Here is a 72,089-nt window from a genome sequence, read left to right as displayed (position 1 = left end):
GCGATGGGCTAGAGAGAATACTGTTTCCAAAGTGGAGATATTCTACAAAGTAGAGCAACATTGGAGATGCCCTAAGTTAAAACATTAAATTATTATAATTATCATAATCACCATCTCTTTCATTGAACCTCAACACCTTTAGGGGTCGTTTAGTTCACGAAATGTAGGATTATCATTAGAAATAAAATTATCGAAATGTTACATTACTTAACACGTTATTGGGAATATTGCATTATCTTGTTTGGTTTGTTTGACAAGAATATAAGATTACAGTATTTGGATGAAGGAATATAAGATAAGAAAAATATATGTTTTACCAAATTGTCCTTGAGATAGATTTTCTTTTTTAACAAATGAATGTTCATAGAAAACATATTTTTTATAATTTATATACTTTTAATAAAATTTGTACACAAATAACTTAATATATATTTTTATTATATCTAATTTTTTATTTCTTTGAAAATAGTAAAACATATTTACACCAATATAATTATGTTTTTAATTATAGATTATAAAATATTAGGAGATGTACATACTTACACCGGTGTAAGTATGTGTTTATTTTTATGTTGGGAGATATACATACTTGCACCGGTGTAAATATAAGTTTATTTCTAAGTTGTGAAATGTACATACTTACACCGATATAAGTATGTGTTAATTGATACACTTTTTTTATTTATGCTACATGTATGGGTTGAAAAACAAAATATCATATCAAATTATATGATCAAATTAATAGAAAATATTAGAAAATATAATATGATTTTTTACGAAAATTAATCTTAAATGATACATGTAATAAAATATATACAAAAGATATAATTTAAATCGAACACATACATAAAAATAATCAAAATAAAATAAATTTTTTTATATATTTTTATTTTATATGCATCATATTATTTTATAATAAGTATTGAAAATTATAAATCATTAAAAATCAATAGAATAGATTTATACTCGTGTAGTTATATACAAAAGGAATGATTGTTTTGAAATAATTATATTATTTAGGGGTTTTATTGTCCAAATGGAGGAAATTATCTAATACCTAAGAAAAGGGAGGGAATGGAATTCCTGGAATTCAAGGTAAAAAAAACATTGTTGGTAATATTTCATTACCTTTTGGTGGGAATGCTTTTGAATCAAACATAGTATATGATTCTGGAAAAAAATTATTCCCCTTAATAATGATCTTTCCTTGATCCAAACATCCTTAATGTTAGATATGGAAAATGCTAATATTTGATGATATATGGGGTAATTTCAGTACATTTATTTCATAAGTAATCTTATACTATCTTGATAATATAAAATTTGTGACAGTTTCATTTTTTTTCAATGACTTTAATATATTTTCGTTAAACCAAAATGTTAAAATAATAATTACTAGTGAATCACATTCTCATATATTATCTCAAATATTTTTTAATTATATTTATATATTTAAATGAAATTTATATGTTGTTATTATTATTTTGGATAAGTATCTGTTGTTATTGTTATTAGTGAGGGAAACTTAACATTTGACTATTATATTATACTTTATCAATGGCATTACATTAATTTTTAATTAATTAATTATTTATTATAGATGGGTTTTCCCATTATTAATTATTTATTTGTTGTTAAAATTAATAGTTTATATTATTATTGGGTACTTACTTCATTGATTAAATGAATCGTTATTGTTTCTAAAAGTTACGGGTTCGAACAACAACGATTGTAACATGGTGATTGAGTGTTCATTATCAAATGATTATGAGTATTTAAAACAAATTCTACTTTATAATATTTTAGTTTAATAAAAAATACTATTATTGATTAGTGTAGTTTTAATTTTTTTACGTCATTATTTATGATTAAGAATAATTAAATAATATTTTAAATAAACTGACATGTAATAAACAAAATAATAAAATATTATATGTCAATCAAATAAAAAATAGAATTACCAGTCGAAACCAAATATGGGATAAAAATGGCTTCCAAAGTTGTTGGAAAATTATTGCAAAACCTAGAAATAGTAGAAGGAGCCCACCACAGAAAATAAAAATATAAAATCTCTTTTAAACAATTCCACTAATTATTTTCTGTTTGACATTTTAGTCCTCTTCCCACAAAACAACCTTCGCTATTTCCGCATTTCCTAAACCAACGAGATTTTGTTTTCTTTATTAAACTGCGTTCTTTAATTCTCATTCACAGATTATTTTCTCTCCTTTTTCTCTTTGAACTTGAAAGACTTCGCCTTGCTTCAGGTATTAGAGCTCAGGTTTTCTCGTACTTTCCTTCCACTTTCATTGCTTTCTTTTCACATAAATTAAAAAGACCAACTTTCTGGTGTTTGTCTTCATCTGTGTGTGTATATATATATGTATGAATATGTAGACTCTTTTATCTCAATAGATTTCGCCTGCGAATTGTGTATATAAAGAAGGATCCCCACCTGGGTCTCCATTCTCAGCTGGTGATTCTTCAATTTCCTTCTCTCTTTTTTTTCTTTTTTCAGGTGCCATTTTTTATCTCCATATTTCATATGTTTACTTCGTGGGATCTTCTGGGTTTTTGTTTTATTTATTGTTATTAACCTGGCATTTGGTTGAAAGCAGAAACATGGGCTATATGTAAAAGGTTTGTGAAGGTAAATTTGAGTGGTGAAACCATGGAGAAATGCGTAGAGTGTTCTTCAAAGCAAGGGAAAGGGAAGAGATTATGGAAGAAGATGAAGTTTCAGCTGGTGGAATACCACTCATTGCCGGCATATTTGAGGGACAATGAGTATATTATTGGCCATTATAGATCAGAATGGCCAATGAAGCAGCTTTTACTCAGTGCCTTCTCGATCCACAACGAGACTTTGAACGTTTGGACGTAAGTTTTAAAACCCATTTTATGTTTGTACCATGATAATGTTAAGAGTAAGACCATTAACTTGTACAGGCATTTGATTGGGTTCTTCATCTTCCTTTCCCTTACCATATACACTGCAATGAAGATTCCGAAGGTTGTTGATATTCATGATATATTGAGAAGGGCTGATTTGCAAAAATTGCATTCCCAACTCATAACATGCCTGCCTTCGTTACCGAATATCTCTAATTTACACAATCTCAGTGACGAGCTGAAGACTACTCTCCCGTCACTCTCCAATGTCGGTCAACTTCTTTATAATTGTTTGCCTGACCGTTTCTCCACTACGAATCAATCCAGTGTATGTGTTTTGCTAACATTGTTTTATTGTTTTTCAATACTTGATCATGAATTTGAGGTTTTGGTCATTCTGTCTCATTAACTTTATGTTAAGATAATTGCAGAGAAGTATGAAGGAGGATGTGGGAAGCATAATAGCGCCGTTGATGGTGAGACCGATAACTCGATGGCCGTTTTTTGCCTTTTTGTGTGGTGCGATGTTTTGTCTATTAGCTAGCAGCGCGTGTCACCTCTTGTCGTGCCACTCCGAGCGCATATCATATATCGTTCGCAGGCTAGACTATGCCGGCATTGCTGCGCTTATTTCGACTTCCTTCTACCCACCCGTGTATTACTCCTTCATATGTGAACCATTCTTTTTAAACCTATACTTGGGATTCATAACCATCCTCGGAGTTGCGACGATCATGTTTTCCTTCTCACCAGGGTTCCATCGACCTGAATTCCGAACCCTTCGTGCATCCCTCTTCTTCGGGATGGGGATGTCGGGTGTAGCACCGATATTTCACAAGCTTACCTTGTTCTGGCACCAACCCGAAGCACTTCATACCACCTGGTACGAGGTTGTGATGGGGATATTGTATAGTGCTGGAGCTTTGGTGTATGCAACAAGGATACCGGAGCGGTGGATGCCGGGGAAATTCGACATTGCGGGGCAAAGTCATCAGCTATTCCACGTCTTGGTTGTCGCTGGGGCATACACTCATTATTGTGCGGGTCTGATATACCTCAAATGGAGGGATGTACACGGATGTTAAACAACTTAGATTGTTGGATGAGTAGTGATGATTCCTCTGAAAGTATTCTTTTTTTCTTCTTAGTGGCAGAAGTAGAGGGAAGGGACGGATACAGTGGTACTGTGTTCAATTCAACCCAACCCAACGTATATGATTCTTCGAAAAACAATCTGAAAGTGGAGCATTAATATTATTCTATGAAAATGGAAGTAACACGGTAAGTTGCTTGCAGAGCTTTCTTCATTGATGACAAGCCACAGAAACAAAAAGATATTGCTATTGCTTTCTTTGAGAGCCGAACTCAAGACATCCCGCTCACTAAACAGGCGCACTAACCAACTAAGCATGAGAGCAGATTTGCGACAGCAATTGGTGCTCAAATCTCAAGTACCTTGTATATTACCCATCACTTGGCCAGTTTTCTGGTAGCACTTACAATGCACTGTCAACTTCAGTTTTGATATTGTATAATATTAAATACCCACACAATATTAATAAAATAATATTTTCTCTGTCATAATTATTTTAACTTTTTAAACAAAAATGATAAATATTAACATTTCTTTACCCCTTAAAAAATTAAACTCTTTTAAGAAAAACTTATCATTTCAACTCTTTCATATGAAATGATTTATAGAAAATTTAACATTATAATACATGATAAATTTACCAAGAATATTAGATAGATGGAGTATGTCATAACCGTTTTTAGGTTGGAAACAATTGTTTATTGTTTAAAATGGATGATTTTAAATTAAATTGGATAAAATTGAAAGGAGTCGCCATCAACCTTTGGGTTAGGTAGGTCGAATATATAAAAAGTCTTTTAAAAACAATTTTAAGAAAATTCATTTTTTAAGACAAATACTTGTCTGCGTTTACCAAAGATTTGATTAAAACGAGTTCGGGAGTCGGTTACGCGTGGGGAATGATTAGCACCCCCACAGCGCCCAAAATTAGTACTGTGTCGCTTACTCATTGTCGTAATGGTGGAAATCCTGAATTAAATATCAAGTTAAAATATGATCCATTTATTAAATATTAATTAATTGCTTCAAATTAATAACTTAAAGGAGGAAATTTAAAGGACTGAAATAAGAACAAATAAATATTACAAACCTAAATACAAATAGCAAAAATATGTATTTAAATTTATAAAGACCAAAATAGAAAAAAAAAACAAAAACTTTAAGTATTAAAATAGAAAAAATAGAAAATTAAAAGACTAAAATAGCACAAACAAAAATTTAAAAAGCTAGACTAGTAAAAATAGAAATTTTGAAGACCAAATATCACAAAATGAAATTTAAAAGACTAAAATGGAAAAAACAGAAAATTTTAAGTTTTAAAACAGTAATTACAAAAACTAAAAGGACTAAAATGATATTAATAAGCATTTAAAGTACTAAAATAACAAAAAAAACAGAAAGTTAAATTATTAAAATAACAAAAACATACATTTAAAGGACTAAAAAAATAGAAACTTAAAGAGTTAAATAGTACAAAATAGAAACTAAAATGACTAAAACAATAATTACAAATAAACTATAACCCATATTATAAATATTAAACATTTCAGGTACTGGAAATAGAAAATAACCCAAAAATAATATTTAGGACTAAACTGAAATAAACAAAAACATGAAGCCCGAAACATAAATAAACCAACTGTAAAATAGTGACTAAAATGATAAATTTACAAATCATGTAACCAAATTCAAATATTAACATACTATATAATAATATGACTAAATTATAACATACACAAAAATAAGAGATCAAAATAAAATATATTAAAATTGCATTGATGACTAAATTAAAACAAAATACAAGATAAAGAGGACCTATTTCATAGATATCCCATGTGCGAGGTTTGCTCACTGAGTCCTTCATGAAACGACATCGTTTCATTTGATATATATATGCCCCAAACAGGCTTATATCCCACATGTTTCCTCATTTGTTTCTCTGTATGAAAGAGAGAAAAAAAGAGAAGGGAGAGAGTTCTAAAGAACTCTTAAGAACCGGCGATCCTCTGTCGTGCCGGCCACCGATGATCGACGGTGACCGTCGTCTGCCGGTGCCGGAGGAAAGAGAAAATAATGCTACCGAAGCATTTTTTAGCCACGAGTATGAATCTGGGCTTTATTTGGCCTGAAGAGGTTTCAAACGTCGGAGATCTACGAAGAAACATTTCGTTTCTTCGACTCCGACGACGTTTGATGTTTTCGGCGGTCCATCAAGGTGACTTCTCTCTTTTTCTTCTTTAGCTTTCCCAAACCCGAGCCTTTTTTCAATTTTTTTGTAGACACTCAAACTGAATCTCTATTTTTCTCCCCCTCTTTTTTTATGTGAATTCCCCCGTCTATTTATGGTCGACGAATAGTGGTCTTTCCACTAATTTTCGAATATTGGGTAGGATAACACACTGGTTTTTTCGGGATTTTAGTGTTTAAAAAATGTTAATGGATTTGGTTTGTTTTGTCTTGTGAGTGATATTTGGCGTAGGTGATGACATCAATGACCATTGGTGACTCTACGGTGGCTCGACGGTGATTTGGTTATCGTTCGGTGGCTCCGGTGCCAGTGGGAATCTGGATGGTCACTTGCGGCTTGTTTTAGTTTAAGGTTTCAAAACCCTAAAGTTATTGAGTTATTGAATTGGACCGGTTCAAGTCCTTTCCAGATCGGGTCGGATCTGGACCTGAACTGGGTCTGGATCGGGTCTCCTCCGGGTCGGGTCATGTACCTCAGGTCTAGCTTCAATCGGGTTAAGCTCCATTTGGGTTCCAGTGGATTTGGGTTGAATTGTAACTGGGACTGAGCCTTGTTGTATTTTGGCATGCATGATAATAATATTAATAATAATAATAATAATAATAATAATAATAATAATAATAATAATAATTAATAATATTTGTTCGACCCGGACAAAAGCGGGTGTCTATAGAGTACAAGACATATTATCTTAAAATTCTATTAATAAATTTTGTTTATTCAATTGATATTATTATTTTGGTATTAAAATGTAAGCCTCTACTTAAGTCTAGTTAGGGATTTCTACACTATCTTGACTCATGTCTTCTTGCAGTAGCATTTGTAGTTAAGGATGGACTTACATAGGACAGGTAGGAGCAGTTACCCTTTTCAAAAATATTTTAGATTTATTTTATGTATTTTTTATTAAAAATTTATTTATTTTATTTAAAATTTATCTCTTAAAATTTTATAAATTCAAATTTATCTCTTAAAATTTTATAAATTCAAATTTATCTTTAAATATAAAATCGGTGTCCGTAATCTGCATGTAGCTCGGATGATGGCCATTGAATTGTTTGCAGCCCAAGGGTGGCTGTTTGCATGAGGCGATGTAATCCGCTACTTTGTTAGCTTCGTGAGGTGTGGAGACAAGTTGGATGTCTCACTCCTAAATAAAGATAATTTTTATACACAATTAATATTATTTTCGATATTACATATAAAAATATAAAAATAAATATATTTAAATGTATAATATTCTTTAATTTAAGGATGAAAATAAATTTAAATAAAAGAAAACGCAAAATCTATTAATACAAATAGTAATATTTTTTAAGAAAATTACTAACTATTTTAAATAGGATACGCGAGAAAAGAAAACCCAATATTTTAATTCAAAAAATAAATCGGATACCAGTGATTAATTAAAAAAATCCAATATTTTACCATCCTTATATTTATTATTACGTATGAAAATTGACTTCGAACTAAAAATTATGTTTGAAAGCTAATTATATAATATAAAGGTAGCCAAAAATCAAATTACATATTGAACATTGGACACAAAGGTTATATTAAATTATCTCTTGTTTAAGTTCATATAAATTATAATATAAAAATTATCTAAATTTATTTATTTTAATAACATATATCTTATTTAAGATATAAAATTTAACATTTTAGGTTATAGAATACAGAATTTCTAATTTAAGTTTAGGGTTTAATTTTTATTAATATTTTAAAAAGTAAAATTAAAGTTAAAATATATGTATATAAAATAAATTTTACGTTAACATATAATATACATATAAATAATAAATTTACTAATATAACCGTCTAAATTTTCGTTTAATAAATACAATGATATGTTGGTTGGGTTCGGCCCGGCTACTATATTCATTTTTTTAGAGGTATGATACATAAAACAGATCATACACGAAAGTATATTAATATGAGTCTCGTTAAAAATTTTCCTAACCTAAATAAAAGAAAATAATACTCATATTAATACCGAACAACAAATAACATCAGTTCGAGGAACTTAAACAGAGCTAAGGTCTTCTTGTAGGAGCGGAAGATTCAATGAGGGAGGATCACGCAGAAACATATTACCTATAGTTTCCACTCGAACACTCTTTGCTAACATACCAACCACCTTATTATTCTCCCTATTGGTATGCTTAATAAGAACATCCCAATTCCGGCGACGGAGATCATCAAAATGCCATTTAAGGAACTGCAACCCCGTAAAATCATCTCTCAAAACCCGTATTGCCTCTAAACTATCAATCTCAAGAACAACATGCCGGAAACCCGCATCCCAAGCATAATATAGCGCGAGGTAAGCCCCCCACAGTTCAACATCAAAAAGCAAACAAATGTCAATAAATTTAGTGAACCCAAATTTCCACTCACTTCGTTCGTCCCAGGCGATCCCGCCACACCTGGCCAGATCATTCTCGTTACACCAAGCTCCATCGGAGTTGAGTTTAATCCAGTCACGCTGACGAGGAATCCAGTGTAAATTATTCTGGTACGAGTGAATGCCTGCAGCCGATTCATAACGGTTTTTTGTTCTTGCACTCAAAATGAGAGCTACCAGACGGCAACTACCGTCCAACACACCTTCATTGCAACAATTAAAGACAAGGCGTTCCGATCCAACCAAATATTACGAATCACATAGCTAAAAAGATCCCAATGTTCATAGTTGTAACCAATGTATTCCGAACCTGATAAGTTGCAATACACCCAATCTTGAATTTCCATACTTAGAAACTGGTCCAAACGTGCTGGACGAACTAAATTTGACCAAATCAGAGTGGCTACGGGACAGCATTTGAAAACGTGATCCACTTCTTCGACAGTAGTGTCGTAAACCGAGCAGCTGCTGTCTAAGGTGAACTGGCGTTTACATCTCTCGACATTAGTCATGAGCTTGAGATGACATAACAACCACATAAATTCTTTAACACGAGGTAGGCCACAAAATTTATGAATCTACAGGCTTAAGCTCAGACGAACCTTCACTTGAGCGAACCAAGTATGCCGTTTTGACACTAAACAATTTATCTCTATTGCACCTCCACCCAATCAAATCAGTTGAGATGCGAGAAACTGAGCATTTTATACCAACAATCCTAAGAAGGATATCCTGTGGAAGAAGATGGCGAAACAGTGACCAATGCCATTCCCTAGTACTACTAGCCATGGATGCGACAGAATTGTAGCCAATAGTGTTCACCATCTCTGGATTTACATAATCAATAAGCGGTCCAATATCTTCAATCCATATATCACGCCAAAAATCAATCCTCATCCCAGAGCCAACAGACCAAATTAGATTAGCCCGAACGTCATTTCAAATAACACTAAACCCCTTCCAAAACCAATGCCATTCCTAGTACATACTAGCCAGAATGCGACAGAAGTAGCCAGTGTTCATCCATCTCTCCAATATTTACATAATCAATAACGGTCCAATACAATCCAAATCACGCCAAAAATCAATCCTCATCCCAGAGCCAACAGACCAAATTAGATTAGCCCGAACGTCATTTCAAATAACACTAAACCCCTTCCAAAACCGAGAGCAATCGACATTCCGAATCGACAGAGGCACTCCTTCATCACATTTATATTTCGCCTAGATAAAACGAACCCAAAGCACGCCCCTACGCACTATGAAGTGAAAAGCTAATTTCATATGGAAGGCATATTTAAAAGTGTTAATATCTCAAAACCCAAGGTCGCCTAACTGGATCGGCTTACATACATTCTCCCATTTAACTAAATAAACACCATCCTGATCAGCTGTGATTCCCTAGATTAACCGATGAATAAACCCCTCAATGGCGGGACAAGTAGTTTTAGGTAAGATTGTCGTTTGTAAAGTGTAATTAGGAATCATCGCAAGGACACTCTTAGCTAAAAAAATTATTCTGACGAATGATAAACATTTCGCCTTCCACCCACTAAGTTTCCTTTCAATCGCTTGGACAATATAATTATAAGACGCCGAAATAACCCGTTTGTGCAGAATAGGAACGCCAAGATATTTACCTAAGTCAGATACTTCCTCAAAGCCAAATCCAGTACTAATTGACAATCTCAATGCCCCAGGAACATTCTTGGAAAAGAAAATAGTTTTAGCAACACTCACCTTATGTCCGGATGCATGACAAAATTCTCCCATCACCGGTCGAATCGTATGTAATTGATCAATGGAAGCTTCCGTAAACAGAATCATATCGTCTGCAAAAAATAAATGTAAGATATTCGGGCTTCTAGAAGAAGTTTTAAACGGCTTCCATTACCCCTCATCGGTAGCAACATTAATAGATTATGTCGTCCCATAAGTAACACGAATAAGTAAAGAAATAATAACGGGTCGCCCTGATGGATGCCCCGGATTGGAGTGAAAGTTTCAGCCATATCACCATTCCAAAGGATGCAAGACGAGACCGTAGAAACACATTGCATAATCAAAGTTACGCAGAGAAAGAGAAATACCAATGTCATCAAGTGTATCATAGATAAAATCCCACTCTAACCGGTCATTGGTATTTTCAATATCAATCTTTAGCGTTATCCACCCTTTCCTCCATGTTTTACGCCTCATGAAATGAATGATTTATTGGGTAATAAGGATATTATCTGTGATCGATCGACCCAGCACAAAGCTCGTTTGATTCTCACACCCACCTCATAAGAAAAGGTTTCAAACAATTCACCAAGACTTTAGAAATCACTTTGTATATAACAGAACAGAGGCTAATAGGTCGAAACTGACTCATCGCGATAGGTAACGACACCTTAGGCAAAAAAACCAATAGAGTTTGATTGATTGATGCCGGAATAGTAACACTCTCGAACACCTGCCTTACAAAATCATAAACAGAGGAGCCTACGGTCTGCCAGTTATGCTGGAAAAACCCGGCATTGAGACCATCAACTCCGGGGGATTTAGACGCGCCCATGCTATGCTAAACAACGCCTTATGAACCTCCTCTAAAGTAATTGCCATCTCCAAGTGATCACGATCGTACTGGCCAAAGGTAGAAAATGAACCTGGACTTGGTACGATGTTCTAGAATCAATCGTTCTCGTGAAGTTCCTTACAGAAATTTGTGGCAAGTCGAATCAGATCCTCCTTATCCGTACACCACCTTCCATCCTCCAGTTGAATGGCAGAAATACGGTTAGCTCGTCTTCTTACTACAACAAAAGTATGGAAAAAGGGAGTATTTTGGTCACTGAGTAGCGTCTACTGAGAACAAACTTCCTGACGCTAAAAAGACTCCTCCTTATCCATAACCAAATTGAGCTCAGAATTAAGATTATCCAAAAGTTGTCTCAAGCTAACTGAAGGATTTTTTGTCAGAGCCCTGTCAATACCACTCAATTGAGCCCGGAGCCTACGTTTCTTCATCCCAATATGACCGGAGATATTCTTGTTCCACATATCCACCTCATCTCAGAATTCACTAATGTTATCAATAACCAATACAGTGGGTGACCAAGTCGTTTCCAAAAAATCTTCAAACTGTGGGTACAACTGCCACACATCAATGAACCGAAAAGGCCGATTGTGATGACGAATCCGCTCATCACTAAGCGAGATCAACAGAGGACAGTGGTCGGATCCCACTCTATCCAAATGAAGTACATGAGAATCAATAAACGAAACAGACTAAACAGAATTCACAACACACTGATCAAACCGCCGATAAAGATTACCTCTGGCCCAAGTGAAAGGAAGGTCATGAAAACCCAGATCCGATAAACCTTGCGAAAATAAGAAGTCATAAAATAAGCAGCTACCGGATCTACGGTGTATCGCCCTCCAACTCTCTCATTGGCAGCAGAAAGAATGACATTAAAATCTCATTTAATTAAAAAATGGTTGTCCCTTTTTCCCATATGTATAGGGTAAGGGGAGGTAAGATAGTAGGCTACCCCCAACACCAGGTTGAGAGCAACTTCCGTAAGAGACCTCCGAATTATGAAATGCCCTCCGTGGGACTCGATCCCACGAGGTTAAAAACCTTGTGCTCTACCAACTGAACTGGATGATCATTTCTTAAAATCTCATTTAATTAATTTTTGTTTAACAATTTTAAATATAAGTTTAAAAATATATTTATGAATTTAAAAATGAATTGTGAAAATCATATATTTAAAATATTTTTTTTTTAAAATTATTACTTAAAATATTAAATTTAAAAAAAAATAAAATTTTAGTTAAAATTAAGGGAGTAAATGAGATATTTTTTATTAATTTAAGGGTTAAAGGTTACCTTTGCTCTTGTAGTAGACTCAATTTATCATTTTAGTTCTTATCGTATATTCGTATCAATCTAACCTTTAAAGTTGTTTAATTGAATTATTATATACCTTACCTATGATTTAAAACCCTAAATTATAAGCTCTGAGTTAGAATTTAATATTTATGGTTTAGAGATTATAGAGATATGATTTAAGATTTAGGGTTTATAATTTAGGGTTTTAAATTATGACTAAAATATAAAATGATGTAATTGGACACATTCGAAGATTAAATTTGATATAAAAATACGATAGCGATAAAAATGATAATTGAATCTATTACTAAGGTCAAAAGTTATCCTTTTACCTTAATTTAATATATCACATTACTCTTTAATAATAGTTTAGTGTTAGTTATTTTTAATAAAATATAAAATTTAATGTATATTTTATTATTTTTAAAAATTAAATGATAATTTTTTTTATTATAATTTGATAATTATTTATAAATTTATAACTGTACACATCGATTTGTGACATTCGCGATGGACTCATCCAAAATCTAGACTATCTTTAAAAAAGAATCTAAAAGCACCCATTAATAAAATATTTTCTGTTTTCGTCATTATATTTCAATAATTAAAAAAATAAATAAGATGCAATTTAAACGGGAAAAACGGAGAATTGGCGCTCTAAATTAAAAAGTCCAAAATATAATACAGCAGCTTAGACTTTAGTTCACAGCTGTCGGCAATCAATCACACGTGTTCTCCAACCGTAGTTCACGCCCTTCTTAACTCGTTAATCTCCGTTCCCCCCAAACCCGCGTACTTTTTGCATATTGGCGCACCGAAACGGACGCCACTTCAGTGTCTACATTCAACATAGATCAGCCAACTTTCTTGTCCTCAATCAAATCTAGATATCCCTACTTTTGGCTTCTTTCTTTCTTTTTCCATGTCTTCTTCTCTGTTAAAAAAAAATCTATGAGAAACTAAATCTCCATAGTTACCAAACTTAAAAACCTAGAAAAACAAAAAAATTTAAACGAAAATGGTGTCTCCTGGGTTATCTCATTCTCAGTACTCTCCCATGGCGAAGCCTCGAAACCGGTCGTTCCCGTGTTTCTCTGATGGTTTTCTTTACTGTGGTTGTGTATTTTTAGCTTTTTTGTTAGTTTGCTCATTTTGGTCGTTTTTCACTCCAACTCTTAACTTCGGCTCCTCTATTACCGACCCATGGTTTAACTGCAAGGAAAGTGGGTTCGGAGTTAACTTGAAGTCCGACTCCAAAGACCCGACCTTTTACGACGATCCAGAGATGAGTTACTCCATAGAAAAGCCGGTGAAAGATTGGGACGGAAAACGAAGAGAATGGTTAAAGCGTCACTCTTCGTTCGCGGCCGGAGCAAGTGAAAGAATCGTTCTGGTAACCGGGTCCCAACCAAAGCCATGTAAGAACCCCATTGGTGATCATTTACTCTTGCGCTTTTTCAAGAACAAGGTAGATTACTGCAGAATCCATGGCTACGATATCTTTTACAACAACTTGTTATTACACCCCAAAATGGGTTCTTATTGGGCCAAGTTACCGGTTGTTAAAGCAGCCATGTTGGCTCACCCTGAAGCCGAGTGGATCTGGTGGGTTGACTCGGACGCGTTGTTTACAGACATGGAGTTTAAGTTACCTTTAGAAAGGTATAAAAACCACAACTTGGTGGTTCACGGTTGGCCAAAGTTGATTTACAACAGCAAAAGTTGGACCAGTTTAAACGCTGGAGTTTTCTTGATCAGGAACTGCCAGTGGTCCATGGATTTGATCAGTACTTGGTCGAACATGGGTCCGATGGGAAAGGAGTACAAAAAGTGGGGTCAGATTCAACGATCAACCTTCAAAGATAAGCTTTTCCCCGAATCAGATGATCAATCGGCTCTGATTTACTTGCTTTACAAAGAAAAGGACAAGTATTACGACCATATATATTTGGAAGGTGAGTTTTATTTCGAAGGGTATTGGGCTGAGATTATGGGAGGGTATGAAAACACGACGGAGAGGTATCTGGAGATCGAGAGAGGGGTGCCGGAGCTGAGGAGGAGACATGCAGAGATAGTGAGCGAGCAATACGGTGCGTTTAGGGAAGGGTTCTTGAAGGAAGCTGGGAATGGGAGGGGGAGTTGGAGGAGACCATTCATCACGCATTTCACGGGATGTCAGCCTTGTAGCGGGGACCATAATCAGATGTATGCTGGGGAATCATGTTGGAAGGGGATGGTTAAAGCTTTGAACTTTGCTGATAATCAGGTTTTAAGAAAGTATGGGTTCATACACCCGGATCTACAGGATTCCTCCACCGTCACTGAAGTTCCCTTTGATTACCCTGCTGATGAGGGTCCATGGTAAAGCAACAAAGGTATGATTTTTCGTTGAATTGGACCAACTTCAGATACTTAATTGGTTCCTTGTTTATAGTTTTGCATGCCAAAGGCGTTTGCTTTATATTTCTCTTTATCGCATTACATGCTAATTGCAGAAACTTTTATGATGGTGTTGGTACTTTGGTAGGTGGGGATTTTAATGGGGATTAATGGATGGTTTTGTGTATTACTTTTGACTAAGTTTTGGGGGGTTTTCCAAGCTTGAAAGAGACTGAAAAATTCTCTTCTTCCCTCTGGCAAATCAATTCTTTAGTTGAACTCATTCCTTGTCGATTAGTTCTAAGGTTTGGTTAGGTAGAAGAAACCTATAAGGATTAAGGTATTCTTTTGAGTTTGGTAGAATTTTTTGTTTAGAACCAATTGAACTCATGGAAACTGTCATTTTCAAGTATTTACAGTCTTTCTAACTACTGTCATTACCTTTTTTTATTATTATTTCTCTTCATATATGGTAGGTGATATTGCCTTCAATGACTAATTTGGTAAAATTATAATTACTAGTAATTTTAATAGGATTTGCAACAAAATCATGGACTTATACGTTATAACTCTGATTTATTGTTTTTCTAAAATGGGAATTCTTGAAATTTTCATTTTGATTAATGATTTCAGCATCAGTGGGAAGTTGATATTTCTTTTCTTCTTTTTCCTTTTTGAATAGTGAATCAAGACAGCGATGTATGCTCCATTCATGGCCATAACTCTGCTCATCCTTTCGGGTTATTCACATTGGGCTGAAATTGCAAACAGATTCGAGCCTGATAGTTCTTGAAACCGGGATTAGTTATAGTTTAACTCAGCGCATTCAACATGAGTCAGTCCATTTGGCAATAGCATCCTACATCACAGAAACTTTTATTTTGAATGTAATTGTTTATATGTTGAAATTTACAGAAAGTGGCATGAAAGTTGATATTGTTTCTGGTTTTAGGGTGATATATAAAGACGTTCTTTATTGCATATTATGATATAATTTGGACCCCTTTTTATTATGCTTTTGTTGCTTTAAAACCTCCATTGATTTTGCCTTGGTTGTTACATGCATCAACGGCCTGTGTCGTGTTAGTGCCGACTGAAAGCATAGTAAGAGAACCAAATAATTGATTCTACAGCTAATAATGATACTAAAATCTTCCCCCCCTTCTTTTTCTCTTTTAATATTTCATTTTCTTTTATAATTTATTATGGTCTTCGACTCATCATCCGGTCACACGAGAACGCCTAGAAAGCTAAACCAAACTTGATCAAATAATTATCATTTTGGATTTCAAATAGCCCCAATTGACAAAATTATACACCCACTTTCGTCCGGAAAATATATATATATTATATATTATACTTATTATTATTATTATTATTATTATTATATTATTATTATTATTAATATTATTATTACAATGTTTGCAGGCCCTCAAGCCCAATACAACACCAGTGACCCAACATTGCAATCCAAACTGTCGACCCAAACAGATGGAACCCAACCCGAACCGACCCAAAATCCAGATCTGACCCGGTAGCATTAGGGTTTCTAACCCTAAATCCAACAGCCGCCAACAACATCTAAGCAGCCACAGCCAAACGTTTCAACCGGTTCCCCGAGCCATCCTCGAACCATCGATGAGCCATCGAGTTTCCATCTTCACCAAAGTCGGCTGAATAGTAATCGAACGATACCAAATCAATAAAAAAAAATCAGCAAATCATCACCAAAAAACCAAATCTCAACCCATTTCCCCGAGAAATTCGACGTATAATTATGTAAAAAAAACATAAAAGAAATAAGCAGTTGAGTCCTATTAGGAGTCTATAATCGAACGGAAAGAGGTTTTAGCACTATAAATACACATGTAATCAATGAGGAAAAACACAAGAAATATAGAAGAAAATACAAGAAGAAATACGAGGGGATCGAACAAAGAAAAATTCGAACGAAGAAAAAATCAGCCATATTCAAACCAAATATCGAAGGAAAAATAGAAACTCACCTCAGTTCGAAAGGACAGAAGCCAAAGGGTCGTTGGAGCCTCCACGCACCATCGGAGAAACGAGTCATCGAAGGGGAATTTTTAATCAATCGAAGGTAAGTAATTTGAATCAGGTTTTTTTAAAATTTAAATTTTTTATTTTTTGCCATTAAGACAACCAACAAATTAATTGGTATCGAAAGGGCAGTACAAGGGTGTTAATCATTCCTTGACTGTAACCGACTCCCAAACCCGACACATTTCTGGTAAAACCAGATCAGGTAAGATGGTGTCCGATCTACCTAAATATCGTTTTAAAATGATCGGTGGTGGCTCTAACACATTTCATTCAAGTTAAAGCCCAATTCCGGGCATACATGAAAGACGACCGCAGCAGCTTGGTGACTCCGCTAGGGACATGTAAGTGAGTTAGGCCGAAATTAATTTTCGGTTGTCTTTTTGAGTAAAAATTGCAAGTTTAAATTTTAATTTATTTATTCGATTTCAATTATTTATTTTTGATTATTTTTCAAATAAATAGTTGTATTGACGTTTTTTCAATGATTTCAGATCTTTAACTTTTTCCATCTAAGGTTCTATACCCGAGCTCCGAACCTTTTTAAGTGGGGGTGAAAACGACGCCTTTGTGGGAATTTATTCTCCGAATAGGCCTAGCAAGTAATCTTCGGGATTCATATACCTTATGTCTTTGTGTGAATTTATTCACCGTGCGGGCATAAAGGAATATATCCTCTCGAGTTTAACTTAGTCCACATAAACTTGTAATAAACTTAGGACTAAGGGTCTGGCAAGCCCAAGGGGGCACCAGCAAGGAGAACTCAAGTACCTTCTTTAGAACCTAAACTAAGAGACTACAAGGATTTAGAGCCCTCCCCAAAACTTCATTTCAAACCCTAGACTGCTTTGAGATTATTTCCTGCTTTATTCTCTGTTCAAAGCATGTGAACTAGAAATTTATGCGGTTAGGACTGGTTCAAAATTAACATGTGGGATAGAGACCATGTCTGGGTAGGAATAATAAGCATGCGAGGTAGATATCATGTGGGGTTGGACTTCTTATTTTCATTATTATTTTGATTTACCTCACTAACTCTTTTCATTTTTGTTCTCTTTCATTTTTATCATTTACATCAATCAAAAGAGATGTTGATCTACCAAAAATGTGTTCATTAAACATACATAATTTGCATTAATGGATAAAGGGGTTATAATACAATAGATGAAAAGCTCAGAAGTCCGACTATGGTCAGAAAAGACTAATAATGGACCGGGTTTACACCGAGCATACCAAAAGTCAACTTTTTGAGATGGCAAAGGTTGCAGGGGAAGACGAGAAAAAGGTTACTGACATGGAGAGTCCCTTCAAAAAACAACAAGAGCAAGATAGAAAAATGATAGCCAAAATTGGAGGCCATTATTGACAAATTAAAGAAGCAAGCAAGTGAGCTTCAGATAGTTCTTTTCGGTGGAGAGTTCCAATGACGTATTCGTGGAGAACATGTTCAACAGAAGATGAAAGACAGAGATGCAGTCGTTCGAGACTTCTTGGAGTATATACAAAAAACAGTCTGTGACTTGCACGGTTTAGCCAGAGAAGCCAGATCGATTCGATAGGGTACAGACGAAGGCAGAAGACGAGTCAACCTGTCAGAAGTTGTCCAGGGTCTAGAAGACTTAATGGTTTTTTTTTCTCTTAAAGAAATAACACTTTTGTCCTCAATAAGGATTATTTATAATAACAGACACATTTTTGGATCAGTACCTCGAAACTTCATGCATCATGCATTATTGCATTATTTTTCTTTTTTTTTCATTACATTCACATTAACTAACAAGAGATGTCTCATAAAAAAAAGGAACTAAAACTGGACACACCAAGCTCGTTCAAAGAAAAGGCAACTGGAAGAGAAGCTTTGAAAGCAAATTGACGTTTCCTGAAGTGTGTTTGTAAGAAGATCCAAAATAATGAATGAGATACTAGTGCGTGTTGGTAAAATCAAGAAAATTCAAGAGCAACTCGTAAAAACCCAACATGAGATGATCGATCAAGCAAAAATATTTTAGAATGAATCAAGAGAACAAATGACCAAGTTAATAGACATGGTAAATATTATGATCCATGGAGAGAAGCCACTGGTAGATCCCATTTTGGATGGGACTATGAATGATGGTGTTGAAACTGAAATAATAGTGGCGAGAGGACTTGTTAGGGAGCCAGATATTTCAGGCCAACTCTAAAATTCAAATGTGGTTACAGAAGGTTTCACTGGGCCAACAATGAATGATGAGTTAAGGAGGGATAAAGTTTCCCATATGAGAGATAAGAAGAGAGGCATAGAAGAAAACCAAACATTGACCAAGAAAGCTAAGAAGGATCAATCTCCTGTGATTAGAGGTTCTAACCCTTTACAATCATTCAATCAAGACACTCAATTTCTATTTATAAAGCCATTACCAAGTAGTCTCTCATCATGGGGACTAAATGAGAAGAAAAAAAGAGTGCAAGGTTTTCAATTCCCTCATTTCCACTTTTCGCTTGAAAAATTACGTTAAAAAAATGCTCACAGCCGGATTGGTTACACCGGGATATGTATTCCATAGTGGCCCCCTAATAAGACGTGGACTTATAAGGAGATTCCTTTGATAAACCAGGATAGAACCTCAGTTTGTTCAGTTAAGGTTCCTAACAACCTTGAGGATCCTTTAGAACAAGCAATTCATGGGTGCAAGGTAGAAGAGAAATGGATCAAGGTCTAAAACTTGGAAGTCGTTTCTTCAACAGAGAATTCATGTGAAGAACGCAAAGCGCAAAATGGTGAAAAAGAAAATCCAAACAGAAGGGCTTCCATGAATGTAATTTGAGAATGATCAGTGTGTTTGAGAATGGATGGGGCAGATGCAGCCAGGAAGAACGTCAAACTGCTTCGATAGAGGATTCATTCGAAAAACATAAGGCACAAGAGGATAAGGAAGAAAATCCAAGCAAAAGGGCTTCCATGAATGTAGTCAGTGATTGGCCCGTGGGTTTAAGAATCAGTGGGACAGACGCAACTTTGAAGATACCTCAAACACCTATATTAGATTTCTTGAAGGCAAGAGGGATTTTTGGCAACTTAGAAGGCTTGACGAATATTACGCCATTCACAGCTATAATATGCGTTCGAGATCCAACCAAAACTATCACCATCAAGGAATATCGCTTTGGATCTAAATTTTGGCCAATTTCCACCCAGGAAAAGAAAAACTGATAAATCACAAGGAAGTGGGATTTTCCCAAGAAGTTGCTCATGAGGAAGCAGAAATTTACGTGTCTGAGGGTATATCAAAAGGAGCCCCGGCAAGTGAAACGATTGAGAAATGAGGAGCAAGTCCAACTAGTGGGGCATCCTAATGAGGCATTATTTCATTTTGCGGCATCCTATTTGAATTAGTTTTTTGAACTTTATCATATTGGGAACTTGTTTTTGAACTTTCTTTTTATATGGATATTTGAATGAATTTATGCTGAGCATTGAACCAAATTTACAATTTGAAATTCTTTGAATATCAACTGAATTAAAAAATTCTGCAAATGAATCAAAGTTACAGATCTTTGACAAAGTGACATGATTAAATTTGATAAAACCTTTCTCTTGCAAAAATCGATATTTACATTCTCCTCTCATAAAGGAAAGAACAAGAGGCTTGGTATTATGTATGGATAGGAGCGGACAACATGGGGCATCCCTTGCATATGACATTATTATACTTTTGTTGAGGATGTTCAATGATGATAATGATCTTTACAGATATAATAGTCGAGTATGTGAATCTAGTTCAGATCAGTCGCTTGGAAATTAAACTTTAAAGATGAGATTCATTGACTTTTAACAACACATAGACTATAATAGGTTCTTCTTGACAAACTTAAGAAATTAGACCCGTATACCCAGATTATAATATTATATATATACAATAAAGCTTGAGTTGTCCCTCTAGAGCAATTGGTTAAATGCCCTGGCTTTTTGGATAAGATTCAGCTAGCCTGATAAAGGTGAATATAATACAATAAAGCTTGAGTTGTCCCTCTAAAGCAATTGGTTAAATGCCCCAGCTTTATGGATAAGATTCAGCTAGCCTGATAAAAGTGATTATAATATTGAGCTGTCCCTCTAGAGCAATTAGTTAAACACTCCGACTTTATAGATCCAGCTAGCCAGACAATGGAAAATTAAATCAAATTCATCTAAATAAGGAGTTTCGGTAAAGATGGACTAAGGGAGTCAAGGAACACTTGTTATAGTCAATTTCCTAAGAAGCTGCTCAAGAGGAAGAAAAAATTTGTGTGTCTGAGGGTACATCAAAAGGAGCCCCGGCAAGTGAAACGATTGAGAAATGGGGAGCAAGTCCAACTAGTGGGGCATCCTAATGAGGCATTATTTCATTTTGCGGCATCCTGTTTGAATTAGTTTTTTGAACTTTCTCACATTTGGAACTTGTTTTTGAACTTTCTTTTTATATGGATATTTAAATGAATTTATGCCGAGCATTGAACCAAATGTACAACTTGAAATTCTTTGAATATCAACTGAATTAAAAAATTCTGTAAATGAATCAAAGTTATAGATCTTTGACAAAGTGACATGATTAAATTTGATAAAACCCTTCTCTTGCAAAAATTGATATAACCATCTCCTCTCATAAGGGAAAGAACAAGCGGCTTGATATTAGGTATGGATAGGAGCGGACAACATGGGGCATCCCTTGCATATGACATTATTATACTTTTGTTGAGGACGTTCAATGATGATAATGATCTTTACAGATATAATAGTCGGGTAGGTGAATCTAGTTCTGTCGCTTGGAAATTGAACTCTAAAGATAAGATTCATTGACTTTCAACAACACCTAGACTATAATAGGTTCTTCTTGAAAAACTTAAGAAATTAGACCCGTATACCCAGATTATAATATTATATATATACAATAAAGCTTGAGCTGTCCCTCTAGAGCAATTGGTTAAACGCCCTGGCTTTATGGATAAGATCTGTCCCTCTAGAGTAATTGGTTAAACACCCCGACTTTATAGATTCAGCTAGCCAGACAATGGAAAATTAAATCAAATTCATCTAAATAAGGAGTTTCGGTAAATATGGACTAAGGGAGTCAAGGAACACTTGTTATAGTCAATTTCACATGAGTACTCACGAATTCATTTTTAGACCGATATTTATGCACTGCCTTTGTTAGAGGAGCCTACGAAACTTGAACAAATAAAAGATTTTAGATAACTGAAATAAAAGGTCTAGTAATTGATCATGCTAGTTGCGTCAATTTTCCGCATCCGATTAAAATGCCAAGCTGAGAAAGAGGGGCATGTTACGATGTTCAAAAAAAGAAATGACATTTGGTGGCTGAAACCTTAGAAATTAGGAAGCCAACCTGAAGCCAACTCATCAATTTGGATATTTTTTAAAGAGCTATAACTCTGAAAGCATTAAAGATCTATTGTTCTTTTGATCTCTGTGAACTCATGTTTATGATTCGATTCGATTGCAAGCCTGAATTAAGGGTCAATGTTTTACAAAATTCTTATATTCTCATATTTTTTCCCTTCTAAAATAAGAAAAATGAGAAAATCATTTTCAAACAGGACAGTCTCAAATGTAAAAGGCTATAACCCGAGATGACAACGTGACATGGTCGATTCTGAGGATAATGTCGACAGACAAAAATGAGGCTCCATCTAGGAGATAAAACAGAACTAATTCATGTTGCATGCATCTTAGACATACTTAAGAGCATCACATTCATCATTTTTAGCATACATAATTTTTACAGCTTTAGAGTCAAGTTTAAACTTCAAAACGAAAGATACTCGATTCAAAAACATATTCAAAGATCGATGGTGGTTGCTTAACTCAGTAGTGAGAAGCTACACCTCAACCAACTTGACATATTGAAAGATCGATAGATCTCATAATCAACTTCAGACAGGTTCGAGAGCCAATTCAGAACGGATCCAATTCAGCTTAACTCAACGACGAGTAGCCAGTTTCTAGTTAAAATTTTCAAGCCAGATTTCAACTCCAAGACGGATGATACCCGACTGACAGACTACTTTACTTGCATTTGTCACAAAGAGGAGTAACTTGAAGAATATACCACATGACTTTCAGTGAAGGAAAGTTATCCAAATATCATCTCACCTGGTTCAGACCCGCGAAGGGGAACCACGTGAAGAATATGCCACATGACTTTCCCGTTAAGAAAAGTCATCCAAAGATCATCTCACCTGGTTCAGACCCGCGAAGGGGAACCACTTGAAGAATATACCACATGACTTTTCTGTGAAGGGGAGTCATCCAAAGATCGTCTCACCTGGTTCAAACCCGCAAAGGGGAACCACTTGAAGAATATACCACATGACTTTCCCGCGAAGGGGAGTCATCCAAATATCGTCTCACCTGGTTCAGGCCTGCGAAGAAGAACCACCTAAAGAATATACCATTTGGATTTCCCATGAAGGGGAGTCATTTAAAGAATTATGATCGGCTTAAACCTGTGAAGGGAAGCCATTTTTCACTTAAAGGAACTATTTGCAGCATAGCTCAAGGCGAGAAGGGCTATCTGTCAACCAAGACCTTCGAGTTCGATTACATTCAGCTCAAAGGCATTATCAAATTTACAGCATAACTCAAGGCAAGAAGGGTTATCTTTCAGCAAAGACCTTCGACTTCGATTACATTCAGCTCAAAGGCATATCAAATTTACAACATAGTTCAAGGCGATAAGGGCTATTTGTCAACCAAGACCTTCAAGTTCGATTATATTCAGCTCAAAGGCATATCAAATTTACAACATAACTCAAGGCGAGAAGGGTTATCTGTCAGCAAAGACCTTCGAGTTCGATTATATTCAGCTCAAAAGCATATCAAATTTACAACATAGCTCAAGGCGAGAAGAGTTATCTATCAACAAAAACCTTCGAGTTCGATTACATTCAGATTAAGGACATGTCAAATTTACAGTATAACTCAAGGCGATAAGGGTTATCTATCAACAAATACTTCAAGTTTGATTTCATTCAGCTCAAGGGAATGTCAAATTTACAACTTAGCTCAATGCGAGAAGGGCTATCTGTTAGCAAACAACCTTCGAATTCGATTTCATTTAGCTCAAGGGCATATCAAATTTACAGCATAGCTCAACGCGAGAAGGGTTATCTGTAAACAAAAATTATCGAGTTCGGTTCTATTCAGCTTGATGATACATCAACCATATGATAGCATCGAGAAATCACTTTCTGGTTGAAGCCGAGGTCTTTAAGTCAAGAAGAAGATCTGGGGCAATCTCTTAGCTTAGTACAACATAACTCAAGGCGATAAGGGTTATCTATCAATGAAAACTTTCGAGTTCGATCCATTCAACTCAATGACGTTTCAACAACTTTCCAGTTAAAGTTTAAACCGAGGTCTTTAAGTCAACAGGAAGACCTGGGTTAGCTGTGTTTTAGCGACAAGAAACCATCTTCCAGTCGAATTTTCAAATCAAGGTATTTAAACCGAGAAGAAGACTGAAGTTGACTACAATTTGGCAACGAGAAGCCACATTCTGATTCAAATTCTGAACTACAACTTCAATTTTATATCATTTCAAGACTAACTCAACTTCGGGACGGAGGAGTTATCCGTAACTCAACTTGACAGGGAGTTATTCCTAATTACAAATCAAAGTCAATTTTCAACTCCACAAGAGAGGATATTAGGCTCAGGGACCCCTTCATGCCAAACGAAAATTTGTGTCCTTTTATCTTTGTCTTATTTTTTGTTACACGAAAAAGGACAAAGAGGGGCAGCTGTAGACACTCACTTTCGTCCGGGAAAAACATATATATATATATATATATTATACTTATACTTATTATTATATTATTATTATTAATATTATTATTACAATGTTTGCAGGCCCTCAAGCCCAATACAACACCAGTGACCCAACATTACAACCCAAGCTGTTGACTCAAACAGATGGAACCCGACCCGAATGAGACCCGAATCGGCCCAGAATCCATATCTGACCCGATAGCATTAGGGTTTCTAAACCTTAAATCCAACAACCGCCAACAACATCTAAGCAGCCACTGCCAAACGTTTCAGCCTATTCCCCGAGTCATCCTTGAACTACCGATGAGCCACTGAGTTTTCATCGTCACCAAAGTCGGCTGAACAGTAACCGAACAATACCAAATCAATAAAAAAATCTGCAAATCATCACCAAAAACCAAATCTCAACCCACTTCCCCGAGAAATCCGTCATATAATTATGTAAAAAGAAAAAGAAAAAGAAATAAGCAATTGAGTCCTATTATGAGTCTATAATCGAACGGAAAGAGGTTTTAGCACTATAAATACATATGTAATCAATGAGGAAAAACACAAGAAATATAGAAGAAAATACGAGAAGAAATACGAGGGGATCGAACAAAGAAAAATTCGAAACGAAGCAAAAATTAGCCAGATTCAAACCAAATACCGAAGGAAAAATAGAAACACACCTCAGTTTGAAAGGTCGGAAGCCAAAGGGTCATCGGAGCCTCCATGCACCATCGGAGAAACGAGACATCAAAGGGAAATTTTTAATCAATCGAAGGTAAGTAATTCGAATCAAGTTTTTTTTTTAATTTTTAATTTTTCTCCATTAAGACAACCGACAAATTAATTGGTACCGAAAGACAGTACAAGGGTGTTAATCTTTCCTTGACTGTAACCGACTTCCGAACCTGACACATTTCTGGTGAAATGCAGATCAGGTAAAATAGTGTCTGATCTACCTAAATATCGTTTTAAAATTGTCAGTGACGACTCTAACACATTTAATTCAAGTCAAATCCTAATTTCGGGCTCACCCGAAAGACGACCGTGACAAATACCAAATACAAATTAAATACGAGACTTCATGAAGACTTATTCCTCTTAATTGCTCTCTTGATAAGCTTATTGATGGAATCCAGTTTGTTGGTAAACAGAGTTGTGAATGTGCCAATGGTTGATCACCCATTTAGCTTCGACTTTTGCAGATCGTTTCCTCATTTCCTGCTTGTGTAGATGGAACACAAAGAGATTGAAAAGAGAGATTTTGGTGCAATTATCTGTTACATAACCATCAAGGCTAACCGCGTCTGTAAATGAATGGCAACCATCACGGCGATGGAGGATGATTGTAAGGGGTGTTTGGATCAAGAAAAAGATCATTATTAAGGGGAATAATCTTTTTCAGAATCATATACCCATGTTTGGTTTATAAAGCATTCTTTTGTAATTATTAAGTATTTAACAATTCTTGTTGATATAGATAGAAATACCCTTAAAATAAATGAAATATTTCAAAATTACCCTTTCATTTATGATACCCATATTTTAGGTTGCAATCATATTTAGGTTGGAACTTGTTTTAGATACCTATATTTTAAGTCGTAACTTGTTTTTAGGTTGCAACTTGTTTTGGATATCCATATTTTAAGTTCGAACTTGTTTTTAGGTTGCAATCACATTTTAGGTTGGAACTTGTTTTAGATACCCATAGTTTAAGTTACTCATATTTTAAGGTGGAACTTGGTTTTAGGTTGCAACCATCTTTTAGTTTAGAACTTGTTTTAGGTACCCATATTTTAAGTTGGAATGTGTTTTTAGGATGCAACTATATTTTAAGTTGGAACTTGTGTTTAGGTTGTAATCATATTTTAGGCTGAAACTTGTTTTAGATACCCATATTTTATGTTGAGAACTATTTTTAGGTTGCAACCATATTTTAGGTTGGAACTTTTTTTAGATACCCATATTTTAAGTTGGAACTTTTTTTAGATACCCATATTTTAAGTTAGAACTTGTTTTTAGGTTGTAAATATCGAACTTGTTTTAAGTTGTAATCATATTTTAGGTTGAAAAATCAAACTTTCGAGAGTAAATCTGATAGATTATTGTTGGAAAAAAATGTGTTATCACTTGGTAAAATATATATTAAATTATTAGTGAACAAATTTTATTAAAAATTATTTGTGATTATATATTAAATTATTTGTGTATATATAATAAATTATTTGCGTATAAAATTTATTAAAAATATATAAATTAGAAATAATAAAAAATATATTTTCTATTAATTTTCATTTGTTAAAAAAGAAAACTATCCCAAGGGTAATTTGGTAAAACATATATTTTTCTTATCTTATATTCTTTTATTCAAACATTGTAATATTATATTTATGTTAAACAAACCAAACTAGATAATACAATATTCTCAGTAATGTGTCATGTAATGTAACGTTTCGGTAATCTTATTCCTAATGGTAATCTTACGGTCCGTGAAAATGCCCCTAACGGGGCATTTGGATCAAGGGAAAGATCATTATCAAGAGGTATAATCTTTTTCAAAATCACATACTCACGTTTAATTCAAAAACATTGTCACCTGGAAGTAATGAAACATTACTAGCAGTACTTTTTTTCACCTTGAATTATGGGAATCCCATTCCACTCATTTTCATAGGTATTAGACAATTCTCCCCCCAATAATAATACCCATGAGTTCGTATATAATTATACAAATACAAATCTATTTTATTTATTTTTTAATGATTTATGAATTTTTTAATACTTATTATAAAATAATATGATGCATATAAAATGAAAATATATCAATTTTTTATTTTATTTTGATTATTTTTATGTATATGTTTGATTTTAATTTTAATTTTTATATATATTTTATTACATGTATTATTTAAGGTTAATTTTTATAAAAGGTTTTCATATTATATTTTTTAATATTTTCTATTAATTTTATCATATAATTTGATATGATATTTTATTTTTATTAATTTTGTCATATAATTTAATTTGATATGATTTATTTTTTAATATATCAAATTTTCTATTAATGTTAACCATCTAATTGCATCTATTGATGTTGTAAATCGCAACCGATTTCGTTTAATTACTAGATTTTATTTCTCAAGGTGACATGATTGATTTTTTAGATTATAAAAACATTTTGCAACAAAGTTATGAGGTGAATTAAAATCCTTCCCCATGTGACATAAAAATGCTCGATCTTTTCCATAATTAACTTTCCTCAAATTTTTAAATCCTTTTATAATGAATGTATCTGAACCACATTTTTCAACTGGCTTTTTTTTTTCAAAAAGAAAACAATAAAAACAATAGGTAGGGTGTGTAAAAAAATCCGATTCAACCGATCCAAAAATTCGAATATTTGATCTATTTTTTTAATTTTTGGATAAATCGGATTGAATATCCGAGAAAAAAAAATCGGATAATCGGATCGAATACGAATTGATGAAATTTCAACTTCAAATTACTTGAAAATCCAAAACAATGGGCCTTTAGATGATTTTATTCAAGCCCAATAGTTTAAGCCCCAACCCACATCCCAGCACCCCTCAACCCCAACAGGCCAACACCCCCTCCAACTCCTCTGCAGTCTGCTCCATCCAGTCTATTTCTTTTTTTTTTATTTTATTTCAGCTTTTAAATTATTATTTTTAAGCCTATAAAATATATATTAAGTATTTAGTTTAAAATTATTCAAATATATTTTGATAAATATATATTGGAGGTATAAAATATATTGTATAAAGTTAAAAAATATTAGATTTAAATTTAATTTTTTTACCAAATTAAAGTTTATATTCGGATCGGATATCTAGTTATCCGAATATCCGGTTTTTTCGGATTCAGATACGGATCACAATTTTAGTAATCCAAAATTTCGGATAGGATAATATCCGTATCCGAAAATGCACACTTTCAACAATAGGCATTATCTTTTGTGAGGGAATATTCTAACCAATAAAATTTATCAAACCAATTTTTTTTGGAATCTACGCGGTTTTTTAGACCAGAGAATGAATATGAAATTTGTTTAGGCTCATATGGTTCAGGATCAACATATGCCCTCCTAATTAGATATCTTTCCTCTCAATCATAATTTTCAATTTGTTTACTCAAACCAAAATCACGCACTAAAGAATTAATATCAATACCTTCATCAATCTTTTCGGAGTCTTGAGGAGGATGCTCATTAGTTGTAGTACTACAGGTAACAACAGATTCAACTTCATCAATCGACTCGATTGATACGGTAGATTGTGTGCGATATTCAAACATCTTATCTTTTTTACTTTGTAAAAAATATGACGTAATTTGTTTTCTTTTTTACATATTCTGACCTATAATACCAACATTATAATCAATGAATAAAAGTAAAATTAACAACAACAATACAATAATTAATTCTCAAACAAAAAACCCAAATACCTATTTTGCCGTAATCTTGAAACTTTGAAGATGAAATTTTGAAGAGAGCTCTTGAATGGCGTCTTGTCGTAATCTTGAAAGAGAATAAATAATTAATGCACAGTAATTATTAATGATATTAATAACTTATTATCGTCATAATAAAAATTTTACTTTTTATTCAACAATACATCTAAACTTAATTATATCTAACAACTAATAAATAAAATATTTTTTCAGTTGGAGGGAGCAAAGTAAAATTTATTTGTTAAAATATAATTTTTTTAATATTAATTAACCCTAAAAAATCAGTTAGTAGAAACCCAGGCTCCCCTTGGTCCTTGTTATGTTCCGCCCCCTGTATGTACATCTCCTAACTTAAAAGTAAACACATAATTACATCTTTCAATATTTTATAACTTAAAATTAAACACATAATTATATTGGTGTAAATATAATTTATTAAATATAATAAAAAATATATTAAGTTATTTGTGTACAAATTTTATTAAAAATATAAATTAAAAATAATAAAAAATATGTTTTCTATGAACTTTCATTTGTTAAAAAAGAAAATTTATCTCAAGAATAATTTAGTAAAACACATTTTTTTTATCTTATATTCTTTCATCAAAACACTGTAATCTTATATTCATATCAAATAAACCGGCAAAACCCACGAGATAATGCTCTAATTTTTTTTCTCGAAATAATGCTCTCGCCAGATTAATTACTGAGATAGGGTGATCTCTACAGTGTCGGTGCAGGTCGACATGCGCTCCGGGCAACCAAGGAGGTCGCCATGCCATCCCCGTGAGCTGTGGTGAGCTGCTGCAGTTTGCATGCGTGTAGGTCGCCATGCACGCCCAATGGAGGTCGTCATGTATTCCAAGCGACCTATAAGGCCACCATGTCATCCCGGCGACCAAACTGGCGAGATTCCTGGCGCTTGCTCCCCTCATGCTCGCCTGCTCCCCGCTGCTCCCATGCAGCTTTAATCGCTGCATCATTTTCGCTGCTTCATGCAGCATCATTTGCTGCTTCATGCATTAATTATTGCTGCAATCCACCAGAATCCAACGACCCGTGATGTCTTCAATTATTGGTGCATGAATTGAAGCAATCGACCCTTAAATATGTAGGGCATGATATGGGGTTAAGGAAGCATAAGAAAGAAAGGGAGAAGAGTGTCGAGAGAAAGGAAAGGAAGAAGAAGAAAGGGAGTCCGGCAAACATCGAGGTAATTTTTTATTTTATTTAAATTAGTTTATTATTTTAAATTATTAGTTTGTTAGTTTAGAATTTAGGGTAAAACAAAAATTTAGTTAATTAGTTTGTTAGTTTAAATTATATTATTGTTAATTTAAGTTATATCATACATAAATAAAAAAATTATTTAATTAGTTTGTTTGATAGTCATATATTAAAAAAAAAAGTTATTATATATAAAAAAATAGTTAATTAGTTTGTAGTTAGTTAAAAAATTAAGTTATATTTAATTGTTGAATTTATATTATATAAAAAATTTAGTTAATTAGTTTATCAGTAGTTTAAGTTATATTATAATTAAAAATAGTTTATTAGTTTAAGTTATATAAAAGAATAGTTTATTAGTTGATTAAGGCTGCGTTTAAGTTATATTTTAAAAAGTTTAGTTTGTTAGTATATTAGTGTATTATATTATAAGTTATTATATAAAATATTCTTGTTAGTTAGTTTTTAGTTTATATTAGATTATATTAAATGATTTTATAAATATTGTTGTTTAATTTTTTTTACAGATTCATTCCAATGGCTGACCAAATTCCACTGTTGAGACTTGACAATGAACATATTTCAACTCATTTGGGAATAATGATGAATAAAATATTTGTTTAATGAATTATAATTAATAAATATTTGAATATTATTTTATGATTATGATAAATTTTTTGTATTATTTAATTGCAGGAGGACGAGCAACAAGTCATTCGTCATCGGCTACATAATGTGCCCAAGCCACACCGATTGATAGAAGAAAACTTGCAAGAGACTGGATTTTGGTATGTAACATTTGTGCTAGAATACAAGTTGGTCCCAGGTTTGATCAGTGCGTTGATTAAACGTTGGAGACCAGAAACGCACATGTTTAATTTGCCATGTGGCGAATGTACGATAACTCTGGAGGATGTGGCAATGCAACTCGGGGTCCAAACAAATGGGATGCCGGTGGTAATGACACATGAGTACAATAATGTGGCACAACTTTGCAATGCGTTTCTTGGGAAAACGCTCGTACCACCAGAGTGTAAAGGGTAGAGTGTGAGGTTGTCATGGTTGAAAAATCAATTTCAGCTCCAACCAAATAGTACGGAGCAAGAAATTATATATGCAACACGAGCATATATATTGCAGTTGATTGGGGAAATTTTGATACCGGATAAATCTGGTAATTATGTTCACACTCAGTATCTTCTTTTTTTTAAGAAATTTTGTGAATAGTAGGCAATATGGCTGGGGATCGGCGATATTGGCATTCTTGTATCTTGAGATGTGCAAGGTGTCATTAGTCGTGAATGATAATAATACAACAGAAATCGATGGATGGATGTTGCTGTTACAATCATAGGCATGGCATAGACTTCCGTTTTTGACACCGATTAGTCGAGCTGCGATTGACTTTCCACTTGCTGGAAGGTAATATGAATTTTCTATTTTAATATAAAATATTAATTATAAATTATTTATTTTGATTAAAATTATTGAACATGTTAGGATTTTCAGAAGCTCGAATCGACAACCGAAACGGTTTGCAAAGAGGGGTTGGAACGGTTTTGTGTTTAGGGAGTAAGGAGATTGAAAGATAGAGAATTGCACATCGATTTGTAGTGGTTCGACTTTCTCAACCAAAGTCTACGTCCACTACCTTAGCTCCTCACCAAGGATTTTCCAATAATTAGTTCTTTCTTTTGAGGATAAAGAGTAACCTTACAAACTCCCTAGTTTTTCTGGGCTAAACTAGAACCTTTCCCCTTTACAAAAGGATAAGAAATGTAAACAAGAAAACCACTCTAAGGTAGGTGTTTACAAGAATTAAGCTCACAAGAACAAAATATTTACAAGAGAAAGATGAAATAAGAATGAAAAACTCTTCTCTTTCGTTTGATTGCTTGGATGGTTGTTCTCTTGCATCTTCAAGTGTCCTTAGGTTGTATTTATAGCTTGGAATGTGTTTGAAGTCGTATATAGCCATTGGGGATGTTTTGGAGCCGTTTGGAGATGAGAAACAATTAATAAAACAGCTTGGAGCTGGGGGGGAATCGATACCCCCTCATAGGGAATCGGTTCCCTAAGTGCAATATGTTTTTGACCGTTAGATAAGGGGAATCGGTACCCCCTGGGGGGGGAATCTATTCCCCCTAGGGGGAATCTGTACCCCCTGGACAATCTGATTTTTTTGAAACCCTTTAAAAAGAAAATATTTTTGGCTCAATTAAGGCTCGAAATACTTTGTAAAATTGTTTTGAAATAGTTTAAGTATAAAACACAATTTTACATTTTAGTAAGGATTAAAATGAACTTTGAAAGACTTGGAGTAATATTTTGATATTCGAATAATTACATAGAATATACTTAGAAAATCTTTTGTAAAATCTTAAAATTCATTTAACAAAATTTGTTATATCGAAACATCAAAATGTTTTCAACAATCTCCCCCTTTTTGATATAACAAAACATTTGAGTAATTTTAAGATTTTGAAATCAAGTTTGAAAAATTACTCCCCCTTACTTTAACACTTCTCTCCTTTAAAACACTTTAACACTTCTCCCCCTTTTTGTTAAATAAAAAAGACTATAATCTTTTAAAGTTCAAAATAACTTTGGAGAGTAAGTAGTAAATTTGACATTTTAAAAATCAATTGAAAAAAATCAAAGCTCCCCCTCAATAAATGCATTCCAAATAAAATTTAGCTTTAAGAACAAGACACTTAAATAAAATTGAATTTCAACAAAGAATAACAAACATGTTAGTAGCACATGAAATTCAATATATCCAAGACTAAAATACTTTATGCAATACCAATTGTTGAAATTTAATATCAATACCAATTGTTAAAATTAAGTGCATATGCATAAAGTTTTCCAAAAATGTTATGCATTTGAAAATTTTGATATCAATTGTTAGAGAGATATCATTTTTATTTAAACCACATGCATAAACATTTAAATTTAGGTCAAAAATTTTAAAATTTATAAAATCAAAACATTTGAAAAGTTGATATCAATTGTTAGAGAGATATCATTTGCATTAAAAACCAATTTGACCAAAATTTTATTATGATAACTAAAAATTCTTAAAAATTAATATATCTTTAAAATGTTCATCATAATCATATTTTCAACATACATGAGATTAAAACAATGATGCATAATCATTTAAAACCAAAACTCATGCATGCTTAAAATCAAATGAGCAACCAAACAACCAAAATTAAAAGTATTAAGCTTAGAGGTTATCCATTCCTTTTTCATATGTGGCTAGAGCATCTTGAATATCATCATTTTCATCACCATTGCTCCCACACACCTACAAGAGACATTTAAGTAGATTTTGGTATCCAAATTGATTTGGATCCTTGGACGTTAGTTTCAATGCCCCTTGTTCCTTTCGGAACCCATATTTGTCTAATTTTAAAACATTTTCCTTTCTTCAAAGGACAAGTATGTTCCTTATGACCATGATAATGACAATGTGAGCATATTGTCATTATTGAACTAAATAAATTATTTAAAATGATTTCTTTTTCTTTTGTTAAGCATTCAAGCTTAACTTTTAAATCAAGATTTTCTTTTTCAAAACTTTCAATTTTTATTTTTGAAAGCTCTAAATCCATTTTCAAAATTTCATTTTAGCTTTCAAAATCTATTTTTGTTTTCAAAAGAAAATCATTTTCGGTTTTAAATTTTGAAATCATTTTCTTATATTTGGAGTTCATGGTCTCAAACTCCGAATATAACCTATTAAAAGTATCTTGTAACTCATAAAACGTATATGAATTAAATTCATTTGAGTTAGAAGATACCTTGGACTCTTCACGAGCCATTAGAGACACCACCTTTATTGGTTCTTCTTTCTTGTTTCCATGGATTTCCTCAAGCTTACTCTAAATCTCCTTGGCACTTGAACATGAAGAAACCCCTTCATAGATTTCATCACCAAATGCACAAAACAACATGTGCATGACCTTGGCATTAAGTTGAGCTTTCTTCCGTTCTTTGTCACTCATCTTCTTCTCCTTCTTCTTTGGAGAAGAGTAGCCATTCTCGATTATCTCCCATGCATCAAGATCATTGGATTGGATGAATACCTTCATTAATTTCTTCCAATGATGATAGTTGACTCCATTGAAGTATGGAGGCTTGTCCGTTGGTAGGGAGTCTTCCATGTGGAATGAGCCGGAGATAGAAGCCATCTTCTCGGTTGTGTCGGGAATTGGTAGAGCTTCTTCTAGGATCGTCTCAAGGTGGTTAAACCTTCTTAATGAGTTAGGCTCTGATGCCAATTGTTAGGATTTTTGGAAGCTCGAATTGACAACCGGAACGGTTTGCAAAGAGGGGTTGGAATGGTTTTGTGTTTAGGGAGTAAGAAGATTGAAAGATAGAGAATTGCACAATGATTTATAGTGGTTCGACTTTCTCAACCAAAGTCTATGTCCACTACCTTAGATCCTCACCAAGGATTTTCCAACAAATTCACTAATTTGTTCTTTCTTTTGAGGATAAAGAGTAACCTTACAAACTCCCTAGTTTTTCCGGGCTAAACTAGAACCTTTGCTCTAGCTTTTACACGGGATTAGCTAGAATCTTTACCCTTTACAAAAGGATAAGAAATGTAAACAAGAAAACCACTCTAAGGTAGGTGTTTACAAGAATTAAGCTCACAAGAACAAAATATTTATAAGAGAAAGATGAAATAAGAATGAAAAACTCTTCTCTTGTGTTTGATTGCTTGGATGGTTGTTCTCTTGCATCTTCAAGTGTCCTTAGGTTGTATTTATAGCTTGGAATGTGTTTGAAGTCGTATATAGCCGTTGGGGATGTTTTGGAGCCGTTTGGAGATGAGAAACAATTAATAAAATAACTTGGAGCGTGGGCGGAATCGATACCCTCTCATGGGGAATCGGTTCCCTAAGTGCAATATGTTTTTGACCGTTAGACAGGGGGGAATCGGTACCCCTGAGGGGGGAATCTATTCCCCCTGAAGGGGGAATCTGTATCCCCTGGGAGGAATCTGTACCCCCTGGACAATCTGATTTTTTTGAAACCCTTTAAAAAGAAAATATTTTTGGCTCGATTAAGGCTCGAAATACTTTGTAAAATTGTTTTAAAATAGTTTAAGTAAAAACACAATTTTACACTTTAGTAAGGATTAAAATGAACTTTGAAAGACTTGGAGTAATATTTTGATATTCGAATAATTACATCGAATATACTTAGAAAATCTTTTGTAAAATCTTAAAATTCATTTAACAAAATTTGTTATATCGAAACATCAAAATGTTTTCAACAGAACAAAATGACCATATTTTTGTTTTGATTGATATACAGATGGAGGCATAAAATTGAAGGCACGAGGTTGGTGCACAACAATATTAAAGAGTTCAAGCTGAAGATCGACATTAAGGGAAAAAAGGAGGTTTGCATAATATGTTATTATTAATTATTATTTAAGTTAACTATATTATTTGATTTAAATCAATTTTATTGTTATTTTAATTTTACAGTTTAATTGGAGACCATACATAAATGAAGAAATTTTAGCGTTGGTGTCGCACGATGTTTTTGATGGGGTTCAATATTGGTGTACTGTTACACCATTGATCAATTTTGCTTTTTTTGAGATCCAATTTACGGATAGAGTTCTGAGGCAATTCCACTTCCACCAACCTATTCCAGAGAGTACATGGGATCATGACCTCCTCTAAAACTTAGATGGTCGTCGTCAGGTGAATTGGGTTGAGACACATGACCACCTGCACAGATTTGATGGTCGTCGTAAAGAAAAGGTGAATTGGGTTGAGAAGCATGCAACCTACATTAATGCTTGGAACAATAGGGCTTCATTCATGCCAACTCTTGACCCCATTCAAGACGATGACTTTAATTTTGAGATTTCGGCTTACCTTGCTTATTTTTGGGATAATGGAAAGTCGTTCTTGAAAACAATGGTAGAGAGGTGGCCGTTTTTGAGTTTTAAGAAAAGATTTGGTAAAGCTGAATACTCTCTACCGAGTGGGAGTAAGAGTGAGAGTTCATCTCAACAACCTGAAGTGGAAATAACCGATGTGGATAATAGCGCACCATAACCGTTCGGCGATACATGATCGTTGCATCACGCATTTGATGATTCTACTGTCCCGGCATACATACCAGAGTTTGTGCAGTCTGAGGCACCTATCTACTCTCTCATGTTTTAGTCGACGTATGACTTTGACCAAATGACATCTATGATGTCAAATACCAGTATTTGGCAGTCAACGTTTGCAGGTGGGAATGAATCGTAAACTAGTGGAATGGCAGTTCAAATGCCCCCAATGAATGAGGAGGATGTGTACCATACTCTTGAGCAACCGTAATGACCACAACGCATCAGACGTCCGCCCCGACATTATCATTCAACAACACCCCGGCATCGACAACAATTGTAAACTCATTTGTTATTTATTATCAAATCATTACTAAATGAAATCATATCATTATTATAAATCAAATCAGTGTTCCATGGATGGATATTAGTTATGTAACTAAAATAGGGTTAATTGAACCACACGTCCATTCAAATATGTTCAAGTCCTCGGATTGTAAATGTCATATTAATTAGGTCTCACTATTTAAAAAGTACGCTTGAATAATTTATCGATAAAAATTACATAAATTCAACTTCAATGTGAAGATACAATAATTTATCAAATCATGAAATATTATTATTCCATAATTATTAGTAATAATTATTAAATCATTATTATAATTTCATTATTACTAATAATTACTAAATAATTACAATCAAAACATTAAATATTAATAATTTCATTATTACTAATTATTACTAAATATTACTATCAAATCATTAAATATTAATAATAATTTCTTTATTATCAATCATTACTAAATCATTAATATCAAATCATTAAATATTAATAATAAATCATTATTAGTAATCATTACTAAATCATTATTATAATTTTAAATATAAATTCATTATTAAATCATTATTATCAAATCATTACTAAATCAAATCATATCATTATTACATAAATTATTATTATAATTCAACTTCAATTCGAAGATCTATTAATTTAAGAACATAAATTACATAAATTTCCTTGCAAAAATAGGTTCATTATTATAAAATCAAATATATAAATACATAAAAATACATATATGACTACTAATGATGAGGCCTATATCTTGGTAAATTAGGACAATTGTTTTTTGAATAGCCTAAACCCCTACATAATCCACATCTCTTTGCTTGACCTCTCTCTCTAGCATGGAAATCCATACTGGTATGAATACGAGTGGACTCATGTCGACTCTTTGGACTTCTACGAAGCATTGGAATTGGCAGTCATTCGTCATGATCCTTTTTGGGCCAATATGATTCATTCGGGATCTGTCTGAACACATAGCTGTAGATATTTAATATCCTATGTAGGTGAAAGCATTCATCAACATAAGTGTATGCGCTTACACCAGCATACATACATGCAGCGACTGCATGAGCACATGAATATTTCCATGCCTGAAAACGACCACAATCACACCATTTGTGTCACAAATCAACTCTAAATGTTTGGTCTTCTCCTCCGACGTTACGGCGTATGCATGACACAACAAAAGTATGACCAAGTTCAACAAAAGCATTAGGGTCCTTTCTTGTTTCTTTCTTCGAATCAATCTGTACGTGGGCAAAAATTGTGGAATAATGCTCTGTTCGTGTAAACAAATTTTTTCTCTAAACAAAATATTTTATACAAATTAATTTTATATAATCTAATATATTATAATAAACTAATGAAATATTTCTTTATTGTAATATAACTTAGTTAAAATAACAAACTAACAAACTAATTAAACACTAATTATAACTTCAACTTCAACAAACAACCTAATATACGTTTAAACACACTAAAAATTAATTAAATAATTTTTATACATATAATAACTTTAACTAAGAAACTAATTAACTAATTTTTTATATAATATAATATATAACTTAAACTAACAAACTAATATAATATAACTTAAACTAACAAACTAATATAATATAACTTAAACTAACAAACTAATAATCTATACTAACAAACTAATTAACTAAATTAAACCCTAAACCATAAACTAACAAACTAATAATTTCATATAATAAACTAATTTAAACAATAAAAAATTACCTCACAAATGATGTTTGAGCCTTTATCTCCCTTTCTTCTTCTTCCTTTCCTTTCTTTCCTCTTGTCAAATTTTCTTTCTTTCTTTCTTATGCTTCTACCCTAAACCCCCCATATTCAATATATAACACACTTATTTGTCGTTGGTGAGCTGCAATCAATTTGAACCATTGGTGAGCTGCAACCAATTTGAGCGTTGAAATGCATTCAATTTGAGCGTTAGTGAGGTGATTTCACGCTGCAAATAATGCAGCTATGATAGATGCATGGGAGGAGCATAGGCATGTAGCGGCAGTGAATCACGCATTGAGGGAGCAGAAACAGGGAATTGTGCAGAAGGAGCAGGCGTGAACGCTGGTCGCCGGGCGTACATGGCAACCTACCCCATGCGAGTTGCATGGAGCATGCAAAGCACCACATGTCGCACGGATGCCATGGCAACCTCCTTCCTCGCCCGGAGTACATGGCGACCTTCTTCCTCGCAGGTATACAATGCTTCATTCTCTCACCACAGGTCGCATGGATGCCATGGCGACATCCTTCCTCGCTCGGAGCACTTGGCGACCAACGACGGGGACTGTAGCATTCACCCTATCTCAGCAATTAATATGGAGAGTGGATTATCTCGTGAATTAAAGTTATTTGTGTACAAAATTTATTAAAAATATAAATTAAAAATAATAAAAAATATGTTTTCTATAAACTTTCATTTGTTAAAAAAGAAAATTTATCTCAAGAAAATTTAGTTAAACACATTTTTTTATCTTATATTCTTTCATCAAAACACTGTAATCTTATATTCATATCAAATAAACCAAACAAGATAATACAATATTCTAGTAATGTGCTCTGTAATGTAGCATTCTGGTTATCTTATTCTCAATGGTAATCTTACATTCCATGGACCGATCAACCCCTAAGATGAAAATAGATTCCAACAACATTAAATTGGTTTGTTTTTGAAATCCTGAGAATTAATTATCATAAAACATTTCTTTTATTTACAAGTAATATTAGAATAATTCTACAAGAAATATTTACATCTTTTTGTACAAATTTCTTTTGTTGATTTGCAGTAAAATCTTTTAATACATAAAAAATTGATAATTTTTTTAATTGTACTAAAATTTTGTTGAATTGAATTTCAATATCCAAATAAATATAAACCGGACTATATGATCTTTTTATATCTTTTACATGTTCTAGAATACCTCTATAACCTATTTTTGAAGCATTTATTTTAAACATTTTTAGACTTGTAGGTATTGCTAAAATGTAGGTGATTAAATTCATTTTATCTTTTAGTATTATGAAAAATAAACGATGCTTCTATTGATTCATATTTTAATTCATATTTTTATGCAGATTATAGATTATAAATATATATATATATATATATATATATACATACATACATGGGGATAGGTTTCACTTACACTTTGTAAAATTAACACATTTTACACTAATTTATAGTCATTAAATTAAATAAATTAAATAAATTAAATAGTTTATTTGATTAAAATTTACTACTCAAAAATAATTATTTCTTTAATTCAAAATAAAACAATATCTTTTTTATCCAAACCCAAACCTCAAAACTTAAAATCCAAAGTATCAAAATATATGCATTTTAAAATATTTTAGGGTTAACTATATAATTGATCACTTATATTTGTATTTTGTCTATTTCTTTTTACTGATTTTAAAAAACATAATATATAATTAATTTTATTTTTATTTAATTAAGATGTTGTAACCAAGAGTTAACTATTGCTAATAGGTTAGGTGATGTACCAGTTAAATATTTTGGTATAATCACACATTTGGTCCCTATTATTTACATATTCTCTTAATTTAGTTATACTTTTAATAAATTAAAATAAATTTAATAATTTAAATTAATATTATAATATATTTAGTAAATTAAGATAAAATAAATACTTTGAAAAGATAAAATAATAGTAAAATATATTTTTTTAAATTTAGATAGGAATAAAATATATATTTTTAAATTAAAATTAGAATAAAATATTTTTAAATTAAGTTTAATAAAATATATTTAATAAATTAATATAAATATATATATATATATATATATATATAATATTATAAGTTAAGTATTTATACACTAGATACAAAATATATACATCATTTTGTCTATTTTAAACCAACCATTGATCTTGGTTTAATGGTTGAGTATATGCTTGGTTTTCAACAAACCCAAGTTTGAATTCCTTTAACTCCAATTTGTTTTGTTTTCTTTTAACAATAGGATAAAATAAATATATTAAATTGAAATAAAGTTAATCTTCTAATCAAATGGTGACATATCATGACACACGACACTAATGACATGATTGAAGGATTGCATTTAGTTTAATTTATAAAAGTAAAACTAAATTGGGAGAGTAGATAAATAATAAGGACCAAATATATGATAATATCAAAATACCACATCATCTAATCTATTAACAGTTAACGACAATTAATATGTAGTGACTACATTTTAATTAAATAAAATGAAAGTAATTATATATTAATTAAATAAAAAACAAAAGTAATCATATATTAGATTTTTTGAAATCAATGAGGGAAAGTGAATAAAACATAAATATAAGTGGTCAATTATGTAGTTAACCTAATATTTTATTGCACGAACTAAGTTAACTTAGTAGTTAAAATAATGATTATTATTCCTAGGAGTTCTAAGTTCGAGCTCTAAAGATTACAAGGGTATTCAATTTTTATTGTCAAATTGTTAAGGATCTATAGAACAAATATTATATTGTGATCACCTTATATTAAAAAAATATTTTATTGATATTAATGTCAAAAAGATATTATTAAGAAAAATAGTATCTTATGTTATATAATGTCCTAAATTTTCTACATCTTAAACAAAATCCCACCAAATTAGATTATAGTTCTAGAAAAATGGCTTAGTGATGGATACACACAACCACAGTACGCGCAAGAAGACGAAAACGCTATCGTTTAAGACTAATGCATCCACCTCTACCTATTATCACCGTCAACAAAGTATTCCCAACCATACAAGTCATAATTACAATACAAATTTAAGGGAGAAACCATAAAGAAATGTCGTGGTTAGCTAGATCGATTGCTAGCTCGCTCAAGCTTGACGAAGACGAAGAGGATCAAACCAATGCAGCCGCAAATCCGAATTCCGAATCCGATGCGAATCCCAACCAAGCCTCATCAGATCCCAACACTCCACGTGGCGTCAAAGACGACCTCTCCGAGCTCACCAAAACCCTAACGCGTCAATTCTGGGGCGTTGCTTCCTTCCTCGCTCCGACTCCTCCAGAGTCAACGGAACAAAAGCACGAGCTTCTGGTGGAGGAGGCAAAATCTCTCGGGTCGCCATCTGATGATCCGGATGAGTTGTCCGATGAGGAACTGATAGCTGGAATCCGTAATGATTTATCGGAGATCGGTGGAAAATTCAAGAGTGGAATCTCGCATCTATCTAGTAATATAAACGTCTCGGAGTTCACTAAGATCGCTTCGAATTTCCTTCAGTTTGGGTCCGAGGAAGATGGTCCTGAAAAACACGCGATTGGATACGCTGTCGGTGTGACCGAAGAAGTGGTCGCATTCGCCAGGGATATGGCGATGCATCCAGAAACTTGGCTCGATTTCCCCATTCCCGATGATGGTGATTTTGATGGTAATTTACTTAATTTATAATTTTTAGATTATTGGCCTAATTAAATTAGAATAATGAACATTTGAAACAAGCTGACTTCTTGTTCCTTCATTGAGACCTTTTTTTTATGTGTAATTTCTTTTTCTTTTTGTTCTTTTGCAAATTTTGAATTTTATTTGATTAACTCTGATGCTAGATTTTGTAACGCGTGGCTGATAATTGAAAATTGATCATTGATTATAGAATGGTATAATTTTTTTTTTGAAATCAGTGGATAATAAAATGAAGTAACTTACAATTTGATCCTTTATGGTTGCTATAAAGGATCTTTCAATTGCTTTTTTGCATTGTGGTTTCTAAATCCGTTAAAGTTTGATATCTCTACGAGACTTGGATAACGAACCCTGTATAGTTAAGTTTGTTTGCTTTGACACAGGCATGTGAAATGCTCGCTTTCTGCCTTATGTGTACATTAAGAGTTGATGGCTAATTGTTTGGTTGTAAAGCAACTATCAGAACTGCGCATGAGTCTTATTTTAGACCTTTTTGTGTATATTTATATAATGTATATAAGTTTGATCATGGTTTGAGAATTTCTGTCATTCAGTGCAATAAACTTCTTGGTAATATGCTCTTGGTAATATGCTCTTGAGGTTTTTAGTTATGTAAGTCTTGGTTGAATCATATTTTCCCCCTATCATTTAGATGACATACAGGGCAAAAAAGGCATATTGTAAATTCAAGGCTTTTCAGAAACTTAGTGAATATTTTGGTGTATTGTCTGAAGCTGCATTTAATGGAATATTTCTGTATCGCTTCTTTTCCATTTTGGTTTTCCTAAAGGGCTGCTGTACCCTTAATTCAACGATGTGGTTGTGCATATATCAACGGTATGATTGTGGCTAATTTCTTTAATCCTTTTATTGTTTTGAAATATCAGATTTTGATATGTCTGATGAGCAACAAGAACATGCCTTAGCTGTTGAACGTCTTACCCCAAGTTTGGCTGCTCTTAGGATTGAACTTTGCCCAGGATATATGAGTGAAGGTTGCTTTTGGAAGATCTATTTTGTACTTCTGCTTCCTCGACTAAATAAACATGATGCAGAACTACTCTCTACTCCCCAAGTAAGTTTTTGGATCTTTATTTCTTTCTTTTCATTGGTTTATGCCCTAATTTATTGTGATCCAAAGTGTTGTGTATCATGTTCTTGAGCCTTCACTCAAGGAATTTTATCTGCCGCAGGTATGACCAGAGGCAGAACCTGTAAGGAGCCAGGGAGAGCCTTGGCTCCCCCAAAATTCGGAAAATTTGCTCTGTGGCCCTTAATTTTTTTTTTTAAATTTCCCTTTTTATAAATGATGGCTCCCCCATTTTTTTTTTAAATTTCCCTTTATATATATACAACGGCTCCCTCAAAATTCAATGTCAAGATCCGCCACTGGGTATGACAATGAGAATAAAACTAATATTAACAAAGTAATTACTGTTCAATATTCTTAAGTGTACTCGGAAATAGAAGCTCATCAAGTTCTATGCACATCTTTTTCATCCTTGAATGTCATTTGTCACCAATTTTCCTCTCACAATAAAGGACTGCTAGTGTATAAATTGCTTTTATCATCCTGACATTTCCTTGCAGTGGCCATCTTTCTCTAGTCTCAGTTTCTTTTCAGATTTCTTGTTTCACCTTCTACCAACATTTTCATCTATTATGCACGTCATTTCCTTAAAATATAACCCCAAAAATTTTAAAGCCATATTAATATGGAATGAAGGGACTGATTGGATGTGCTTTTCCTTGTGATTCACATTGCTTCACGCCTCTGTTTCGCTTTACCTCTCTGCTTTTCTAACTGTTAACTGTTCTGCATGCAGATAGTTGAAGCAAGAGCAGTGTTAATGCAAGGGATACAGCACCTAGCAAAGGCTAAGACTGCAGAAGATCATCCTGAAAGTGTCACTTCAATTATAGAGGCTGATTTACGACATGAAGAGTCTCTTTCTGTGCCTTATTCAGCTCAATCTAAGTCAGTGCCATTCAAGGAATCTGAAACTGAGGTTGCCACTACTTCTGTGGCTGTTGAAATTCCAACAGAAAAGCACCCAGTTCTGAGTACTGAGGTGCAGGTCATTGACAAGTCTGTCATTGAGGAAGAGCCAATAAAAGAAGCCAAACATCAACATTTGACATCCGGGTCTTCTGTAGTTTCTATTGAGAAATACGAAGATGATGCTGATGACTGGTTAAAAGAGGAAACTTCGGAGGCAGTTGGAACAAGTGCTACAACAGTCCCTCTTGATAATGATGAAGATGTTTCATTCAGTGATCTTGAGGATGATGATGATGTGCCAATAAGTTACAAAAAAGTGACATCTGGTTCTGATTCTTCAATGAAAGACTCAAGAGACTGGGTTCAGCTGGGCAGGAGCTCTACGGACTCGGTTAAAGATGTTAACTGTGTTGGTAATGAACATTCTGGGTCTGAGCAGGTACGTAGTCAAAACCCCGAAACCAAGGAATCAAATGACTGGCTTGATATTGAAGAAATCATGTGAACCAATAAGCTTTGCAATATCTGTATTTCAGTTTCGTCTTCCTTGTAATAATGTTAATTTATTGTGTATGGTTTTTTTCAATTTGAGCTAAGGCTCTGGAAACTGTGTTTTGTACAAAAAACCTTGTCGAAATTGGATAATAGCGTGTTAATGCAATAATATTAATGTAATTTATGTCCACTAAATTCATAATCTATCTTATATTATTGTTTGTTCAGGAAAGGGATTTAAGCTGGTATGAGATAAATAGCAATGTTTTGTTTTTGCTGATTGGACAGTTTGTGGAATATCTTAGTAAGTGCTTCAAACAATGGCATTAGCTTAGTTAAAAGTCAAAGAATAGGAGACCTGATATTTCATAAATAATGACTTGTGTACACGATTAGGATCTGTTCATGATTTATTGAAACCGAGATTTTCCGAAAATCTCACAAGCTGAGACCACAAGTTTCCTAATGAAAACTTAGCCCTTTCTTCCACTTCACCACTGCTGGTTCTGCTAATACTTGATGAAGAAGCTCTAGAAGTCCCATCGGGAGATCTGTATACCAACAAAGAAGACCCCCCAATCTCATTGCCTCCAATTGCACTGCCTCCAATTCCACTGTTCTCAGATTTGCTTCATCCCCCGAAGCATCCTTAACGTAGAAAGATCCAGTGGCTCTCTCCCCTCGTGTCCCGATTTTGGCTCGGGTTATCGATAGCCCATTTTCACGAAACACCCTCGTCACATCTGAAAGCAAGCCCATCTTATTTAGTGTACACAATTCTAACCTCAAACCCCGCACCGAAGTAGCATGAGAAGGATTAATAAAAAAAAATACAATTTCAAGAACCAAAAGCAGAAAGCAAAAGTTTGCTTCGGAGACCCGTCTTTCGGTTGCTGCAATCAAGAATCGTGCAAGTTCCTCCTCTTCACTTTGTGTATTCAAATTGCATCCATCTTGTCTCATGAAATATTCTTGAATGCAGATCATTGTTAATTTAAAACCACTACAATGAAAGCATCTTTGAGTTGCTTATAAGAAATTGTTTTCAAGGTACCTGATCAGCCATGGTGCCCTTTGAGCTAATGGCAGCATGGAACACTACGTATTACATGTTGGTTAAGGCACAAACTGTGTCAAACAGGAGCTTGGTTCTGTCTCTACACCTCAGATTCACTACTGAGTACCCTTTTTCTCTGCAAGCCTCTGCCCTCTATCGTCACATGAGTCTTGGTACACCCATTCCACCGTCTGCAGCTTCCATCGCAGCCTTGACACTGCTCGTAGTCTCTTTCAGCATACATCAACTGGTGGAGTCGCCTTTCCGTATGTGTCCTACCGGCTGCTGGGGCCGTTAATCGGACACTCCTACACTTGCCACTCTCATGATGAGCATCAACTACTCTCTATATTTTCGTGTACTTGAGCCAGCAGTTTCGGAGCCATGATCGGCCCTCCCTTGAGACCATCTTCGATATGGATTATGCATGCCACTCGGGAATTGTGAGTCCATGCAACGAATTAATATTATTATTTTATTAAATTAATATTTTTCCTTTGTTTTTGTTAGGAACAACCCATACAACCCAACCTGAAACCAATTACAGCACAGGCCCAGTAATACAAGACCCAATCGACCAGCCCAACTCACGGGAAGCCCGCCAGTGGAAATAGGGTTACGCCTCTTTTCCCTTCAACGCCGCACATCCTAGCCCGTCGGATCAACTAACAATCTAAAAGTCGAACGGAAAGCAAATCTAGAGCTCCTAGAGAGTCCTTCTTCCAGCCACATCACCCACATCCCGAATTTTACGAAACCATCGTGGGAATCAAGCCAAAACAGAAAACAAAATAAAGAAGCATTTCAGTCAAATTGAAACTCTAGGATGAACCGAAAATAGTGGGTTCTTTAAGACTATAAATACATGCAATGTTATTCTAAAAAAGAAGAAGAAAAAGACGCAAAAAACACTTGTAAACTTCGAAAAGAAATGCGATAAAAAGATAATTTTTTTACATTTCTCGGCTGTTCACTTGCATGTTGGTATTAGGTTTGTTTTGTGTTCATTTTGGCTCGAAAAAACCACAAAAAGGGCGAAACCGATGATCGGGGGAGGGTTTTCGAGAAGTTTTTTTAGATCTAGCCCTCCCCGAGGCTTTTTTATGAAAATGAAAGGGATATTCGGGATAAGGAAGAAAAGGGCTTTCGAAAGGTAAAAAAAAATTCATTGCCGAATAACTGCGGCCGACGAGGTGGTGCCGGCCAGAATCTGAGTTTGAGGTTGAATGTTCTTCATGAAGAATACGAAGAACAATTGAGAGGTTTTTAAAATTTCTGTTTTGATCGATTTTGGGGAGGGGGAAAATGAAGTTTGTTTGTGAATTGTTGGGTTTTATAGTCGACCCGTGAACCCGTTTTAAAGTCCCAGGATCCGCGTGTTTTCAATGGATAGGGTCAAACTACGGTTTTAGTCCCTGAAACTTTTCTTGAAAATTGATTTTACCCCTTTTGCTAAATTTCATTAAAATTTCTTTTTAAATCTGTCATGCACTTTGTTTTATTTATCAAATTCGCCCTTACTTTTCTTTATTTTATTTTTGCATCACAATTTTTATTTTTAATTTAATTAATTTTCAATTTTTTCTTCCCTTTACATTTTTTATTCCACGTTTTCTTAATATACATGATTCGACCCCTTGTTGGGCATGAGTTTATTCTATTTATTTTTGGTGTTATATTCTTTTAATTTTATTTACATTTATTTCTCGACATATATATATATATGTGTGTGTGTGTGTGTTTCTTTTTTCTTTGTTTCATTTAAAGTATTAAAATTTAATTTTTGCTAATTTTTCCTTTTGATCTAGTCAATATTTTATTTTATAGTTTAACATCTTTTTACCTTTTAGGGCTATTTTTTATCGATCGGAGGTAGTAATTTGGATCGAATTTTTACTTTTAATTTAACTTGCAATTTTCTTAATTAAGACAATTGAAAATTAAATTAGTACCGAAAGGGCAGTACAAGGGTGCTAATCCTTTCTTGACAGTAACTGACTCCCGAGCCCGACATATTTCGGTAATATGCAGATCAGGTAAGAAGACAAACCGAGGTGTCCAATTATCGTAGTTTTTATTTTTAAGGATAAATGATCAGTGGCAACTCTAACCCATTTATTTAAGTCGAAGCTCAATTTCAGGCCCATCCGAAAGACGATTACGATAACTTGGCGACTTTGCTAGGGACAGGTAAGTGAGTCAGACTAAGGCTAATTTTCGGTTGTCTTCTTAAGTGAAAATTGTAACTTTAAATTTGAATTTAATTTTTCGATCCTTATTACTTACCTTTGATTATTTTTCAAATAAATAGTTGTACTGATGTTTTTTTAATGATTTCATCTTATTAAACATTTTCATCTTAGGCTCTATACCAGAGCTCCAAACCTTTTCTTAAGTGGAGGTGAAAGCGACTTCTTCGTGGGAATTTATTCTCCGTATAGGCCTAACAAGTAGCCTGCGAGATTCACATACCTTGTGTCTTCGTGTGAATTTATTCTCCATATAGACATAAGGGAATGTATCCTCTCGAGTTTAACTTAGTCCACATAGGCTTGTAATAGGCTTAGGACTGAGGGTCTGGCAAGCCCAAGGGGGCACCAGCAAGGAGAACTTGGGTACCTTCTTTAGAACTTAAACCGAGAGACTACAAGGAATTAGAGCCCACCTCAAAACTCCACTTTAAAACCTAGGATGTTTTACTTTCTGTTCAAAGCATGCAATTTGAGTGATCATTTTTTACTTTTATTTTTTATCTTACTAACTGATTTTTCTTTCATGTTTGTTTTTTTATCATTTGCATCATAAAAAGAGGTGATTGATCCACAAAAAAAATGTTCGTTACACAAATAATCTGCATTATGGACAAAGGGGTTGTAATGCAAGATGTGAAAAACGCTGAGGTACGACTATGGTCCAAAAAGACTTAGAAAGAAAAGGGAGACAGTCTGCAAGGAAAATATGTGTCAGATCTGGTTGGCTATACTTCTATCAGCCTAAAGTAGAATGATGTTCAAGAACTACGAAGCATTTGGGACAGTTGGAAAAGTGACCAGAAACAGAGGTTCTGCCAGCGGTATTGTGATATTGCACTTCTACTCTATTTTAAGATAAATAAACCCCTAATTCGAACCCTAGTACAATTCTGGAATCCGGGGTACAATTGTTTCACGTTTAACCAATAAGACATGGTACCTACAATTGAAGAATATAATACTTTGCTACATTACAAGGGAATCAGAATGGATCGGGTTTACATCAAGCACATCAAAAGTCAGCCTTTTAAGAATAGGCTGGCAAAAGTTACGGGGATAGATGATAAATGAGTAACTGACCGGATTCAATACAAAGGTAATGGGGAAGAAATTTCTTGTGCCCATATCAAGCAACTAATGAAGAGTCATCCCGATGAATGGAAGGTGATAAATCTTTTCGCATTGGGCCTTTATGGTTTGGTTATCTTCCAAAGAATTTGGGATATATTGAGGTGACAATATTAGCTGAAACCTTTCGCTCACTCAACCACTGCAGAAAGCCTGACGAAGGAAGATTTATAGGGTGCACACAACTTCTTCAAGTTTGGATTCATAGTCACTTCTGGAAGACTAACGAGATTTCTTACCGCCGATTCAACACCACTTATTCTTCTTTGGGGGAATTCCTTACCTTGAAATGTCAAAAAGGCGTCCCAAAAGAAAAATGGATGAAAGTATTCACACACTTTCATGATAGAGATATTGTTTAGAGAGCCTCCTAGTTAACCTATAGTGATATTCTTTTCTGATGTGGAGACTCAGAAACTGTGACATTACTTGGATTATAGGGAGGAGTCAGATATTCTCCACTTTTGGCACTTTGACAGTATGGGGCACACCAGTTTGTTCCAATAACACACAGAATATATGGATCAAAATTTGTATATCATGGGGACAACTACAAGAAAAAGGTAAAAAAAGTAGCTGAGTCATGGAAGAAAATATTCCTTATGGATGTCGTGGCTGCTAAAGACATGCTTACTCTATACTATTTAGAATGACGGAGGTCAAGAAAAAATGACACCATCCCTGTGCCAGATCATGAAGACACTCAAATCATGGAAGAACATCTTAAGCATGTTCCCTCTGAGCTAGAGATAGCAAAGAAAGAATTTGAAGCCGAAAAGAAAGATATTAAACAAAGGCTAAGGGAACTCGAGGCTGAAAGATTCCAGTGGAAGTTAGATGCTGATACTTAAAAGATCGGGTAGAAAAGTTAGAAAGGGAACAAAATAAAATCTGCTTCGAGCTCGAAGATTTGAGAAAAGGATATCAAGAATAAGTCCAGATCAATTCTAATCTGAAAAGGTCTTCTGAGTACTGGAAAAGTGAAGATAGCAACTTGAAAAGGAAGTTTGAAGGGCAAGATGAAAGATAGACCTTGAAAGAATAGCTGAAGACTTCCCAGAGGCTTTTGTTAGACAATCAACACCATAACAAGCGCTTGAGGATCCATGTAACTGATTTAGAGAAGTCTCTTAAAAAACAACAAGAACAAGATGACAAAACCATAGCTGAGTTAGAGGACATTATGGACGGATTCAAGAAATAAGCAAGCGAGCTTTAGATAATTCTCTTTGATAGAGGATTTCAATGGCGGTTTCTTTGGGAACAGGCCCATTAAAGGGTGAAAGATAGAAATGCAATCATCCGAGATTTCTTGGAACAAGTACAAAAAGCAGCTCGTCACTTGCATGGTTTAGCAAGAGAAGCCGGAGTGGCCTGACAGGGTATTCAACCAGTAACAGATGAAGGAAGAAGACTTGTTAACCTATTAGAAGTTGTTTGGGATTTAGAGGACTTAGTCAGAATGTACCTTTAAAATATTTTTGTCTCCAAAAAATACAACACTTTTGTCTCAATAAAGATTATTTATAATAACAGGCACATTTCTAGATTAATGTCTCTAATTCTCATGCATCATACATTGTTTTCATACCTTGCATTTTATTTCTATTTGCCATGTTTTTACATTTACATTAACTAACAGAAAATGTCTCATCAGAAGAGGGAACAAACACCGAGTTTACCTCCACAAGATTTGGACATGCATCGTCCTCACAACACCCGCACAAAGAAAAGACAAATGGAAGCCAAAATCGCTCAACTCGAAGAGAACATGTTGAGGCTGCAAAGGGAGTTAGAAGAAAAAATAAGCCAGAATAATCAAAGTACTCTGGAAACGATCACTAAGAGCCTAGGGTTTTTGGTTGATCAAATTGTTGCCAAATTATCTGGCTTAAATCAAGCAAGTGCGCCTGGGCCAGGTTCATCTGAAGGGGTAGCTATGCCACCTACCCCGCACGTGGTTATCTCACTTGGAATCTTACCAGGACTACAAGAGGACTCATCCGCTACAAAAATGAAAGCCTCGTCTACTGTAAAGGTACAACTTCTATATCCAACCCTAAGAATAATTAGGATGATTACCATATACCAGACTTTTATGAGAAAGACAAGGCCAAGAGAATGGAAGAAAAAATCAAGCTACTGGAAGATCGAATGAAGGTGGTTTAGGGGGACTATGATTATTATGGAGTCGATGTTACTAAGCTTGGTCCCGGATTTGGTGATTCCATTAAAATTCAAAGTTTCTAAGTTTGAGAAATTCGATGGAAACAGTTGCCCTTCAGCTCATATTACCATGTTTTGTTGGAAGATAATAGTATATGTAGGAAATGATCAACTCCTGATTTATTACTTCCAGGAGAGTCTGTCTGGTTCAACCATTCGGTGGTACAACCACCTGAATCGATCTCATATCAAGACCTGGAAAGATCTAACCAAGTCATTCTTGGAACAATACAAGTATAAAAATGACATGAGACTAGATCGAGTTATACTGCAAAGCATAACGAAAGTTTCAGACAATATGCACAAAGATTGAGGGATTTAGCTATGCAAGTTCATCCACCCTTGGATGAAAAAGAAACCAGGAAGCTCTTCGTGCATACCCTGAAGGCTCCTTACTTCGGGCACGTGGTTGCGATCACATCTAGAAATATTTCTGACTTAGTTATGGCCGAGAAGATGATAGAATCAACCATAAAATAAGGCAAGATCGAGGGAGGGGAATTGTTGAAACATTTTAATATTTCGATATAACAAATTAAGTTAAATGGATTTTAAGATTTTCCAAATGATTTTCTAAGTATATTCGATATAACTATTCGAATATCAAAACATTACTCCAAATATTTCAAAAATCATTTTTGATCCTTACTTAAGTGTAAAATTAAGTTTTAATCATAAAACAATTTCAAAATATTTTATAAAGTATTTCGAACCAATTCAAAGTCAAAAATTCCAGATTACTCAGAGGGAACCGATTCCCCCCCCATAGGAGGAACCGATTCCCCCCTGAATGGTTTGGCTCCGAGATTTCCAGAATGCTCGGAGGGAACCGATTCCCCCTGTTCAACGGTCGAAATATTTGAATTTTACACTTAGGGAACCGATTCCCTATGAAAGGGAACCGATTCCCCCCACTGTCCAAGCTGTTTTATTAAATGTTTTCACACTAAAACGGCTATAATTTCTTCTCTAATTATCCCCAACGTTCAGAAGTGATCCAAGGTGTATTTAAGCAAGCTTAGAAGCCATTGATCAATAACAAGAAATATCAAGCAACTAGAATCAAGAGAGAATCAAAGAGAAAGCATCAAACCTCAAGTTTGAGCATTTCAAGCCCATTTTCATTCAATATTCATTTTGCTTTCAAGAACACTTTTTGTGCTCAGTTGTATTCATCTTTGAGTGTTCTTTTCTTTGTTCTAGAATTGTGCAAACATCTTACCTTGTGAGGTTTTCTTGTAAGTTTGCAAATTTGTAATCTTCTCTTTGAGAAAAGAGTGTTCTCAAGAGTTGGGGTATACTCTTGAGGGAATTGTAAGGTTATCTCTTTGGCCTCAAAAGAAAGAACAAATTAGTGAATTTGTTGGAAAATCCTTAGTGTGGATAGCTAAGGTAGTGGACGTAGACTTTGTTTGAGAAAGTCGAACCATTGTAAATCGCTGTGCAATTATTTTCAATTTTCTGCAAAAGCTTCCACAAAATTTTTATTGCCAATTCACCCCCCTCTTGGCCAATTTCGTCATTCGATTAACTCAACAGGAATCAAGCAAGAAACCTCCTATGAAGAAGAAGGATGGAGAGATTAATAACATCAACACCTACAACGCCAATAAAGGTGTTACAATCTCTAACTCAAAAACAACTGCAGTTGTACCGTCAGGTACTTCTAGATAAAATCCGAGGGAACCTAGGAAAGAAAGAGAGAATGAGCATTTCGATCATATTCCCATGACATACAAAGAACTGTATCAACAACTATTTGACACTCATGTAGTGTCACCATACCCGATGGAACCTATGAAGCCCCAATACCCCAGATGGTATGATGAGAACGCTCATTGCAAATATCATGGTGGTGTGCCAGGGCACACTATTGAGAATTGTCTCGCATTCAAAAGGATTGTGCAAAGAATGTCAACAAGAATTAGATCCACTTAAACTCAAGAGCACCAAATGTTGCACAAAATCCTTTTCCTAATCATCAAGAGACTGAGATTAATGCAGTCACTAAAGAGAAAGATAGGAAAGTTAAAACTGGTGTTTCTGAAATAAAGTCTCCTTTGGCTTGGGTATGAAGACAAATGGTGAAAGCAGGGTTTCTTGTACCACATTTTGATACATCAAGGAGTGGAGATGGTAACCACTATTGTTACCACAATGCAGTAGGGCATGAGGCGTAAGATTACTTGAAGTTTAAAGCTTTGATCCAGCTTATGATGGATATGAAGGAACTAGAATTCTAGACGAAATCTAAGACTCTCCAGAAGCAGATGTTTGTGCGACTAGAGAGTCATCCAAAAGTAGATATGGCTGAGGTTGTCCTTTGGTAATTACCCCTAAAGTAAAGATAGCAGATAAAATACAAGCAAATGTGGTGATCAGAGCACCCCGACCTTTTTCCTACAAGGACAGCATGCAAATACCTTGGAAGTTTGAATGCCAAGTAATCACCCTAAAAAAAGATGACAACAGAGTGGGGCATGTCGTGGGGAAACGCTACTCCCAAGAGGCTAAGTCCTCATATATACCACTTGAACGCTTCAAAGGGGACGTAGTGGCAATAAACGAGCCAATAAAAGTGAAAGAAACTATATAGTTTTTGAAAATTTTAAAGCACACCTAGTACAACATCATGGAATAATTACATAGCCTATCGACACGTATTTCAATGTTGGCACTGCTGCTAAGTTCAGAGGCACACAATGAGGCACTTTTGAATATCCTAAATCAGACGTTTGTACTACAAGACATACCGGTCAGCAAGATGTATCGACTGGTTAACAATATTCAAGCTGATAATCTCATCTCTTTTTCTGATGATGAGATTCCGTCTTGAGGAAGAGGTCGAGCTAAGGCATTACACATCACCACTCATTGTAAGGGGTATACCTTACCGAGTGCGTTAATTGAGAATGGTTCATCCCTTAATGTGATGCCTTTGGTTACGTTAAAAAGGCTGCCAATGGATACTTTCCACATGAGAAAATGCCAGAGTATGGTCTGAGCATTTGACGGGACCAAGAGGGAGGTAATTGGCAAGATAGAGGTGCCTTTAACCATCAGACATGCTACTTACAATATTGAATTCTTGGTAATGGACATCATGCCTTCCTATAATTACCTTTTGGGAAGGCCTTGGATCTATCAACCTGAAGCAAAACCATCTACGCTGCACCAAATTGCCACTGATGCCAAATACATAGAAGTGAATGATGAAATGATAGAATGTTCATTCTGCTCTTTAGAGTTTGTAAATGCCACCTTTGTGGCTGAAGGGTGAAAGATTGCCAAATCCAGGCTCTCTGAATACACTAAAATGGAGATCAAGTAGACCTTGGGAAGATGTGTCAAGGTAGGAAGAGGGTTTAGGAGTATGTTGTAAGGAATGATCAACCCCGTCCTTCCCTATAAGAAAGTTCGACCAGTTCGGGCTTGGTTTTTAGCCCAGTCAACAGTAGAAGATGAAGGAAATTCAGAAAAGCCGAGAAAGAGGATTGGCCAGATTAAACGGGAATGAATTTCATGAGGAACCCATGGTTTTCCCACCTCTATACAGCATGTTTAAATATGATGGTTATATGTTTGAGACCACCTTACCAGATTGGGAAGCTGCTTTGAAAGATTTGAATATCAACGCCATAATCATAGAGAATGCTGAAGGTGCAGATAGATCCGAAATCCACCCATTACCACCCGAGTTTGTGCTTGGCAACTGGAAGACTGGAGAACTACCTGTGGTTTTTAAATGTCTTTCAGAGTAATACTCAAACTCTCCCTTTTTTTCTATACCTGGGGCAATATGTAATCTTTTGTAAGGGTGAATAAATGGTTTTTATTTGTTATTCAATAAAAGATGTAATATCTTTCACGACAAACATTTCTTCTTACTTCATTTCATTTCCTTTTGAATTTAATTTTCTTTCATTTTGTACTTTTGTTTCATATCCTTTTGAATTTAATTTTCTTTCATTATGTGTGGGATGTGTACAGCTCGCATATTCACATTTCTTTTCTCATTCCCTTTTCAGGTCCCAAGATATTAATGATGCAAACATTGATGATCCTACTTGGAGGTGGATTTTGAACAATTCAATTATCTCGGGGAAATTGATGAATGTGACAATGAAGAAGAGTGCAACTTACCTTCCAAATTATTGAGGATGGTAGAAAGAGAAGACAAGCAAATATTGTTACATGAAGAGAAAATCGAAGTCTTGAATCTGGGTACAGAAGAGGAAAAAAAGGAAGTCAAAATTGGCATAACTCTCTCAGTTGAAGCAAGATAAAACTTGATATTCTTACTTCAAGAATACAGAGATGTGTTTGCATGGTCGTATCAAGACATGCTGGGGCTAGATACGGATATGGTAGAACACAAACTACCTATCAGACCAGAATGCAAACTCGTGAAACAAAATCTAAGGAGAATGTGACCTGAAATGCTCCTTAAGATAAAAGAAAAAGTCAAGAAGCAGTTCGATACTGGCTTCCTTCAAGTGGCCAAGTATCCAGAGTGGGTGGCCAACATAGTACTTGTTCCAAAGAAAGATGGGAAAGTACACATGTGTGTCGACTACCGAGACCTTAACAAGGCAAGTCCTAAATATAATTTTCCTCTGCCGTACATAGACACTTTGGTGGATAATACTGCCGGGAAGGCTTTCTTCTCGTTTATGGACGGATTCTCATGATATAACCAGATTAAGATGCATCTTGATGACATGGAAAATACCACATTCGTCACAATATGAAGAACTTTCTGCTACAAGGTGAGGCATTTCGGATTAAAAAATGTCGACGCAACTTACCAAAGAGCTATGGTGACCTTGTTTCATGACATGATGCACAAAGAAATTAAAGTTTATGTCGATGACATGATTGTCAAGGTACAAACCGAAAATTATCATGTAGAGAATCTGAGAAAGCTCTTTCAAAGATTAAGAAAGTTTTAGTTGAGACTGAATCCCAACAAGTGTACATTCGGAGTAACATCTGGAAAGTTGTTAGGTTTCGTGGTCAGCAGGAAAGACATCGAAGTTGATCTCGATAAAGTTAAGGTCATCCAGAATTTACGTCCCCCACTAACATAAAAAGAAGTTCGAGGTTTTCTGGGCAGATTAAATTACATAGTACGATTTATATATCAGCTAACCGATAAGTGCGACATGATCTTTCGCCTTCTTCGAAAGAACAACTCTAGAGCATGTGATGAGGACTGCCAGACTGATTTGAGAAAATAAAAGAGTGTTTATCTCACACTTCTATCTTGATGTCCCCCATCCCGAGCAAACCTTTATTCTTGTATTTGTCCATATTTGAGAATTCAATGTGATGTGTCCTGGGCCAACATAATGAATCCGGGAAGAAAGAGAGAGTCATTTACTACCTGAGCAAGAAGTTCACTGATTGCGAAGTTAGATATTCACCCATTGAAAAACATTTAATGCGCTTTAGTCTGGGCTACGCGTAGACTCAGACAATACATGTTGTACCACACCACTTGGTTAATTTACAAGTTAGATCCACTAAAGTATATGATGGGTATGCCTGCTCTCTCTGGAAGGTTAGCTCGATGAAAGATGTTGTTATCCAAATTTGACATTGAGTACGTGAGCCAAAAAGCTATAAAGGGAAGTGCCATATCAGATTTCTTGGCAAGTAGAACTGCTAAAAATTACGAGCCGCTGGATTTTGACTTCCCAGACGAAGACTTGATGGCCATATCCTTAGAAGAAGCAAGTACTTCCAGATGTGATTCCTAGAAAATGCATTTTTATGGTGCATCAAATGTATTAGGAAACGACATTGGGGCAATACTGGTCTCCCCTAAAGGAAATCATTACCCATTCACTAGCAGACTGAATTTCGATTGCAATAACAACATGGCAGAGTATGAGGCTTGTGTTTTGGGGATTTGAGCTTCTACCAGACAAAATATAAAGACCTTACGGGTATATGGAGATTCAACCTTAGTGATCTATCAGCTCCGCGGAGAATGGGAGACGAAGGATATAAAGTTGGTGGAGTACCAAAAGCAAATATTGGATCTACTCGAAGAATTTGATGAAGTCACCTTCCATTATGTGCCTAGAGAAGCAAACCAAATGGTCGATGCTTTAGCTACCTTGGCAGCCACATTCAAGGTTAGCGGGGAGTCTGATATGATGCCAATTGACATAAAGTCGTATGAGTACTTGGATCCTTGTTACCAAATCAAGGAAGTAAAAGATACTAAGTCATGGTACCACGACATTCTGCAATACATCAAAAACTGAAGTTATCAAGAGGAAGCCACCGAAACTGATAAAAGAACTATTAGAATGATGGCAGCTGAATATGTTCTTGATAGAAAAGTCTTATACAAGAAAAGCCATGATCAGATCCTGTTGAGATGTGTAGATACAGAAGAGACAAAGATGATATTAGAAGAGGTACATGACGGAGTTTGCAGAATGCATGCGAATGGACATATGATATCGAGGCAAATTATGAGATGCAAATATTTTTGGTCCACATTGGAAAACGACTGTATCAACTATGCTAGAAGGTGTCATAAATGTCAAATCTACAGGGATAAAATAAATGTTACACCTCAACCTCTTCATGTGATGACAGCACCATGACCATTCTCTATGTGGGGCATGGATATTATTGGGTAAATCCATCCGAAGGCTTCAAATAGTCATCGGTTCATTCTTATGGCAATTGACTATTTTACAAAATGGGTAGAGGCAGCATCATATGCCAGTGTCACTTAGTCTACTATTTGTAAGTTCTTGAAAAAAGAGATCATATGTCAATATGGTTTACCAGAAAGAATCATTACCGATAATGCCACGAACCTGAATAATAAGATGATGGACGCTGCTTGTGAATAATTTAACATAAAGCATCACAAATCTACTGCTTATATACTAAAGATGAATGGATTAGTAGAAGCAGCAAACAAAAATATCAAAAGAATAGTGGAGAAGATGACTGAGACATACAAGGATTGGCACGAGAAATTGCCTTTTTCTTTGTTTTCTTTCTGAACCTTTAATACGAACTTCGACTAGAGCAACCATGTTCTCATTAGCATATGAGATAGAGGCAGTACTGCCCATTGAGGTAGATATTCCATCACTCTGGGTTTTTTCAGAAGTTAAACTGGATGATGCAGAATAGGTACAAACTCAATATGATCAGCCAAAAATGAATGATTTGAGCATATAATAAAAAGGTGCACCCAAGAGTATTCCACGAAGGAGATCTTGTACTAAAGAGGATTTGACCAATTCAAAAAGATTTCAGAGGAAAATGGATGCCAAATTGGGAGGGACCTTATGTCATGAAAAAAGGCCTTCTCCGGAGGAGCACTTGTCCTGACTGAAATGGACGGGTCGGAACTACCTAATCCCGTTAATTTGGATGCAGTCAAAAAATACTTCACTTAGGATGAAAACCTAAGGGGTGCCCTAAGTTGAAAAAAAGAAAAAATAAAAAAAAACAAAAAAAGAGAAAAGAAAAAAATGTTTAGGGTGAAAACTTGAAAGGGAGCTCTAAATTGGAAAAAGAAAAGAAAACAATAAGATGGGTCAAAGATGAAAACCCGTAAAAGGCGTCTTGAAACCAAGGATGGGTCCAAGTTGAAAACCCGAAAGGGCAATTTGGATAATGATTCAGGAAAGGTCCCAGATCAAGACAACAAAGCATCACGGCATCCAAATCTTCTGCAGATTTAACGATTCGTATAAATGTTGCACTCTTCTAAACATTGTTGCATTCTCAAAGTTCCTTTGACAAAGGTTGTACTCAAAAGTCATCTAACGGTGTATCAGTTCAAAAGCGTCTGCATTATTGAGATCTAAGGCATCTGCTTACATTTCTTTTATGTATTGACTTCCTAGAATGTTTGTCATGTACTCTTTGTTCCTTTTTCCCTTATAAATAAATATGACCATTTCTCTAAGTCAATTTTTTCAGGCATCTTAGATTGAATTTAAATAAGAATGACTTATTCGCTTTTATAAAGGATAATCACGTATTACTGTACAAAGATTTTTTTCCAGAAGATATATGAGGGAAGAAGCTGATAAAGGTTGTTATACCACACTCGAGATAATGGATTCTAGTTAATTGAGGCAACGTTGATCAACTCAAGACTAGAGATAGAGTTTCTTTAACGAAACTCCTAGAGTATGCGTCAAATGAAATATCAGAAGTCAGAAATCAAGAATCAAAAAATCAAGTTCGTCAAAAGTCAAAAGTCATCAAGACCGACACCATGAGATTGAGATTTCTCTCTAAAAACAACATGTTGCATATTCATTTTAGGCATATATAAGGACATTGCATCCATAGCAACACATACGTGTATACTTTTAGAGATTCTTGTCAAGGTCTATTTTACTGGATTCAAAGGAAGCTCAAAATAAATACAGCCTATCCAAGTTAAGAGTTCCACTTCACAAGTCACCTACGATTTTAACTTCACAACGAATGATATCGTACCCAAAAGATTGACCCAACTTCACGACGAAGGAGTCATCGGTAACACAACAATGAAAAACTATTTTTTCATAACCAAAGTCTTCAGGTCAAATTTCAGCTTCACAACGAGGACCCGAAGACAATTCATGAGTTACTTTGAGCTCGGTTTCAACTTCATAACGAAGGTTATCACGCTCAAGAGGACTATGATTTCAACTTCACAACGAAAGATATCATGCTCAAGGTTTTCCAGTTCAACTCAATTTTACAGCGAATGAGTCAACCATGATTTCAATGTTATGACAACGGATATCATGCAAGGAGTCGTTTCAAGATTGACTCAACTTCACAAGAGAGTGAGTCATCCCTAATTCTAACTGAATTAACAAACCAATCATAACATCGGATTTCAACTCTACGACGGATGATATTCGATGAGATAGGAATCGATCCCCATAATAGAGATGTTAAACTCGGTGATATATTCATGATGGACAAAAATGTGTCTTTTAATCTTTGTCATATACACGACTATATGCAAAGAGAGGCAGCTGTAGACACACTTTTTCGTCCGATTTTGTATATTATATTATTATATCCTATAGTATATTTACATTGTATATTTATGGTATATCATATATATATATATATTTATTATAGTACATTAATATATATATATATATATATATATATATATTAATATTATTATTTTATTAAATTAATATTTTTCCTTTGTTTTTTTAGGTACAACACATACAACCCAACCCAAAACCAATTACAGCACAGACCCAGTAATACAAGACCCAACCAACCAGGCCCAACACATGGGAAGCCCGTCAGTGGAATTAGGGTTATGCCTCTTATCCCTTCAGCACCGCACATCCTACCTCATCGAATCAACGAACAATCTGACGGTCGAACGGAAAACAAATCTAGGGCTATTGGAGAGTCCTTTTTCTAACCGCATCACCCACATCTTGGATTTTACAAAACCATCGTAGGAATCAAGCTAAAACAGAAAACAAAATAAAGAAGCATTTCAGTCAAATTGAAACTCTAGGATGAACCGAAAATAGTGGGTTCTTTAAGACTATAAATACATGCAATATTATTCTAAAAAAGAAGAAGAAAAAGATGCAAAAAAAAAAAACACTTGTAAACTTCGAAAAGAAAAGCAATAAAAAGGTAATTTTTTACCTTTCTCGGTTGTTCACTTGCATGTTGGTATTAGGTTTGTTTTGTGTTCTTTTTGACTCGAAAAAACCACAAACAAAGGCGAAGCCGATGATCGGGGGAGGGCTTTTGAGAAGTTTTTCTCAAATCTAGCCCTCCATGAGGCTTTTTTATGAAAGGATAAGGGATATTCAGGATAAAGAAGAAAAGGGCTTTCGAAAGGTAAATAAAAAAAATTCATCGTCGATGAACGGAGGCCGGCGCCGCTCTATGGTGGTTGGCGAGGCAGTACTGGTCGGAATCTGGGTTTAAGGTTGAATGTTCTTCGTGTCATGAAGAACAATTGAGAGCTTTTTAAAATTTCTGTTTTGATCGATTTTGGGGGAGGGGGTAATGAAGTTTGTTTATGAATTGTTGGGTTTATAGTCGACCGTGAACCCATTTCAAAGCCCCAGGATCCGCATGTTTTCAATGGATATGATCAAACTACGATTTTAATCCCTAAAACTTTTCTTGAAAATTGATTTTACCCCTTTTGCTGAATTTCATTATAATTTCTTTTTAAATATGTCATGCACTTTGTTTTATTTATCAAATTCACCCTTACTTTTCTTTATTTTATTTTTGCATCACAATTTTTTATTTTTAATTTAATTAATTTTCAATTTTTTCTTCGTTTTACATTATTTTTTTTATTTTTTATTACACGTTTTCTTAATATACATGATTCGACCCCTTGTTGGTCATGAGTTTATTCTATTTATTTTTGGTGTTATATTCTTTTAATTTTATTTCCATTTATTTCTTGGCATATATATATGTGTGTGTATGTGTTTCTTTTTTCTTTGTTTCATTTAAAGTATTAAAATTTAATTTATTTTCTAATTTTTCCTTTTGATCATTCAATATTTTATTTTACAGTCTAACATCTTTTTGACTTTTTATGGGTATTTTTTATCGACCAGAGGTAAGTAATTTGGATCAAATTTTTACTTCTAATTTGTTATTTTCTTAATCAAGACAACTGGAAATTAAATTAGTATCGAAAGGGCAGTACAAGGGTGCTAATCCTTCCTTGACTATAACCAACTCCCGTGCCCGACATATTTTCGGTAAGACGCAGATCAGGTAAGAAAACAAACCGAGGTGTCCGATCAACCTAGATTTTATTTTTAAGGATAAATGATCGGTGACGACTCTAACCCATTTATTTAAGTTAAAACCCAATTCCAAATCCATCCGAAAAACGGTTACGACAATAAGCACAACTGTCAAATTTGGAAATAATAAAACATGGTGATAAACACGGAAACAACAAATATAAATACGATTAACGCAACACATTCAATAATATTAAAAAATTGGATTAAACCTATCATACATGTAAAAAAATGGGAAAATGCAAAATTCTGGAGACCAAACTGAAAGGCCCAAAGGTCTTAAACCATAAACCTTTCGAGACAATTTAAAGCCATTGAATCCCATTGTTGATGGCCAAGACCAACAATCTATGCCCATTTGGTTTAATTATTTAACATAAGACTATTTTCCAAGATGATGCAGGATGGGTTGCTTTATTAGATAGCTGTGAATGAACTTTCATTATTTCAAAACCTAGTCTTCATCACATTCACCTATGCCATGTCATGACCCAGTGAATAAACAAATTAATTATAATCAGCAAATACCATTCGTTTCCAACTTCATAATAGCTAAGGTTTACCAAATTTAAAAAATTGAAAGATGATTATATTAATATACTAATGAAAAAAGAATCTCAGCTACAGCCTGCATGCACACACCAATTTGCCAATTTTTGCTACATTATTTTCTTAGAAAGGGTATATATATCACTATTGACTTGGTCATTAAAATAGAATTTTAAAACATTTAACTGATATATAGAATTGTTAGGCAAATGGCTGTCCACATGCATTTGCACTAACCCACCCATATTTCTTAAAATAACATCAAACTAGTCTGTATGAGGATAAAGATATTAAGTTTTTTTAAAATTAAACAAAAATTATTTCTTTAGTTTAACAAGTTATCTAAATTAATTAAATATTTATTATATTAAATTCGAATATCTAATTCAATAATGATCCGATAATGTTAAAGGGGAGGGGCCCTATAAGTAGGATAGACCTAAACCTAAACGGGACGGGAAGCTGTTATTAAAAATTTCATGTTTCTATATATTTTTGATATTTTTTATTAAAAAATTATTTTTGTCCTTCTAAAATTTTATAAACTTATCTACCATTAAAATTTCATAAATTTGTCATTTTTAATATAAAATTTTGTTGGGTCCCTTTATATAAGTTTGGTATGTTGCATTGTCAAAGGCTATAAGTGGGGGTGGGGGTTAGCCATAAGCTAGAATGGACCATGAACTGAAATAAAATGTCAAATTTCCCTTCTTTTTGTTTTCTAGAAATGATTTCAAACCATAACTCAAAAGATTTTGCATTCAATGGCCAAGAAAAAGTGCATAGTTTACAATTGATAAGCAAGTTCCTAGATGGCATGCCATTTTTCAAGCTTCTCATTAGTGTTCTATTCCAGTAGTGAAACGATATCTTCCTAGACATCCAATCAAATTTCAACTTTCAACTATATTTTCAATTCATTCTTTAGGATAAAAGGGGGTCATGGCCTGCCAACCTCTTCTTCTATAATACTTTTTATCATATTATTTTTATTTATTAGATTCAGCCATTTTTATTCAAACCAGAAAACTGTGACCAATTTGAATAATATCCAAAACTAGACCTCGTGGATAAGAGCAACAATTATAGAGTGGTTATTTTAGGAAGAGCAGTTCCTTAAAGATGATGACGAATTTATGGCACTACTTCCTTCGACGGTTGCAAATAAACAAAATTTTCAAAATGCTAACTTCGTCATCGCATCTGATATCCTATTACCTTCTCCATAGATGTGGTTGATGCAAGTAAACAAATTAGGGTTGGTACTTTAATTCCATAACATGGATAAATACAGAAACAATGTAGCGAATACGCCATAAAATATTTAAACACATTTTTATAATTAATACAATTCGTTTTAAACATTATTATATCATTAATATGACATTTTTTTTAATTGACAAACGGTGTTACAATCTAACTAAGGTAAACTTAGTTTAGCGGATACACAATCCATTAGTAGCACCGCGAGAACCTTTTTTTTTATTTTATAAAAGAACAGTTATTGCACGTTAAGTATCATCTAATGCTTCTTGACCTTGTAGTGCATCTACCATATTCACAAGAGGCGTATGATACCAGCAATCGCCGAAAGGTTTTCCATGATTCATTTTAGCTAAGGTGCCTACGATACTATTTTATTCTCTTGTCATGAGTCTTACTTTTACTTCCCAATCTTTATGGATGAGCTTATCAATCATCTTCACAATAGCATGATTTTTTAGTGAAGTGAAACTTTTATTAACAATTTCCACTATCTCGGCATTGTCATATGACATTTAATATATCTTACACTAGTTTACTCGTACAATGCATGCAATAACTGTATGAATATTTTTTTATAGAATTCGCTAGGTTTAATAAAAAATAGAAAAATATTCAAATTACAATGAAAGTTTATAACAACAATCGTAAACTAAAACACATGATAAGAACATTTTCTTATAATCATTAACACAAGAAACTAGCCACTTAAGATTAAACAAAGACTATACAAGGAAAATGTTAAAAACATAACCAAATAAACCCGAATAAAAAGTAGATACGAATAAATCTGATTGCGTCGACAAACGAATCACAAAAAGGGATCAAACTATTGAGAGACCACTGGAAAATCGTAAATCAGAATCGAGCGACATGAGAAAACTATCTACGAACAAAAATCATGTATCCAAATCTAATATGAGGGTCAAAATCATAGAAGATCAACATGATAACAAATAAGTACCATATTGATCAATCGTGACGTTATCAAATTTAATCTTAAGAAAAAAAATAAATGAAAATAAAGATCAAATGACCGAAAATATGTCAAAAGACAGAAAAAGCATACCATAAAGGCATAGAAAAATATGTAATAAAAGTAGAGTTATTAAAAATTAAAAAAATAAGAAAAAACATACGACATAGTAAAATAAATTAAAACAATGGATACCGACGATCGACGACTAACACTAAGATTAGTGTCATTGCTGATTACAAAGATGATAAAAAAAAAACTAAGGAAGGGCATAATAAAAAAAGAGGAGAACTAGGGTTGAAACCCTTATATTTATATGTAGAATTAAAAACATAGTTTTTACATAAGAAATAAAAGGAAAAACTAATATAAAAGTGAAGTACGTGGCAATTAATATTGGATAATGGAAATTATTGAAGAAATGCCTTTTATTTTTTATTAATATTAACATATAAAACATTATAATGACAACATTTGATCTAAACAAATAGAACACAAAGCCTAACAGCTGTTCCCAGCCCCGTATTAGCAATAGTTTTGCCATCGTGAATGGTACATCTTAAGATAAGGAATGATCTCATCTAATTGAATGTAATAAAATATAGTTTACAAATCAACGATTAAGTTTATTTTTGAATAATATTATCGTTTATATATTATATAAAAATATAAAATTGAATATATTTAAGTGTTCAATACCTTTCAATTTATATAATAAATTACGTACCAAAGAAATTCTAATACACACACATATATAAAATGTGTGTTTTAAGATTATATAATTTTCAGGGAAAATATAAAAAATATGACAAATTCAAATTATCACAAAACTTGATCAGGAATGGAAGAAACAATTGTTCTGATGACAAATCTCGTAACTAATCAGAGAAGAAATCAAAGTAGAAAATCTGTGATTATGTTATTAATTATGTTACAGTAATGAACAAGCATACAGCAAAGTGAAGCTCATGGGTTGTGCTTCTGGGTATAGATATAGTCGACATGAGCCGCAAGAGTTCTTCTCATCAAACACTCGTCTTCTGGGATTCCTTCACAGCTATCTTCAACTTCAACAGCTTCCCCCGTTTCCTATCAAAAATCAAAAGCATCAAATATAAGTTGAAGAGGTGATAACTTGATGAAGAGAAATGAAAGTACGTAATTACTTGAGGTTGTGTTTTTGCAGGGGAGTTGTTAGATAAAGCTGGGCCACTGCGAGCTGCAAAGGATACAGTGGTGGAGACGAGGAGGAGGAGGGTTAGGACAAAAAGGGCGGCAAGTTTAACCATCCTTACATACACTAGTTTTGAAGAAGCTATGTGATGAAGGGATTCACGAAGAAGACAGCGTTGGTGGTGTCTTAATTTATAGACAAATGGCTTAAAAGAGAAAGCGTGTGAATTCTAAGGAATCTAAGACTTTGAATTCAAGAATGCAGAGACAGGGGGAGATGTCATTTTTTTGAAGAAAAGCAATACTTTGATCAATTTGTTACTCGTCCATTATAAATTTAAAATTTTAACATGATGTATTAATGAAACCATTTTTTGGTAACTAAAGATTTAACTAAACTAAATTCAACTATTTAGACTTCTTCCTTCCTCGAGTAATATTTCAAAAATTTTCGCTGGTAGCTCTAGCGTCCTGCAACATCCTGTGTCCCTGGATCGAGTCAGTTTAGTCATACTGTCCGCTAATTTGTTCCCTTTCTAGTGTACGTGGGCAGCCTTAATCTCCCAATTCATTCGTAGTATTCTATCTATGTGGGGCCATAGCATTGATTTGAGTTTCGTATGGTATTAATACCTCTCCAAGCTTCTTTGTTGTCAACCTTAATTATTAGCTTTCTTGCTCCAAACTCCTATGCGCTCTTCAGTCCTTTGAGTACTCCCATAACTCAGCCTCTAGTACTAAGCATGCATTGATTGTCTTGTGGAAACCAAGTTTTCAATGTCCATTCTCATCTCTTATAACTCCTCCGTAGGACGCCATCCCGTTTGCTCTGTCGACTGTGCGGTCCGTATTTAGCTTTAACCATCTTGAAGGAGGTGGGTTCCATCGAGTTTCTATCCTCGCTTGTTGTTCTTTATTAGATTGATTGTTTCTCGTTACTTCTATGGCTCTGCGTGTCTCCACCACAAGCCTTCGACTGCGCTCGATTATTAGTTCTTTTTCAATATTTCTTGGGTTAAATATTCTTTTATTTCTTTGTGTCCACAGGTTCCAAATGATGGTTTCCCACTTGACGAGATTAATTTCGCTTTTGTCTCTCTATTGCCCCATATAAACCTACTGATTAGCCGTTCAATTTTCGAACACATTCCTTTAGGCAACGCAACTGATTACATGGTGTAAGATGGTATCGCTGTTAAGATAGCCTTTGCTAATGTGATACGTCCTACTAGTGTTAGTTGTTTCGCCTATCACCCGGTAAGTTTATCATGTACCTTTTGCACTAAGTATCTGTATGTTCCTTTTGTTATTTTGCCATGCAGAATCGGTACCCCGAGGTACTTACCCAAGTTGAATATTCCTTAAAACCGAACACTCTACTTATGTTTCTTCTTATTTTCTCCGATTTGTTTTTTTTGAGAAGAAGATGTTAGTTTTCTCAATACTTATGTTTTGTCCGAATGCAACATAAAATTTCTCTAAAACTCTTCGAATCACATTTAGTTGTTCGATTGAGGCTTCTGCGAAGAATAAGTGTGATATCTCCAGATCTTCCTTCGATACCTTGATTGGTTTTCATTGTCTCGTCCTCACTTCGTGATTAATTGCTTGGATTAATCTTTCTATGTACATTGCAAACAAGTATGGTGATATTGGGTTTTCTTACCTAATGCCCCTGGTTGGTTTGAAGGAATCCGTCACTAAACCATTCCACAAGATTTTCGTAGAGACTGATGAGACACACTGCATGATCATTCTTTTCATTTCTGGTGGAATTCCAATATCTTATAATGTGTCGATGAATGACTATTCAAGTCTGTTGAAAGTGGACAAATCCACCGAATGTTGAAAACAAAATCAACAAGTTGGCAAAACATTTCGGTGCCAACCAACATGATATTGTTGAGAAAAAAAATTAGGCACCGAATAGTGCAGCTTTTGTTGAATTTTGGTGATGATAAAATTACACTTTTAGTCATTATAATTTAGGGTATTTATAAATTAGTCCTTAAGATTCAACTATAAATACCCTAGCTCATTTAGCTTCAAAATCATCCCAAAGCATTCTAGCTTTCTTCCAATACTAGAGAATTTAGAGAGTTTCTTGAGAGTTGTTTTCTCCTTTTTATCAAGAGAGAATTATCATTGTTTTCTCCTTGGTAGATCGAGAGAGGTTGTAATTCCTATTTTCTCATAGTGAAATTCTTCTACCGTTGCCCGTGGTTTTTACCTATATTATTTAGGGATTTTCCACGTAAATTTTGTGTCTCCTTTATCTTCATTTTTTATTTTCTCAAATTATCAGTTGCGATTTTGCTCTATCCGATAGCCATTTTCCGCAAAAATTGGTATCAGAGCTAGATTAGAGTGTGTAATATCTGCTTATTGTCTTTGTGGTTGACACCAAAAGGTGGATCCTCCAACATAAGAAAGTAAGAAGTTATTACCCATTCTTTGAAGGTTCCAGAGAACTATTCAAGATAGTGAAATAGTGGGAGCTATCCGTAAACGAAGCAATGGCAACGAAATTTGATATTGAAAAGTTCAATGGGAGAAATTTCTCATTGTGAAAATTGAAGATGAAGGCCATCCTGAGGAAAGACGGTTGTCTAGCAGCTATCAACGAAATGCCAGTAGATTTCACAGACGACAACAAATGGATCGAAATGGACGGAAATGCTATGGCAAACTTTCATCTAGCATTAGCAGATGAAGTATTGTTAAGTATCGAGGAGAAGAAGACAGCTAAGGAGATATGGGATCATCTCACCAAACTGTACGAGGCCACATCGCTGCACAATAAAATTTTCCTTAAGAGATGTACACTCTCCGTATGCCAGAATCTACTTCAGTGACGGAGCACTTAAATACACTGAACACTTTATTTTCTCAGCTTACATCCTTAAGCTGTAAAATAGGAGAATAAGAATGTGCTGAACTTCTATTTCAAAGTCTACCAGATTCATATGATCAACTCATCATCAACTTGACAAACAGTAATATCACCAGTCTAGTCTTCGATGACGTTGCAGCTGCTGTTCTACAAGAAGAAAATCGGCGCAAGAACAAGGAAGACAAACAAGTAAATCTTCAACAAGCAGAAGCGTTGACAACGATGACAACGATGAGAGGGAGACCAACAGAATGTGGCCAAAGCAACAGTCACAAACATGGTAGATCGAAGTCGAGAAGCAAGAAGAATTTAAAGTGTTACAACTGTGGAAAGAAGGGTCACTTGAAGAAGGATTGTTGGAGTCTAAATAAAAACTCCAATCCACAAGGCAATACCGCAAACACTTCAGATGATGGAGATGCTCTATGCTGTGAAGCATCAACCACTGTGGTAGGAAGAAAATGATTTGCAGATATATGGCTCACTGATTCGGGAGCAACATATCACATGACCTCAAGAAGAGAATGGTTCCATCATTATGAACCTGTCTCAGGAGAATCTGTGTATAGTTGTAATGATCATGCCTTAGAGATCGTTGGCGTGAGAACCATCAAATTGAAGATGTATGATAGAACAATTAAAGTTGTTCGAGATGTGCGGCACGTGAAAGGCCTGAAGAAAAATTTATTATCCTACGAATTGTTGGATAATAATGCAAGCAAGATTGAAACACGGAAAGGAATCATGAAGGTGTTCCGTGGAGCGCTTGTGGTGCTGAAAGATGAAAAGATAGCTGCAAACTTGTACATGCTGAAGGGAGAGACATTGCTAGAAGCAGAAGCCTCTGTTGCCTTATGTAGTTCAGATTCTGCAATGCTATGGCATAAGAAACTTGGACACATGTCAGAACAAGGAATGAAAGTCCTTGTGGAGAAAAAGCTACTTCCAGGCTTAACAAATGTATCACTAACTTTGTGTGAGCATTGCATAACAAGTAAGCAGCACCGGTTGAAATTCAACACATCAAATTCTAGAGGCAAAAGTGTTCTAGAATTGGTTCACTCTGATGTATGACAAGCACCAGTAACGTCCCTAGGTGGAGCAAAATACTTTGTCTCATTTATTGATGACTACTCCAGGAGATGTTGGGTGCACCCTATTAAGAAGAAGTCAGACGTGTTTTCAACTTTCAAAAACTTCAAAGCGCGGGTGGAACTTGATTCTGGAAATAAGATCAAGTGTTTCAGAACAGATAATGGAGGAGAATACACAAGCGAAGAATTTGATGACTTTTGCAGGAAAGAAGGCATCAAAAGACAGTTCACAGTGGCGAACACTCCTCAACAAAATGGAGTGGCAGAGCGGATGAACAGAACCTTGTTAGAAAGAACAAGAGCAATACTGAGGGATGCAGGCTTAGAAAAATCATTCTGGGCAGAAGTAGTCAATACCGCTTGTTATTTGGTGAATCGAGCTCCATCAACTGCAATAGAGCTGAAGACACCAATGGAGATGTGGACTGGTAAACTAGCTGATTATTTAAACCTCCATGTATTTGGAAGTATTGTGTACGTGATGTACAACTCCCAAGAAATTTCAAAGCTAGATCCAAAATCCAAGAAATGTAAATTCTTGGGGTATGTTGATGGTGTAAAGGGGTATCGCTTGTGGGATCCCACTGCCCGCAAAGTGATCATCAGTAGAGATGTTATCTTTGTAGAAGATAAACTACAAAGAAAAGAAGACGATAATAGCACTGTAAAGTCAGAGACTACACAGATATATGTGGAAAAGGAGGTTGAACAAGGAGATTATTCTGAAGCAGAACCATCACATGATGAACAAGAACCAGAGAGTTCTGAAGGTCCAAAAAGTCGTCAATCAGATCATGTGAGAAGACGTCCCAATTGGCACTCAGATTATGTTATAGAAGGTAATATTACATACTGCCTTTTAACAGAGGACGGTGAGCCATCAACATACCAGGAGGCAATAAACAACTCAGATGCTTCACTGTGGATGATGGCGATGCAAGAAGAAATCGAAGCCCTTCATAAAAATAATACATGGGACCTTGTGCCACTACCACAAGGAAGGAAGCCAATTGGTAACAAATGGGTCTTCAAAATCAAGCGAAATGGTGACGATCAAGTTGAGAGGTATCGTGCAAGACTGGTGGTCAAAGGATATGCTCAAAAAGAAGATATTGATTTCAATGAAATATTTTCTCCTGTGGTTCGACTAACAACAATTTGAGTAGTTTTGGCAATGTGTACTACATTGAACTTACATCTAGAGCAGCTAGATGTTAAAATAACTTTTCTTCATGGAAATCTTGAAGAAGAGATTTACATGCTCCAACCTGAAGGTTTTGAAGAAAAAGAAAAGAAGAACTTGGTTTGCAGGTTGAACAAATCTCTGTATGGTCTAAAGCAGGCGCCGAGGTATTGGTATAAGAGATTTGATTCCTTCATTATGTGCCTTGGATACAACAGACTTAATGTTGTGCTTATTTCAAGAGGTCTGGTGATAACGATTTTGTTATATTGCTGTTGTATGTGGATGACATGTTGGTTACAGGACCCAACAAAGATCATATTGAAGAATTGAAGGCACAACTGGCTATGGAATTTGAAATGAAGGACTTGGGATCAACAAACAAGATTCTAGGGATGCAAATTCACCGAGACAGAAGTAATAGGAAGATTTGGCTTTCACAAAAGAATTACTTGAAGAAGATCTTGTCACGATTCAACATGCAAGATTATAAGCCAATTTCTACCCCTCTTCTTATTAACTTCAAATTATCCTCCAGTATGAGTCCTAGCAGTGAAAAAGAGAGGATGGAGATGTCTCGACTAACGTATGCATCAACAGTGGGAAGTTTAATGTTCGCTATGATATGCACAAGACCAGAC

At 34.4% G+C, this 72,089-nt stretch overlaps 3 protein-coding genes and 1 pseudogene across 4 annotated transcripts; 3 read left to right on the top strand and 1 right to left on the bottom strand.

Annotated features, from left to right (window-relative positions):
* The first annotated feature begins 2,388 nt into the window (after window positions 1-2,388).
* On the top strand, window positions 2,389-3,977 carry LOC120121618 (heptahelical transmembrane protein 4-like). Of its 2 annotated transcripts, none has more exons than XM_039140942.1 (4): window positions 2,389-2,476; window positions 2,619-2,880; window positions 2,950-3,220; window positions 3,324-3,977. In XM_039140942.1, exons 2-4 carry the CDS (start codon window positions 2,672-2,674, stop codon window positions 3,975-3,977), a joined length of 1,134 nt encoding a protein of 377 aa, XP_038996873.1. In that variant the 5' UTR covers window positions 2,389-2,476; window positions 2,619-2,671. The 2 variants fall into 2 exon arrangements, with proteins under 2 accessions (XP_038996873.1, XP_038996874.1); XM_039140943.1 differs by having other exon boundaries at window positions 2,395-2,518.
* Window positions 3,978-13,510: 9,533 nt separating this feature from the next.
* Window positions 13,511-15,853, top strand: LOC120121581 (putative glycosyltransferase 7). The gene is made up of 2 exons (XM_039140900.1): window positions 13,511-14,892; window positions 15,579-15,853. Exon 1 carries the CDS (start codon window positions 13,536-13,538, stop codon window positions 14,880-14,882), a length of 1,347 nt encoding a protein of 448 aa, XP_038996831.1. The 5' UTR covers window positions 13,511-13,535; the 3' UTR covers window positions 14,883-14,892; window positions 15,579-15,853.
* Window positions 15,854-30,409: 14,556 nt separating this feature from the next.
* On the top strand, window positions 30,410-45,012 carry LOC120121580. The gene is made up of 4 exons (XM_039140899.1): window positions 30,410-30,421; window positions 41,713-42,317; window positions 43,237-43,424; window positions 44,176-45,012. The coding sequence occupies exons 2-4, from the start codon at window positions 41,726-41,728 to the stop codon at window positions 44,854-44,856; spliced, it is 1,461 nt and encodes a 486-aa protein (XP_038996830.1). The 5' UTR covers window positions 30,410-30,421; window positions 41,713-41,725; the 3' UTR covers window positions 44,857-45,012.
* Window positions 45,013-45,188: 176 nt separating this feature from the next.
* LOC120121535 lies at window positions 45,189-46,364 on the bottom strand (annotated as a pseudogene).
* Between the last annotated feature and the right edge of the window lie 25,725 nt (window positions 46,365-72,089).

Source organism: Hibiscus syriacus, unplaced genomic scaffold (assembly GCF_006381635.1).
Source record: "Hibiscus syriacus cultivar Baekdansim isolate YM2019G1 unplaced genomic scaffold, ASM638163v2 tig00110377_pilon, whole genome shotgun sequence".
In the NCBI taxonomy this organism is placed as follows: domain Eukaryota; kingdom Viridiplantae; phylum Streptophyta; class Magnoliopsida; order Malvales; family Malvaceae; genus Hibiscus; species Hibiscus syriacus.
The sequence above is the reverse complement of the archived record's forward strand: the minus strand, read 5'-3'. Positions and strand labels throughout refer to the sequence as shown.

Bases quoted from the DNA above. Each gene is read 5' to 3' on its own strand.
- LOC120121618 (XM_039140942.1), top strand. From the start codon at position 2,672: ATGGAGAAATGCGTAGAGTGTTCTTCAAAGCAAGGGAAAGGGAAGAGA. The intron at 2,881-2,949 runs GTAAGTTTTAAA...TAACTTGTACAG, and splicing joins GAGACTTTGAACGTTTGGAC to GCATTTGATTGGGTTCTTCA. The intron at 3,221-3,323 runs GTATGTGTTTTG...AGATAATTGCAG, and splicing joins CCACTACGAATCAATCCAGT to AGAAGTATGAAGGAGGATGT.
- LOC120121581 (XM_039140900.1), top strand. From the start codon at position 13,536: ATGGTGTCTCCTGGGTTATCTCATTCTCAGTACTCTCCCATGGCGAAG.
- LOC120121580 (XM_039140899.1), top strand. From the start codon at position 41,726: ATGTCGTGGTTAGCTAGATCGATTGCTAGCTCGCTCAAGCTTGACGAA. The intron at 42,318-43,236 runs GTAATTTACTTA...TTGAAATATCAG, and splicing joins CGATGATGGTGATTTTGATG to ATTTTGATATGTCTGATGAG. The intron at 43,425-44,175 runs GTAAGTTTTTGG...TTCTGCATGCAG, and splicing joins AACTACTCTCTACTCCCCAA to ATAGTTGAAGCAAGAGCAGT.